Raw genomic sequence first — 72,089 nt, forward strand, 5'->3', positions numbered from 1 at the left:
TATGATCTTATATATATATATATATATATATATATATATATATATATATATATATATATATATATATATATATATATATATATATATATATATATATATATACACTCTTAGTCTCCCAGAGTCCCAGGTACATGCTATATGTGTTGCTACTTTTAATAATACAGTTGAATATCCAAACCCGATGAACATCTTATAGCTTCTTTGAACCATTAGTAATTTGTCACACCCACATATGGAAATCACAATAGGTGCATAGCTAGGAGTCACTAATTAGTTATATACTACGCGTAGAACCAAAACCAAAAGAAGGAGGAAGAACCTTCCAACCCCACTATCCCTTTTGGAAATTCTCCTCCCAAAAAGCCTAAAGTCCACCTAACAATATGACCATTATATTACTCTTATAACTTGACCTCATTACACCCTTCTATGCATTATCTTTCAACAACGTAAACCACCCTAACAATCACACAAAATTCTCCTCCATTTTTCTCCCTTTCTCTTAATGCAACAAAAATCATGTTTTCAATCCACAAAAAATTCCACAATCAACTTCTTCTACTCTTCATATTATTAATCTCAATTTCTTGTTATAAAGCACAAGATAATATTACTCCACCACTTCCTGAAGACCCTAGCATAAAGTGTGACACTTGTCCCTGTACCACATGTGAGGAGCCACAAGCACCACCGCCATTGCCGCCACCACCACCGCCAGTCGTGGAATGTCCACCACCACCTCCGCCACCATGCCCACCACCACCATCTCCACCACCAGCGCCGAAGGAACCTCCTTGTGACCCTTGCATGAGCAAGCCGCCGCCACCACCAAGGTTCTACTATTCTCCGGGCAATAGTAATCTATACGTGACGGAGTATAATTACTCTAGTGGTACAAGAGCTAAGATTGCAATGAGTCTTGTGATGATGTTTTTAGTAGGAGTTACATTGTTTGATGGGTTCATATTTTTATGATAAATAAATATATGATGGGTAAGTGTAGATTATTTTTAGGAAATTGATCGATGTTCGGATAAAAAAAAAAATCTCATTTCTAGTATTCTGAATTCTGATCTTCCATTTTGTTAATTAGTTGCATTTAATCCATTTAATCATTTGGTCATTGAATTATGTAACTTTTATTTTCATATTATTATTTGATCATCTTGTTCTCTTAATCCATAATGAAATTTAACTCCAAGCTTCTTCATGAAGAGTTTATTATTATTGTTACATTATTTCTTGGTCACTATATATGTTTAGTAGTTATTTCAGTATTATGACTCTTGTATTACGTAGTATTATGTTTAATCATTTTTTTTTTTTTTTTGGTACTAATAGTTGTTTTAACACTTTAACTCTTTGCACTATCTACACTGATCATAAGTTTTTGTACTGATATACAGAGCAAGTTTATAAACAAATATTGTTATATTAATCTATGTATCTTTGAAATATTAACTTTTCAAGTATAGACGCGTAGTTAAAAAAAACTAATAGTGATACCATGGTACATTTGTTATGTTATTTATTTTTTTTTGGCACCACCAAAGAAATCATTGAAAAATAAGAATGAAACGTAATTAAAAATTGGGAATATTTTTGTATTGTGCTTCATGAAGAAGAAAAGTTGCGAAAGTGGTGGTGGGAGAAAAAAAAGGTAGATTCTATTCTAATTCTCTAAATAAGAAAAGGCGAGTAGTTAAGGTGCAAGTACAAATAATTGTGTGGCAAGCATTCTTTGTCAATAAGACATAGGTTTGATTGTCGTGAAAGCAATTCCAACTAATATTTCTCTGCCAAATTTGCTATACATTTATACAGAAATTATTGTATAATTTAATGTAATTTGTCATTTTTATAATTAATATTGGCTATTAATAAGGGCCAGAAAAATTTTGGGAGCCTTAGATTGCATACCTAAATTTTGCTATAATATTTTGATGTATAATCATAAGCTACTTTATTCAAATAAACACCTAAAAGATCTTTAACTTTATAATTCATTCCAAACTTTATTATTAATTGATTTTTAATTGACCATGCGTTCACACAATCACACCATATAGTATATCTGTAAATGTGTATCCTTATTTCATTTGTAGATGAGGTTGTTGTTGTTTGGGAGCTTGATCGGCTTTAAGACACACCACCTTCAAGCGAACACTACCACAAACATCATGACATGCAAAGACTTGATCGCTAGCCCGCTAGCTTAGCTAATTGAGCAAGCATTGTGAGTTTGTGAGCTAGCTCAACCCGTATGATACGATCTCTTACTCATAACACATCGCTAATTTAGTGTAACTATCAAGTCAATTACAGGCCCGGCCTACATATGTTTCTATTCTATGTAGAAAAATATATAGAGCAAAAACCATAGAAATAACACTCTTTAATTAACTAATTATTATTACGTAATTATACACAGATGCAACCGTTAAACCATTATATTATCCCAATACAGCTTGACCCCAAGTCGCCCTTCCAACCTTCCATTGACGAAGCACACGCTACTACGCTACCAATACACCCTTTATTAATTCGTCTTCTCCTAAATTAGTGTTATTAGGTAGGATAATTAGTTGACCCAAAAAGAGTTAGTTGATAATATAATATGAAATATACGACTTATGAGTACATTGAGGCAGAAAAAAACCAGAGAATTGCAAGAGTATATATGCTTTATTCTTATCTTTTTGCAATTTATTAAAATGTAATACTCCATAGTCCATAGTCATGTAGTATGGAGTATAAAATAAGGTTACAACTTGTATGTGCTATTGACCACTCATTTAAACATGAAATATTTAGTTTTGCTTAATTAATTAGTAATTTCATGCAATAGATAATTACGAAATAAAAATCATAGTATGTAAAATTAAGTTTCAATTCTTCTAAAAAAAGTTTCAATTAGTAAAAATAAAATTAAGTTTCTATTGATATTGTTCAATATTGTTTATCAATTTATATCTAGTTTTAATTAGTATTATTGATAAAAATCTAAGGGTAAACTAGTGTGTACGTGAACTATATATGGACTTATTAATACTTATATCTCATAGACTAGCGAATTGCAAATTAAATTTCCACTAGGCTCCAATTTATAATTAGTCTCATGTTATACTATAATTTCATAGAAATAACATCCACTTCATATATGTAAATTTCTCTCCATAATCCATGTAAATTTCTTTCCACCACCCTCCCTAAAAAACTCCAAAAGAATACCTAATACCAAATTATGGCCATTAATTTACGACCAATATACATAACTTGACCTTAGTCACACTACTATAAATTTTGGACATTTTGGTACGTTACAACATCCTAACAAATCACATAAACCCAAAAACAACTCCCCATTTTCTTTTCATTCTTAGAGTTTTCTTTCTACTTCCTAATGTAAAACAAACATGACTTCAATCCTCAAAAAATTGTACATCAATTTTTTTGTACTCTTTTTAATCACAACTTCATGCAAAGCCACCGAAGAAATCACTTCAAACACACCATTACCAAGTCCAAGTATTAAGTGTGACACTTGCCCTGAATACCTTCCTCCACCACCTCCCCCGCTTCCCGAATGTCCCCCACCTCCACCCCCACCATGTCCCCCACCACCACCTCCACCGTGTGATCCACCACCGCCACCTCCAAAGGAGCCGCCGTGCCTCCCTTGCATGAGTCAACAGTCTCCACCACCACCACCAAGATACTACGACAATACTCCGGGTAGCAACTTGTATGTGACGGGGTATACCTACTCAGGTGGTCCAAAAGTTAGTAAGGGTGTTATGAGTGGTTTTATGATGTTTGGTATAGTTACACTATTGGAGGTGATCATACTTGTATGATAAATATGAATAATTTTTATCTATTTTGCCTTTGAGTAAGATGTAATTTACTTTGTTATAATAACTTACAAGTTTTTTTTCATCATTTTTATCTTGGATGGGGTTGGGTTCTTGGGTACCCAACTAACACTTCCTAAAAGGTATGCCTAAAGGTTAGCTTCTATTATCGTCTTTTGTAACAAGAGAAAAATCTCGAGTTTATGAATTATTATTGATATAATAAACATAGTAATAAAGACATGTTGAATTGGTAGATTTATAATAGTTATATATAACTTTTTTTTGCTCATCGTAACAAGGATATTTTAGAAGGTTAAGGTCGAGCTTTTGAGAAGTTAAGGTCGTTTGGTGAAAATTTTACATAGTACGGAATTATCATAAACAAATGTGTTCATCATCTAACCTAACAAATTGTTTTATATGTTGACGTTTACTCGAGGATTGGTCTTCACCCCATCTAACCTCCCATACCTCATAGCAACATCATATGATAGGGAAACTTTTTTTTTTTTAAATAATTGAGAATGACATGTTCTAACTGTATGATGATGATGGTATACATATACCTTGGGTTTAATAATTGGAAATAGGTTGATTTATTAATGAGTGGTTAAATGTCTTACTAAAACAAGAAAATTTGTGTAATTTTCTAAGGGCTCAAAAGGAGTTGGGGATATAATCTATAAAATGAGTTACTTGTTCGACATGCAACTCCATAGTCCATTTAGAAGGAAACATGTAACACAAAGTTAATTAAAGGGGACTGGAACGTTTGATATGGAAATATGACTTTAGCCAAGATTAAGACACTACATAGGAATTGATAATTGGATAATAAAGAACTTAATTAACCATCTTTTCAGAATTACAAATTAAAATAGACTAGAAAGTAGAATAGCTTTGTGTTATTGGTTTCTATGTCCCTATGATAATATTTTTTTTCCACATAATAATATACGCTTTAGAGAGTGTATGAAAAGTAAAGAGAAAAATGAATATTGGGTCAAAGTTTAGAGAAAATTATAGGAAAATATAAAAAAATTTATATAAAGTTAGTGTATCAGTGTATATGTCAAAAGTGATGACTTAAAATTCGTAGAAATAAAAAACACCGAATAAGTGTAGTTGTAGCTCTTGTTGTTGAGATTCACCTCCTCCCACTTCCACGTTGTTGGTAACTTGTTTGACCTTCATAATTGTGATCTATCGCACCCTAATTTGCATTATTAATTATTGCAAAAGTGACTTATTAATGCATATAGCTCAATTATCACCACCATTTATATATCTTGGTAATAAATAAGATGATGGAACCATAAAGGCTAATCTTTCCCAAATCTACCTATTTTAAATATTCCTCTTTAATTGAACAAAACAAGTGATAAGTGATAAATTTTTCCTAATCCCCATTATATAAAAGCGATAATATAACAAATGTCTCATCAATTCTTGTTCACTAATCATAGATTCATAGTAGTAAGTCAGTAGCCTGTAATTCTGCATGCCACGTTAGAACAAAAACAAAGGGTGGTGGCAGTTTAATTAATTTGTCATGTTTCAACCCAATCCTTTTATCATTTCACTATTTAATTTAATTCTAACTATGTACTACTGGCATTCATCAAACATGGTAACATGATTGAAAAAAGTTTAGCATGCAACAATCATTGATAAAGTGATTATCTAGTCTTTTGGATATAAAAACTACAAAAACAAGTGTTGTATTAGGAGACCCCCTCACGAGAAGACAATTCAAGATGATAATGAAGATCATTAGTTGATTATGAGCCGAGTCTAGTTAAGTAGAGTGTTAGAGTCATGCTAAATTATTATATTTATGCATATCAGTATAGTTTAGATTGGATAATATATATCCCAAAAACTATGCTCATATACTTCCATTATTAGAGTCAATATTGAACACCATTACCAAAAAAAAAAAAAAAAAAAAAAAAAGTTGACTTGTAATTTACTTCATGTGAATTTTATTTTTAGAATTTCACATGTGAAATGTCTTACTTTAGGTAAAAGTTGAGTCGAATTATTTTGAATGAAGTGATTGTTTGCGTCAAATAGTCAAAGTTGGAGGGTTTTGTCAATTAGTTGGGGCGAAGAATAAAAGAAGGCCCAAAGCCCTAGGAAGATCTACCTCGTTTCGTTTAGAAGGTTCATTGGCCCCATTTTTCTGCAACAGGCCCACATTTTTCAGTTTCTGTCTTCTTCGATGTTTTAAGTTTGCGCCCATGTTTTATCCTTTTAGGATAAATCCATTGATTACATGGTACAATTAATGGACATACCTTTTAATTTATTTTGTCCAAGAAGAAAAATATATTTTGTCTTAATTTATCTATTTGAGCAAATTTCATCCGAAAAATAAGTTAAAATAAATTAAACAAATCTTTGAATTTGGGAAATAATAATATTCATCGCCCAATTTATAAAGCTAATGTTTTAGTTTCTTATATACATATAACATATGACAACACATCCATAGTCTTGATCCACATTAACCTTCTTTTTGCCTAGTCTTCCTTTACTAGTACAGGCTGTATTTTATTAGTGTAAGACCCTGTTCTCTTCACCTTAAAAAAATAATATTAAGTAAAAATAATTTCAGTTCAGTAAAAATAAGTTCAGTTCAGTAAAATTAATTTCAGTTTAGTAAAAATAATTTCAGTTCAGTAAAAATAAATTCAGTTCAGTAAAATTCAGTTTTCTTAAAGAAGAATTATAATAGAAAATCAGTAAAAATAATTTCAGTTCAGTAAAAATAATTTAAGTTCAGTAAAAACAATTTCAGTTCAGTAAAATTAAGTTCAGTTCAGTAAAAATAAGTTCAATTCAGTAAAAATAATTTCAGTTCAGCAAAATTAAGGTGAATCAAACAGGGCCTAACTAACTCTTTGTCTATTACTTGTTTGACATGTGATTTTTTTAAATGAGCCATATGGATTAATAATACTACCTCCGTTAACATTTAGTTGCAACTTTGGAATATTTTATGTCTCTCAAATAATACCCCAAAGTTGCAACTAAATGTTAACGAAGGTAGTAATTAAGGATAGAATCGCATAAACAAGACATAAGCTCCAAATGATATATTTGATAGTAATCTTATTACATTTTTAGTACTAGGAGACATAGAGGTCGATGTATATATAAAAAAAAAATGGTTCCACTTAATTTAAAACACTAATGTATACGGAGTAGTATTGTGATTTATACCAACTAAACCGGTTGAAATATAACTAGAAGAAATGAAATGTAATTGTACAAAACACTTATTTTATTAACATCTCTAGTTAATAGTATTGTAGAAAATACGAGAAATAATTAATTATTAAGGTTAGCAATAGATTACTAGTCACCATCTACTTTTTCTCACACAAGTGTAAAAGTGGAATAAAAATGGGAATATAAGTGCCTATGCTTTATTATGCAATTTAATAAACTCAATTTACCAATAATAATGACTCAATAATAGTCTTGAAAATAATGATAGAGTTGCTTTATATCTTTCCAAGAGGCCATAATCAGATACCTCCAAGACAGTCCCTTTCATATCTCTTCTGTCTTTCTCTCTACTTTCTTGTTGTTACTCTCATTTTTTATAGCTTACTCTTGTCTTTAGATGCTTAGGTAACGATAATTCATGCCCTAGAACATGCACCTATCTAGAAACATATACTTAACAACTTGTCGATTAAATTCATTTATTTATCACTCTAGTCAATGTTCTACACCAGATCATTAGAACTAATAATAACACTTCTCTTTAGTTAATCCCTTTAATGGGGGATTGAAAACTTGATTTTTAAGTTAGTATACTATTAAATTAACAATGAGAAAACTACGGCTATTAAAAGATACTTAAATTTGTTTAACTAAAACTCATTCCAAAAGGACCAATTTTATGTCCAACTAACACTTACAATGATCTTAGAACATTTACAAAGTCCTAAACGACTTTTGCACAAAAATGCTTAATGGCTCACGATTATATCATAAGTTTTCAACTTTGTTATTTTTGTTAGTAATCTAGGAAAATACCTATAGAATTCCTCTGTGTATCTTAAGTACTTTGTACTAAAAGTCTAAAAATGACGGAGGTACTATTTTGTTGCATTAAATTATTTTATCTTCTTTATTACACTTTTCAAACTTATTAATCAGGATTTTTGTTCTAACGTACGCCAATTATAGATATATAAAACATAATTAGTCCAAGTGTAATCAAATCAATTATGTACACTAAGAGTAGTTACCACAAAGTCATCACTACAAGAATTTTTTTATATCTTCACTTTTAAAAATGAACCTACAAAAGTAAAAAAGAGAAGATAAAAAACAAAGTAAAGCTATCCTAATTTTTACATAAAAAGTTATTGACAATTGAAAATTGTTATAATACATTATATACATATCAATGTTGCTTTCAAAGTTTCCAAATAATAATTCACTTCTCCCACCCATAATATAATGTGATTAATGTCCTATCTTTTCCGGGGTACCCTACATATATTGGTCCACTACCTTCCCTTATAGGCGGCTTTCACTTCCTAAATTCCACCAACTCTTTTCATCTTCTTATATTTCTTCTTTTCCTTACCATTCAATCTTAATCCTCACTTTCTTTGCTCATATTTCTTCATACAATATGAGTTATATGACCAATACACCAACAATAAATATTTCTTCCAAAACATTTCCTTACATTTTGATCATCTTAATATTAATAACAATATTGCCACAAAAGTCATTACAAGATTATGTATGCCCTTACCCTTGTCTACCACCACCCACAGCAGGCGGCGGGGAGTCCACACCAACACCGGACCTCCAACCGCCACCTAAACCACCCACAACCACCCCCTCCTCATCAAACTGCCCACCACCACCTGCGCCACCGGTGACCCCCTCCTACGACTACTCGTCGCCACCACCACCGTCTTCGTCGGGACAATACTACTACTCCCCTCCACCACCATCATCAGGAGGATACACCCCGGGACCGCCAAGTTATGGCTATTACCCTCCTCCTAGTGGATCAATGTTTCCATATGGCAATGCTCCACCACCTCCTAACCCAATTTTGCCTTATTTTCCTTACTACTTCAAAAACCCACCACCTTCACCTCAAGACATATCTTCATCAGCAACTATGAATATGGTAAACCAGTTTCAGTTACTAGGTAGTTTATGGTCAGTTTTGTTGTTGTTTTCACCAGTTGCATTTCTTGGTTGGAGATGATCATAAAAGGATCACACTTTGAGTGAAGCTTAAGTGTGAAAAAGGCTTAAGGTATCTGTAATTGATGTGATTAGTTTTATTCTTTTCTAGCCTTTTTTTTTTTTTAATTTTTTTTTTATGTACTTGAATTAAATCAATATATAATGCTATGACTTTATTATACCTAATCAGCAGAATAAGTCATAAAACTAATGGAATAACATGTGGTGAAATGATAATTAATCATCTCATTTGGTCATTCAAAGTTTTGTTGATGTATTTATGAATTCAAGTTTGTATTGATCATGTAATGAGAGTTCCTTATTAACACCCTCGACAAGCAATACAAAATAGCAAAATTTATCTCCTCATATATGCTATATCCATTTCTAAAAGTTCTACGCATTTTTATTCGTTTGAAAATGATCTTAATATTATCATTTTCTTTTTCCCATTCTGAAAAAATACTCCGACCCATATTAAAGACAAAAGAACAAATTATATTCAGTTCTAAAAACTACTTGTATTTGAATGAATGATAAGTCAAGTCTTAACAACAATGCTGTACAAATACAAGTTTTCAAGGTCCAAATATAACAAGTGATGGTTGATTGTTTACTCATGTACTGTAATTAGCAGTGTCAATAATTTTATTTAATCATGGGGTCCAGAATATATTTGTAGCAGAAAAGTAGCTTTGTTAGCTGAAGTGTCATTTTAAAGCAACAATTTTTTTTTTTTTTTTTTTTCATATTTTTAAAGTTGTCAACAAGACATCCTTTACATCAATTTGGTCTACATATTTGAATAATGTTACTACTTCCTATACATTATAGATAAAGTAGTTGCATCAAATATACTCCGTTGGATCAGCATATTCCCAACAATGTAAGATAGAAAAAATGGCTCAGAATTAACTAACCAAAGAACTATAGCAAAACTCCCTTTTGGCAATCTTTGTTTCTCTACCACACAGTGAAACTTTTGGTAAATATGCTTCCTAGCTCCCTACATATCTATCCTTTGCAACTCTCAATTGATAGTTTGATACTAATGACTCATACCCTACATAATGATACAAGAACCTTTCCTAATTAACCAAATTGTTTATAGCACAATGCATTCATTAAGACTTTTGCATGATCTTCGTGCAACTAGCTTCATCACACCCCGAAGAAAGAAAGAAAAAAAAAAAAAAATCATAGCTTAAGGGCAATAACATGGTCGGAATTTTGAACCAAGACTATACTAAACTATGGTGTGCTAGCTATCGTTTCAACTTCAAAACGATTTTCTATTAATTAGTTCAATTCAATATACTTACTCCCACACTCTTGAGGAGATTGAGAACCTTCCAACAACTAAGTTTGGCAGAAATAGTTATAATTAATGAAAGTGTTCTCTATTAATTATACCTTAATGCTAAAAACTAATTAATCTTATGACAGACCGCATTAACCACATCGTGACTTGAAAGAGCTGAGCTCAATGTATACTGTAAAATCTAATCTGAATCCCTTTTTCAGAGAAGCGCCATAAGCTATATATAGACAAACAACTATCAAATCGAAAATGAAAGCAAGAGAGGAAATTAAAGCAAAATTGATTAAGAAACATATTGTACAGTACAGAGTATAATACAAGTATGAAGCAAAAGAGAGAAGACGACACTAACATAACCAAAGAAGTCTTTCAGCATGAGTATTAAATTTCAATAGAGTTCTTTCAGCACAAGTACATATCGTTGCAATCCCTACATATACTTAGCTACCTCCTCGTTGATGAAAAATCATGATATAGACATAGGCCCCCCTCACATTAAATATAAAGTACATCTAGGAAATTCCTATCCCTTCTACATGGATCGACCAGCTTTCGAAACATGCAAGATTGTGAATAATCTTTAAAATCTCCCCTCCCCCCTCTTTAAAAAAATGAAAATTAAAAACAGCCCCTCATCCGTAAATAGAATCCAAACTGCATGACTAATCTCAGAACTCTTCACTGCAGAGCGACTATATTGAAGCGGCTCCGTAAACAATGTTCAATGAGGTATGTACCATCAAAGGGCCAGATAATTTCACAAATTTTGGAAGTCACTTACCAAAGGAACTTGCCAGTAGATGGAACAACTCATGCCACAGCGGTATCCAATGCCTTGATTGTATTTCTATACCACAGTGCGGTGTTTGAATCAAACCTTAGCTCCCAAGTAGGCCAGTAATGCAAATCTTGCTTCAATGTCAGTACCCGGGGCTTCCCATTCAAATGGACTGTCTTCACACGTGCATAATCTCCATGCACTAATTCCTGCTTGTTGAACAAAGAAAATTTAAATTTGTAGTACTTTGTACAGGGAGGGGGGAGGGGGTGGATTCCTAGAAAAATCTATAGGAAACTTAATAACAAATGATTAATCCTTTTATTATTTTCTTGGGATAGGTTAGTAGGTTACATCAAGGTTATATATTATGTTGCAACAGTACTGAATCAATACATTATATGACTTGAGAACATTCAGCTTCATACTCCTTTGAACTATATATGGTCATGTTTATGTGCCCTCTAGAAGCTCTATTTACCCAGTAATCTATAATTTTATGTGGCTTTATTTTAAAAAGATACCATTTTTAGCACTTACAAATTAAGTACATGGATTGTGGGAAGCTTTTATCAGACAAGAAGAAGCCCCAAATTTGCAGGCAATCAAGATGGTAGATAATTCGAAGGGAAGGAGACTAGGTGACTAGGGGAATTAAGCAATTAAATTAGGTTTGCCACACACCAACCCCTCTCTGAGACCTAAAGAAGGCAATAATGAGACAAGGGATAAAGGCAGAACCAATAGATCTTATAAGTTTAAAGTTTATAATTATTCGAGAAGGGAATACATTACGAGGACACACATGCTAAATTGGCATGGCACTCCAGTCCCAAAGTAAAAGAAGGCACATCACAAAGTGGACTGACAACCCAAGCCAGTTTTGTTTCAGCCGAACCCAAAAGAATATGTAATGACTTAAATCCCTAAAATGCATCAAACTAGTTAGCCTCCACATAAAATACTCCAAAAAAAACTCAGCAAATTCATCAACATTGTTTAATTTCTGACATCTTAATTACCTTGCTCTTTCACATGAATACTAGGAGGAAGATGATGAATGTTCAAAGTGTTATTAACTTAAGTATTTGGGTCAACTGTAAAGACAGATTAATGATAATAAAAAGTCAGTATACCTTCGTCACACTAACAAAAGCATCCAGATCAGGGGTAGGTTTTCCATTCACTTCCACTATCCATTGAAGAGCATACAAACCATATCTATGCGCTGGACTTCCATGACACCACCTAAAAAATAACAAGATAAATGTAATTTCTTAAGATTACAAGAACTTCTAATAAAATCAGTCACAAGAAAGAAAAAATGGACGCTCACTTATCACCCTAAGCATAACCAGGTCGTCATGGTTTAGTTTATAGTAGATTAATGAGAATTTATAGGCCAGGCAAGATCCTCTCTTCTGCAATCAAGCTAAATTTCTAAATGAAAAGAAAGGCTGAATTTTATCCCCAAAACTATGTCACAAGCAACATGCAGCAATATTAATCACTGATTAGTGAATTACCTTGCTACAAAAACACCATGGCCTTCTTCAGGAAGAAACCCAAGGGCCCGTACTGCAGGATGAGGATCCTGAACTATGCACCCACACCAATTTACAACACGAACTGTACCGATACCATCTCTAATATCAGTTCCTACTACTACTTCCAATTCACGCCCCTGCAGGACCATCCAGATTAGAAAATTCAAATAAGAGAACAGTATTCTATTTTTATTGCGATACATGAGATATGCACAACCAAGGAATTAGAGATAATTAAAAACGTTTTTGATTTCAATTAATAACCTGGCGAAAGATGGTCATCTGGAGCGTCCCATTAATCTTATCATACTTGTCTAAATCTTGGCAAGCATTTTCTATGTCACGAAAGCAAGTCACAGGCTCTTTATTGATTGCCAAAACCATGTCACCTTGTTCCAAAATATTCTCAGCTCTTGATCCAGCCAAGCAACCTTTGACACGCAACACTTGGCGCCTCAAAGGGTCTTTCTTAACAAGAGCCTGAAGGAAAAAAAAAAACCGGGAAATCATGTTCCCAATTCATATAAATTGTAATAAGTTTTAATGCCAAAAGAAAAATGGAGAAAACAGGTAATCAATAAAGAACATGAAGGCAACATTATCAATCAGGAGAATTATTGTGAGACAACTACCACCACCCTTAAATTGTTCCCACTGCAGGAGGGGTCATTCATTTATGGAAATTTCCAAAATGAACTATCAGATAATATTCTATGCATTCCAGAATAGTCCTTCAAAAGTCAAAACAACAACAACAACACACACACACACACAAGCGTGCACACACATAACACTTCACCCAGCACTCACATACAGTTGTGCAATAGCAAGTTAACAACTACAATAGCGATCACCAGATGCTCCCCAACCGAATAGGAACTTAAAAATTAGAAGAAAAGTTACGTATAATACAGATTAAAATGGCTAGCAAAATTTATCATTACTATAAGCAGCATGCTTCCTCTTATGTTCATAAGATAATTAGCAAACATGTCAACATTTAAATCAACATAACCCCAATGTTTCAAAATAGGGTATACCCTAAGCAGGCTTATGGAGGAAGGATATACACAACATTACAAAGAAACTGTTTGCTTGTTCCGAGCACAGAAAAAAAAAAACAGTATATTTCACGAATATAATGGTCTTCCTGCAATAATGCAAGAAATTTACATCCAAAACCATAAAAATGATTTTTTAAACATCAATAGATAATAACAATAAGATCAACCAAATCCACCCGAAGACTTATAAACTTAATTAAAAAAATTGTACAACCAAAACCCCTGTATCACATGATATTGGCCATATGGCATTACTTATAAAGTTAATAAAAAAAATTGAAAGAGAAACTAATATCAGAGAGATACATACTTGGATCCAATTATCGCTCAGGCCAAAACTTCTTGCCTTTGATAGTAAGGTAGGGTAGAGTTCCACCTCCAGTATTCTGACAAGTGGCATGGGCCTTTTAATGCCATTAATAAGAAGAGGTGGACCATTTGCACCAGACAAAATTTTGTCAAGGACTTGACTGATGGTATAAATTGGTATACCTCTGACAAATTGATGATCTTCTGATGAGCTGCCTCCATATTTCAACTGCAAAAGAAAATATAATATGTCAGCACCAGCCATGCTATGTAGATTCAAGTAGCTGAAGAGAGAGCAATACCTGAGTTGAAAAGCTCCCCCATATTGCTTGGACCCTACCCTGTTCATCAGTCAAGACACCAGAGAATGTACTGCCAAAATCTGAATAAACAATAAAAATCAATTGCAAAATTTCAGAATGTCAAACATGGCAAAAAAAAAGTTAACCTTTTTACTGTTTTTATACTTCCCTCCTTTTATAATTATCACTCCACTTCAATATGGAACACTTTTTAAGGGTTTAAAAAGGCAAAAAGAAAAAAAAAAAAAGGAACTGAGGAAGTACTTTATGGGATGAGGGGAGGAGGCATTAGAATCAGGGTAAGATCATATAAAAATGAATCTAGGCAACCAATATACCTGTGTCAAGCTCAACAACCTCCATATTCATGGCTCGATAACGTGGACAGTCAGCTGATCCGATATTTAATGCAGCACAAGGGTTGGTGACAATGGATTTACGTGAGGTAGCTTGAAGACTTCTGCTCAACCCAACAAGGTATACAGAATCACCTCGTCGTAATGCAGGTTCTGACCAAAATAAAATAAATAAATAAATATAGATATTTTATGCACTGGAGCAATGCTTTTCAAAATACATCATCTAATACTCTGATATCATAGACATAAGACAAAATGTTTTTAATTTTAGAACCCTCTGCATGCACTGATGCAACATCTAGCATTCAATAGCTAGCATGCATCAACTCTTGAAATAATGGCCAAAATGGAAATTGTACATATGACAGCAACCTGGATGAAAAACTCCAAAAAAACATTATGCAACCGCCAGAAATGACCTCATGCATAAACAAGCTAATTTCCAGGAATTCACGACATGCTTAATTTGGCACCCAGTCAATCAGACCGATAAGAATTCAACTATTTTTTCAACAAGGTTAAAAGTTAAAAGGTAATACAACCCAAATAGGAGTGGAACAAAGCTCATATAATCATGCTGCAAACTAACCTGGAAGTAGCTCAGCAGCACGGACTACTGCTGCACCAGCAGCACCAAGAGCAGAAGGATCATATGCAACAAGAGCATAATTGTGTACAGGGTGTAGAAAAACTACCTACAAAATGACATAAATTTTAGCAAGAGAAGTTGCAGTAACTTTAAAGTATGGGTAGTAAGAGCAAACTAAGTTACCTCCCCCGGAATTTCAATAGGAAATGCGGCAAATGATAGCATGATATCAGATGCAGATATTGCAACCGTGTTCTTGTCAACCACAACTAATCCCATGTGCTGTGAATGATGGATAATAACACCAGTCCCAAAGAAATGTTGGGAATGTACACCATCAAGCATACATGATGGTGGCACATGAACCTGAAAATCACGAAATGGATGAAAACGATATCTTGCACAGCTCAAAATAACATGCAATCAAGGTATAAAAACATCTAAACAAAAAACTCCATGTTGCAAGGCAAAGAAGCACCTAGTCCAAGAATATTAAGGGGTCTCTAAGCCAAAACTACAGCAAAATAAAGGTGTGACAATTTTTCAGAAAAGACATAACTAAGCAAACAGATCAGCAAATAGCTAAAAACCAACCAGAATATCTCTAGACCAAAGCAGGTGGACAAAAAGAACAATAACCAACATCCAAGCCCCATCTTCCCAGAGTATACCATTATCAGATCCCCCTCCTTCAAGGTCATCAGCTAATGGATGTAGCTTAAGCAAACAAAAAGAAGGAAAAAAAAAGATGGTCGAGCATGAAAGAAATGAATCTACTATAGCAGATGACAAACAGTAGAACATCCTCAGCATATATGATACAATGGAACACTCACAAAAAAGTACCTCAAACATAACAAGGGTTGGCTCTATCACACGTTCAGCAACTGAAGCATTGGATACGGCAGCTGTTGCACCTTGGTGATCCCTTGGGATAGGATTTTCAGAAATTCCCAAGTCCGCCACGTTTTCTTCTCTAGGTTCACACAACAAACCATCAGTATTAGCAATACCATCAGCAGATGAGCATTCTTCCACCTTTCGCTTCTTGCTTCCAGCATCAGATTCATCCCGAGAGTTAGCATCTTCAGAGGTATGATCACTATTAGTCTCCATGATAGCAGTACCGTCAGCCAGCTTTTGGTGATTATCTTGATGCGTATAGTCCATTACACAAACCCCTCTGATATCTGATGTCACTGCTTCATTGCTAGCGTCACCATTGACTTGATTGATACCAGATGATAGCAGTGGAGACTCTGATGGTAGGGCAGGCTTAACTATCCATAGACCAGTACTATCATCACGTATATATCTTCGAGGAAAGGCATACCATTCATGCCGATCTACAGTAACCAAGACAGACTGCATAAAATATAAAGTTAATTAAGTTACTAATTACCCATTTCACATGACAGCAAAAATTATAAAATGCTGATAGAAGCCTGTCTCAATAGTAGAAGTTACTGCATACATGAGAGAACAAAGGGGGGTAAGAAGACCAATAATAAAAGACAAATATGAAATAATAAAGCAAAAACCAAAATATTATGAGACATGCATTACAATACTAGCAGTACAACAGTAAAAAAAGGTCTTATGGTCATCTCTATCATACAAGAGAAAGATCCCAGCAGAAAGGAATCGCCAGGCAGGCAATTAGCTTACAGAGTGTGATGTATAAAAAGGCTCAAGGTGTATCAAGGCGATAGAAAATCCCTGTGCCTTAGGTGCACCTTAGTGAATTGAGGTGCACTTAATAGAAAATATACTAAATAAAAATAAATAAATTCTCTCACCAAAAGCGCTTCGCTAGACTAAAAGGTAAATGGTCCATGTCGCCTTGTGCCTCAGCGCCCCTTTTATACACTGACAAATCTACAATATGATTCTAGGATTTTGACCATAACCAACACTTGTCACAAACATAATTATCCACCTCACTCCATGTAATAACCAAAATTATTGTATGAGGTATGAAGCAACACAAACCGCATGCTCTCCTATGGTATTCTTGGATTTGCATCTATCAACTAACTGCTATATAATGTGATGAGATTCTACGTGTAGTTGTTTACCAAAAAAAAAAAGCCAAAACAAAAAATTAGTCTTATTCTGTTGGCTGTTGCTTGAAGTTGTGAAGGTCCAAATAAGGATAGTAAGACCCATAAGGCCATAACCAGTGAAGACAAGTAGGGAAAAGGTAGGCATTACATTTTACACCCATGTGTCAATTCAAAAATAATAGTATGATTAAAGACAGAAGCCTCTCACAAGCAGAAAATGATAAATTTTACACTCAAAATTAAAAACACCAAGAATAACATAGGAATTTGTCAATCAGAATACTAATCCATATTTCACAATAGGTAAAAATCTTTAGGCAGCCTTTTCATAAGGTGGTGCGCTAATCATAAATCCAACAAAATTAGCTATTCTGTCCCTGTGTCCCATGAGCAAAAATTCTCTCAAAATAAAATTTTCAGCAAGATATCTTTGCTTACTGGGACAGCTTGAACTATGTGTACTTTGTATATGTGCCTTTTTATAGGGATATAGAAGAGCCCAATTGACTCAATAACTTTTCGAGCTGGACTTGATATTTTTATTTCAGCATAACTAAGCTCAACAAGAGAAGCTTGTGAGCATATTCTAGATATTTTTTAACAATTTTTTTTTTTTTTTAAATGTTCAAAAATCCAACTTAAAACTGATATGAAGGATCTGTGCAATACTGCTGCAAAACTCAATAGAAAAAGCAAATACTTTAGTTATGACATTGCTATAACGTAAAAGAGAATTTCAAACTCCAGTTGAATTTTAAAATTTAAGTTTGAAAAAGATTCAGACTCAACCTGAGCTCAAATGCAAGTACCATGAACAGAGAAACACCAAACTTGTTCTCAACACAACTACTTAACACGCATATTCCAAACAATCATACAAGACTGAAACAAATTCAAAACTAAAATCCACATAAAAGAACACATGATTTCTGATATTAACAATCAGTATTCCGTTATTCACTGACATTTAAGCATGTGGGTATTTAATGTCAGCAGCAGAGCTAGAACAGCATGAAAATCTATGTAATCATATTGTGGACTTGTGGTTAGGGTTCCAATGGCTGTAATGATCACATATAGAGAAAGATGTTCATATAAGGTTTCAGATCAGTCCTGTATTGGATGGATTGGGTCTACAACAACAGTGTCCAATAGTCCAACCAATATGTACAGTCCTTTACACCTTGGGGAAATTTGAATCAGCAAGCTACAAAAAGGATAGGTATTGGACAATACCCCACATGTAGGAAGATATTTGAAGCTTTCCTACACTAAATTACTAAGATGTGTTATCTATTTAGCCTCACAAACAAACAGCCCTAGGCAAATATTATCCAGTACCCATATTCTATAATCAGTACATGGACACTTCGAAACGTGATAGAAGAGTATGTAGTGCAGCTAATGTAAACAAACATATATAATAAACATCAGGAATGCAGGATCATTATCGAATTAATTTGTAGCATTTAGGAGACTAAAAAACATAATAGCTACAAAAAGCCCTTACCTTCCTTCGATGCCGATCGACATATGTTATATATTCCAGAGGAACACGCATACCCCTAGATAACTTAGAAAGGACCGAGATCAGCTCCTCAAGGCAAGATATCTCCTCCCCGGCAAACTTCTTTATGATGGCATGGCGAGGTACGCCAGCTCTAAACAGCATGTATCTGGTATTGACAAACAAGGAGAAAAGGCTTAATCATACTCGTAAGCAAGTTATAATGTCAACATGTGTTGCCAAAGATGAAGGAAGACCATGCAATTTGCTGACACCACTATAAACATCTGCCTACGGAGATAACACTAACCAATCCTTTATTCTAATAATTTGATGAAAGAGGCTCACCCAGGCTCAGCAACATAAACAAGACCACAGGTGAACCGGAAATTTCGAGCCTGCAAAAGAATTTAACGGATTAAAAAATCAACCTTCAGAATTTAAATCTAAATTAGAAGAGACAAAGATGTACAACACTCAAGTCAGAGGGAGACAATGACATGAACAGTATTTTTCATATGGTTGCTGACACCCAAAGGTATTTCATAAAGGCACCAAATGAATAATACCAAGTCAGTATTGAAAAGAATATTCTCTCACAAAAGATCAGAAAATATAATTTTCGCTGTGCTAAATCATTTGACAGTAATAACTTATCATCTCGATATAACTGCACGGATGGTCAAGATAAAAAGGCATAATACAATAAAGATTCAACAGGAAACATGAGTTAACAGAAAAGCTTAACCCAAACAGACGAAAAAAACTTAAATATGCACAGCATATTCAGTAAAATAAGTCAGAACAAAATGCCATCCAAGCAATCACAAGATCGTCTTACATCCAAGGAGGGAAAGAGACGGAGAAGAGAAAATAAGTATCACAATTAGATTGGCATGAAGAATACGTTATCAGAATAGCAAGAGCAATTCAAATATACAAGGTCAACAACCAGAATAAAGTCTTAATTATAGATTCATTTGCAAACAATAAAATTGAATGGTTAACACTTTTAAGGAAATTCTCAGACTGCAAAAAGTACACTTCTAATGTTCGGATAACTTGTACTTGGCTACACAATAGGCACCTAGCCAACCAAAATAAGAAAACTTACGCTACACTTCCAGAAGCGCTTGACTACATAGATGAGCAATCAGACACCATAATAAAAAGAAAACAAATTTAAATAAAAAATGACCAAAGGCTCATTCAAAGAGGGGAGGGCAAGGGCAAACCTGCTGGTAGGACAGAGAATGAATCACACCACCACTGACTTCAAGAAAGTTGTCTGGGGTAATAGAGTGCAAATCTTGAACCTGGACCATCATTGATAAGAGAAACCATGATATATATAAAGATAATAGTTGTATTAAAATTGTTCAATCTGGAACAGGTCAATGAAAAAAAAAGCATCAATATAACAAAGCAGCACGCAAAACAATGTGTAAATATTATGTGACATAGAACCAAAGAATGAAACCACTTAACTCATTCAGATTAATCAGCAACTGTGGAATAAAAAACCTTAACATATTCACATTGTGGGAAAAAATAATTTTGTGACCCACTTATACAATATTAAAAGTCACTGACATTTTCTTTCATTACAATAAATCAATATCCTGTATGCAATTCTGCAAACCAAAAGCATGTTAAAAATTAAAATAAGGTCCATCTGGAAGAGCTAAGAACTGTGAACTCACCGTCAAGTCTACTGTCATTGGAGTCCCACCTCTTTCTATCTCCAATTTGATATTCTGGCTTACACTATCATCTAACAAAGTCTCCAGTTTGAGGAACTGAGTCATAACCTGCATTAGAGAAATTGACTCGTGGGTCAGTTATACTAGATGCAGGCCAAGCTATGCCGTGCTTGGAAGAACTGATTACCAAATAAACATCTATAAACTCATGATCACCAGAAAGGGGCAGCTTGAAAAAGCAGCCTCCTACTTTTCTAATTTACGTGCTATCAGGCATGCTTCCACACTGTACAGAGAAAAGGTTGGACCTAGAAAACACTATGTAAGACAATTGTTGGTCAAGTCATGGCAGAAGAGAAATAGACTTATGCATCATTAACCAAGGATGAACACCAGTAGAATGCAGTATTCCAAATCATTTAAAGACAGCATTACTGGAGACGTTACCCCCTTATAAGAACATACAAAACTACCAACCCAGATCTCATTCACTAAGCCATAAAGCAAGCTGTGAGTAAGAGGATTCCAGAAATGATAAACTTCCTCCACTTCATTTAGGCACGTTTGCCAACGCATACTTTTAAATGTAAATCTCTTTAATTATATATTAGCAAAAATTAAAGAAATTTTGATATTGAAGAAGAAAAAAAAAAAAAAAGACAAATCTAACAAGATCCCACATGATAATGTTTTTTCTTAAAAGTTAACACTAAATCACAAAAGGAAGTCAAAGTAAGTTATGTGAATAGTACACAAAGTCAAAATGTGTAAACTAAAAAAAAAAACGAGGAAGTATTATTGAATCATAAATGACAATGCATAAGTCTTTAGCTCAAACTATCTAGAACCAATCCTTGAATAAACCAAATGCTAAATTTGCTAGATTCTAATGACTTACTTCACCATTAATACGAACAAGAACATCACCAGTTTCCAAATGCTTATAAGCTGGTCCACCTGGAACCTGTAATAAGAAATAGGGAGTAATTAACATAACTTTCAATTTTAATGAATTCTTTTCTACTATAAAATAGCATACTCACCACTGAATCAACAACTAGCATTCCAGTTTCCCCTGATGGAGATGCATTCCGCACCATCTACTTAATGCATTGCATGAAGTTAGTATATTTATAACTTGAAAAAGTCATAAAGGATACACACATGTCTCTGACAGAAAAAAAAATAGACATTCAGACCCATTAAATACCAGTTCTGTATCTCTTTGCAGACCAAGTCGAAATGTTTCGTCAAAACCTTTGTGAACAAATGTCATCTACAAAACCATAATAAAGTCTCATCAAAATAAATAATTGAAATAAAAGAGATAATGGATTTTAAAACAAGGCTAAATAAGTATAATTAAAGCTTGTTTGTCTCAGATTCAATAATTTTAAATTCAGCTTAGTAGTAGCTTAATCAAGCTCTTTATGTCCACCTATTGAGCTCAAAACTAAATTGAGTTCTTCAGATAAAATCACATAAAGTTCTTTTCATCTAAAAAATAAAGCAAGTACATAAACCTTTGACGGATCCACCACCACAGTCCACAAAACATGCTAACAGCCATCTAGTGGGATTTTAAACATATGATGATACGAGAAGCGATGGTAGACCACAAAAAGTCTCTCAAAGAATGAAAATCCAACATTTTATGAATGTCAATTTTACTGTTTAAGTGTTCATCCAGTAACAAAATACAACGTAAATCTATGTCACTGTCAGATACATAATTGGCCAATTAAGATCATCACGACTCTTCAAAAGCACTAATACTCCTTTGTGTATCCTAGATATTGTTTGGACAAATTCTGGAGGTCACTTCATGATTTGGTTCACAACATCACTGTAAGCTATAAGCTTGATCTAGGATCACAACTCAGAAGGACCATCACTTCACAAAAGGAAGCTCGAGGAAGAATTGATTTGTGACATTTTGTTATTAACATAAGCATATTTTTTTTTTTTTCTTAAATCTATTTATCATTTTAGTGTTGCTTTACTACTTTGACCCTTAACTCGAAAAGTTACATTCATTTATTGTTTTATTTTTACACAAAAAGAGAATTATATTAAAAATAGCCTAAGCCTGCAAAATGATTCTTTCAGGCAGGGTTAAAACTTAAAATTCACACAGAAGACCACTAAAAACATATACACTTGCAAAACTCAGTCTCAAACATAAACTTGTAAATGTAATTAAGCCAGCCCTACGTAGGAAAATCATTAACAAACCTGAAGCGTACCACAGGGGATGGTAACAGCAGGCCATTTATCTGCAGACATGTCTCTGCCATTCTGAAGGTATCTTAGCGCTCTGACAACCTGCAAAACAGAAATTCCAGCACTTAAAACTACATGGTGAAATGCAATGTATTTACATGGAAGAAAGCAATAACTCAAGGGACAAACTGAAGAGAATTTAACAGATATCAAGTCGGCTTAGAAAAACCACTGTCAGGATATACATTCAATTCTTGACCCCAGAATATACATTCAATTCTCAACCGATAGTTCCAGATACACTCAAAGCTTATATTGGCTGAACAAGACTCCAGCTCCCTTCTAAACATTTGATGTATGGCAGCCAACATGACTTTTTAGACTAGACATGCTCTTTCTAATGGAAAATTGCTCAGTTCCGCTTCGCAATAAATGTAAGTAGGATATCAAGAAAACAGTCATGTTATTGCAATCATAACTCACTCGTTCCAAGGGCAAGAAAAATGCTGATGCACTTGATGACTTGCTCCCAGCATTCAATGCAACTGCCCTTCCTTGCCAATCTATAACAGGGGAACCACTAGAACCACCCTTAGTCCCTGAAGCCGCCTGCAACAAAAAAAGAAAATATCTTAATACAGGGAACTGAAACTTCTGGCACATCTCTAATTACTAGTTAACAAAAGAGAAAGTGTGTGTCATGATATATACAATTACCCAGCAACCCTTAGTATGAGGCTCCCACCTGTCATGCGTCATGAGCGCGGTAAGGGAGCATAATATATAAAAGTGGATATTACAACAAGCTTTGCAGACATTAGTTGTGAATAGACAAAGCGAAAGCATACACTTTTTTTCGTACATAAAAAACTGAATTATTCGGAGTACCATAGCAATCAAGTAGCTCTAGAAAATATGTTTAAATTATAGCTTAGAATACTTTATTTACATTTATAAAACCAGTTTCATAAAAACATTCATAAACCCTATCTAGTCATTTTGTGTAGAATAAAGGTTCTAAGAACTTATAATGACTTAAATTTGAGTTTAAGTTAATCATATATGAGATAAAATAAATCAATACACAAGTCTTTATACCCAATTATTACGGCTAACATGGTAAAATACCAGTCTCAGAAATCATGGAAAAGCATTACATCGAACAGAGTGTCCAAAATCCGTTACAGAATGGCACTGTGTATTGGAACAACCCTATTACATTCCACGTACAAGAGGGGTCAGATTACCAGCACCTTACACCCATATTATTTGTAGAAAATATGTATAACCCTTGTTAGAAATGCATTAAGCTTCTCTTTCAGCAATTTAAATTGGTATTTAACGATAACTTCAAGCTTAAAGGAAAATCAAATACAATAAGTAAGCAGCATTTGATTAATATAATCCATTATAATTCAAAGTTTGTCCAATAGTGGCTCAATTAGATCTGTTAAACTCCAAACATGCTCACGTAGGATTACTTTGTACAGTAAAGGCTTTAGAGAGAAATGAGCCAAGGTCAATTGGAAAAAAAATTCAACAACATTTAATGTTCTATAATGTTAATTTCAAACTTAAAAGGAAAAACAAAGCAAGCTCTAGTAACCACCAAGTAGAACAACCCACTTACTTGCATGTAAAATGTGTTAAAATCATTGTAGCCATCCCTGCAAACAAAAAAACAAGCAAGATTACATAAGTTGTCATGCCGATTCCAATCATAAACAAATTATTTTGTTTGAAGGGAGAGGAGGGGGGATGATGAGCATTTTATTTATCTATAGTATACTGAATAATACTCAAAAACAGACATATTGGATGATGCCAAGTGTAAAAAAAAATACTGAACTAAAACTGCATGAATAAGCAAGTATCCATCATCAACCTCTTCTCTAACTCATCAAAAAAAACACAAACAAAAAAAATAAATCCACGCATCTCAAGTAAGCTATCTAGTAGCCTGATGTCTGGACATATATATAAATATGTTAAAGTGAGTACACGCAAAACAGTATTCCATGTGGGATGATACAAGGGAATTTTAGTCTGCCATATAATCAATAAAAAAAAAAAAAAAAGTCAAAATAAGAAAAATTTGATGGCACAGGAAACAAATTTAATCCGTGATGTAAGCAGGGAATAAGAAATAAATCAATCTGCAAGATAAGTAGATAGCCATGTGAGGGGGAAAAAAAACCCAATCCTAATCCAATCTAAGATTACTCATAACAAAACACAATCCTAAACCACACCACCGTATTCCCTCCAGCCCATCCCTCCAAAGGGGATTAATTGACGACCAACATATCGAAAGAGTATCAACAAGAAATCATTTCAGCTAATATACACGTACTTTTTGTAGTGAGGAGCATCTCTATCAAGACGTGCAAGAGTTCCAGCCAAAATAGACACCTGCAAGTGTGTAAAAATAGCACATTTATCAATCATGAAAAATTGGAAGAGCAACAGTTCTCCCCATCAATCAGATATTCAGATACGTACAATACGCAAAAGAAAAGCCAAGCCAAGCACAAGTTCTACTATCTTACTCCCTCTTTGATGATGCCTTAACTTCCACCATCTCACTATGACAATCCATTGAATGTCTTAAGACTCATAGCAAAAGATTGTGTCAAATGATAATTTGCCTATTTATAGACTATTTGTACATCTATTTGAATTTCACATATATAAGAAGAGTGAGAAGGCACTTATTGGCATGATGAAGGTGACATGCACATTGGTATATGCACTTATAGTAACTGCATGCATAAGAAGGAGAGACAATAAAAAAAAAAAACTAATTTACAGGGACATGCATAGACAGAAGGTTAGGAGAATAGACTAAACAAGAGAACTTTCGTGAGAACTAATTCACTCCAAATGAACTAAACATGAGAACATTCATGAGATGATACACATAGTGAGGCTGCAATCAGGTTCCAAAGAGTGTTGTGAGTTAAAATTAAATTAATAAATAAAGGTTTTCAAACTTTTCTGCGTACAATTTGGGTGAACATCGCTACGGAGTACAGATTATTAGAAAACCTCTAGCATCAAACCAGAAGCAGGGCATAAAGAATTCTAAGTCTACAAGGGTCCACAATTTAAAGTGAAGATTATTAGGAGTTAAAACCACCTTGCAACATACTCCGTAGCAATCAACAGAAAATTATATGAAGTATTTGTCCTATTTGCTAACATGAGAAACACAAACAATACTCTTTGTACTTTTTCAGAAGTTGAAAGTATCAAGAAATACATCAAAAATAAGATGCTGCTACCTTCTCTCCACTATCATTACCGACAACCCTGATTTCAAGCCCAACAGAAGCAGCCTCGGGGGCAAGAGGTATCTCTTCATAGCTCAAAAAACGGATCTGTTGTGGATCATACCTAAAAAATCCAAAATCATGCACCTAAAGCAACAAGAGTACAAGTGTTATGAACAAAATGACCAAGACCAGAAAATCAACAACTACAATGGACTAAGTAGTTATAAAACATGAAGAAAAGAATATACATCTCAAACAATAAAATTTATTCCAAGCTCCAACACCACAAATCAGTCAATGAAAGCAAGCAAATGCAACAAAAACGATGCAAACGTTACAAGGATGGTTCAGATGTTACAAACAGGAGAATAAGGCATTCAGAATGTGTAAAATTAAAACAGAGAAATGAATAAAGCTAAAGCTAAACTTCTCCCCTCCCAAAAAAAAAAAAAAAAAAAATGAAGAAGAAGAAGCTAAACTCAACTTAATAAGGAATTAGGGATCCCTTCCAAAATGAAGAGAATTTTGGCTATTAAACAACGAACATGGATATTTTACCTATTTTGCTAATATCGAGACCCCTTGGGAAATTTTAGAAACTATTTAAAATTAATTTTATATACAATATGATTGTGCGGGCGAATGAAATTATGTGGTTACCTGCAACATGGGAATTCCAAAATTAGGTTGGATTGGCTGGTTAAAATGCGGTAAAATCACAATCTAGGAACTATAAGACTCAGAGATGCAAAGAAGAACTGGGCTCTTGGGGCTACTGTGATACAATGAAGCCATCACTATACTCATACAACTCAACAATCAGTGTTGTGCGGTAAAGCCTAGACTGTGGAATCAAAGCAAGCCAAACCTTACTACCAAATGTCTACATTGTACTGTTATCTACAAAATCATGCAGTTGATTGTGAAACTTAAAGATCTAGAGGTGACATGGTGCTATTGAAAGACTACAGATCACCCTCCAAACCGTACATCATCGGTACATATGACTTTGAAACCTCAAAAGGCCACAAGGAAACTCAAAGTCGGCTAAGTTGGTTGGGATCAAGCAAAACAAGAATTCCAGGAGTCCAGATTCCCATATGTCTGTCAGCTTTTCAAGCCGAACCTGAGCCTTCTTAAATCATTCCTAGATGAGACTTTGACAAACACAGCCTTGGCTCAGGACAAAGACAAACTATGCTTGCAAAACGTTTAGACAGAAGTGTATAAACACCTCCCCTAAAGATATATTACAAAATTATAATAGAGCTATTTTCGCAGTCTCTTCACTTTCCATAATATTTTTTCGAATAATAAAGCAAAGCATAGTTCTTCTCTTAATTAAACCAGCATGATCAGAGTAGCTTGGGCAAAGAACACAGGCATTGGAGAAAACGGAACTGTGTTTAATATGACTATCAAGTACCAATCAAATATCCATCAAATTCACATTTATCAGCACATACACAAATTCTCAGGTCTAACCATATGCTATACAAATTCACAAATGTATAGAAGTATCAACCACACGCAGCACGGAATTCTAAGCCTTTCACTAACTAGTGATGTTGTAAAGTGCAGTTATCTCCCTTTCTAATCTATTCCTTCCCAACAAATTTCTAACACAACAGTTTCAACTTTATTGCCAAATCACCATTTAATTAAGTTAAACACGCAATAATCGATGCAGGAAGGCGCATATTCCATCATCAAAAGAAACATTATAATCAAATACAACAACATGATCAAACAAAAATATTTCCAACAACAAGAATCTTCCTTTAACTCACGAAAGAACATACCACAAATAAGAATCTTCCTTTACCACAAGAATCTAAAAAAAGGCAAAATCTCAACAATGTTCACTCACCGGATCTCTATATACTGGAAAAACAGGAATCTCTTCTCGATTCAAAAACGTTGCTTCCGCCACCACTGGCCCTGTTAATTAAAAACAATTAAGGAAAACAACATTAGCTTAATTTGATAATTACACAATTACACCCTAAATTAACTTGATCATCATCAAATAAACTAATTTTTTTTCTTGAAAAAAAAAAATAGATTACCTGGTTTAACAACATGACGATTAGTAAGAATAATTCCGCGACGTTTATCAACGACGAAACCAGTAGCATAACCAGCACTAGCAGATTCAGTATCGAAAGCGCGACAAGCAGTAGTACGAAGAACAACAACAGCAGGTACAACGTTGTTGAGTGCTTTCCTCCAATCTTCAGCAGTTGCAGTATTTTCACTAATCGGAGGATCAATTTCCATACAAAGTTCACTTTTAATTGTCGATTCTAATCCAGCTGAAACTCCCTCTGATCCTAATCTTTCCAGTTGATCTCCCATTTTCCCGACGAATTTGATCAATCAATTGATTGATTAATCGAGGAATCAGAGGATGATTTGGGAGGAATTTGGGAATTAGGGTTTTAGAGGAGAGAGAAAATGAGGAAGATGGAAAGTGAGAAAGTCTGACTGAGTTGAAGAAATGATATTTTTGTTGTGTTTTTGAGGAAGATGATTTGGTTTAGAGAGCAGTACTTGTATTTATAGTTTGAAGTAAACTGGATTCAACGGAAAGTTGACTAAAGTCTTTGGTTTCACGGCAAGTTTTCCGGCGATGTTTTTTTGGGTCTTTTTTTAAACTAAATGGAAGGCTAATTGAGCACTTCTCATGAGAAAGAAAATGTTTATGGGATTGGATTGGTATAGTGATTCGGATTAGAGACATCTAATGCTTAGGTCGACGTGATTTCATTGTATTCAATTATATTGGAATAATTGATTGGTCTAGTGATTTGGATTGAAACAGCTAATGCTTAGGTCTATATGATTTCATTATATTCGGATTGAAACAGCTAATGCTTAGGTCTATGTGATTTCATTGTATTCAATTATATTGGATTAGATTAGTCTAGTGACTCGGATCGAAAACAACTAATGCTTAGGCTTATGTGATTTTATTGTATTCAATTATACTGGATTAAATTGGTCTAGTGACTCGGATCAGAAACAGCTAATGCTTAGGTATGTGATTTCATTGTATCCAATTATGTTGGATTAGATTGATCTAATGACTCGGTTAAGAATTATTTGATGCTTATGTATATATCAATGTGATTTCATTGTCCTTCATATTTTGTTTCATTTTCTCATAAGTGATTAACTAGTGTTGATGATAGGGGGAAGGTGTAAATAGGATGCTTGTAATGGCGGAATTTGTTAAAATTTTGAGATTTGTTTTTAATACTAAAGAATTGATTATTAATTGTATTAGCCGTGATATTTTTTAATGCATAATATGTATCGTAAATTGACTAACAATTTAACCTGTTTTTTTTTCTTGAGATAAGACCCTAAATGAGAGGTAAAAACGATAGATAAAAAAAATATGTAAATAAAAGATTTAGAGCGATTAAACCATGTGATTTTTATTAGTCTTACAAAATTCATTTGTTTCATAACAAGACTATTATTCTTGAACTTGTATTGTTTTTATTTTTTTTACAAATAGTACTTGTATTTATCGGTCATACTTAAGTCAGTCATGGATAATATTGTATGGAGTACAACATTTATTTAAAGGCAAAATTATCAATAAAAAACCTTGTTTCTAAGTCAATATATGAACTAGTACCGCAGTTTATGTTTTTTTGTCAACTAATATCTTGAATTAAATTTAGCTTTAAAAATGGCACCTTAATGATGGATTCCGCCCAAAAAGTCAAGTTTTCAATGTTTAACTTTCATTTTCCCTCCATCTTTGTGTGCGTGTGATGTCAATTTTGGCAGAATATGTCATAAAGGTGTCATTTATTAAAATAAAATTTAATTCAAGATATTATTTGACAAATAAAAAAAATAATGATATTAGTATGCAAATTGACTTTAAAAAGGTATTTTCTGACAAATTTGACTTATTATTAGTATTTCCTAAATTTTGGAACATTTTGACCGTAATTTATATTATGCATTCGGGAGCACTGTGCTATTTGTGCACCCCGTGCTAGAAAATAACATTAATAACTGTATTTTGACTATTACACTCAAACTGCACAAATCCTCACAATAATATATACTTTTATTTATTTCTAAAATACAAATCTAATTTTGCTCCAATTAGCTATCTTCCAAACACAACCAAAATATAAGTGCTCTTACGTTTTGATGCATGCTCCAACGGAGCATATCTTAGCATAGGAGATGGCTATTTATGCATTGCTTGTTAATTAAATGTACATAATACATGAATTTTATACATGAATGAAAAGGAGTAAAGAAGAATCAGGGGCCTTTACAGTTGTATTTACAAGTTCACAATCCAATCATGGTACTAAGCCTAATGAACTTTATGGAATGCATCAAAGAATTTTCCCTTCAATATACTAAACCAGTTGATCAACTTCTTATCAAAGGAAGTGGTCCAGCTAGCAATCTTAGCTGGGAATTGGTCCATGTATCGCATTGAGCTATAGGCGACTCCACCTAGTATGCACCCGATTGTTGGACCAACTACATAAATCCAAAGTCCTTTGTAGACGTGCATGACTAATGCTGGTCCTATACTTCTTGCAGGATTCATCGACGCTCCTGAAATCGTCCTGCAGTGTTAATATTTAGGTGAATTATTAGTTAAATATATGTTTAAACACAAAATAACTTAGGGAAAAACTTAGCAATTTGATAGAAACATACCCAGCAATCAGGGCATTCATGAGTACTGTCATGCCAATTGCCACCCCGGCAAACTGGTTATGCTGTAACAGCGAAAAAAAAGTGTGTCAGCAAACATTGCAAAGTAGCTAAATTGTAGATTAATTTGTTTAACCATTAGTTGAAGATGGAAAAAAAGAATTTATAGTTTGTAAGATTAGGAACATACTGCTCTTTCGTCGAAGGCAGTGCCAAAAATGACAAACATGAGGATGAAGGAAATAATGATTTCCATGACTACAGATTGAGCATCTGACCCAGAAGGCAGATTCCCAAAGTAAGCCTTAGGAGGTACATCAAGCAAAAGATATAAAGTGCCACTTGCAAGAAATGATCCCAATATTTGAGCACCAATATAAAAGGGAACCTACATAAAACAGAGAAATTAATAAACATATATCAGCAATCAAGAAAATCAGATTCCTATACTTAAAATTTATCAGTGATCATTCCTAGTAAATAATCGAATGCTGAGTGAAAATAAGATTGACCTGTTTCCAGGGAAACCCTCTGAGAAGAGCATAAGTAATGGTGACTGATGGATTAAAATGGCATGATATATGCTCCAAAGTGTATACTACAATCATGATAATTAAGCCCCAAGTGAAACAGATTCCGGGGTATGTCACTTCGCCTTTGGTCTTTTCCACTATGATTGCTGCACATCCTGTGAATACTATGAGGTATGTTCCAATGAACTCTGCTATTAACTGCGTGGAAACATAAAGCAAAATTTAGCTCCAGCATGATATAGGTGAAAATGAGCCCTAACAGTGTTATGTAAAATACAATAGGGGATATGAATATATGATCCTAACATTTTAGAGGGTAACAATTTATCAAGGGAATTTACCTTCTGCAAAGTGGTTGCTAACACAACCGGGAAGCTTGAACTAGAGGATACATTACTGGTAGGCACACTGGTGGTGACTGATTATTATTGCTTGTGCCGCGGGCAGATCCTTCTTCCATTTTCGAGAGCTCAACATCATCCATATGGGCAACCTTTGATGACATTGTTTAATATTTCTAGTTTCTAGCGATTGTAAGGTGTGTTTGAAATGTAACTTAGAAGAAGAGATGATGCTTGTGTTTTGAAATTGAATGATGAAAAATATCATGACCTTTGTTTTATTTATACTAGTAAACATTATGCTATTATATCAACACAAGATGAGTTTAGGAAGTATTCTTTTGTCTTGAAACCATTCTATATATTAAAAAAATATGATTTGATCATCAATGGTGATAATAAACATGACAAAGGAAAACTGTGTAATGAAAAACCAGTGGTTTTGAGATTTTAATTAGACAAAAACAAGGATTAGTTGCTGTTTTGTGATACTCGGGCAAGTTGGTAATATTTTATATTGGTAGAACAAACTTGTATATTCATTGTATATACTGCTCAACTTGGTATAACTTTTTCAAAAGTAAATTTTCTATTAGGAACTGATGGTGCATAAGTGGGTGTAGGTGTTTTTGGCTTTTTAGCATCTTGTGTAGAATTTGAACAAACCATATTATAATTTATAAATGTTGCAATTTCATAAAAACTCGGTCTTGCAGTACTTTGTTTTTCATTTTTAGTACAATGTGTGTGGCAAAAGAAAATTCATTGTTCTTGAAAAAAAAAAGTATTTGGTACAATTATATGAAACTTATCTTCCATTTATTTTTTTAAAAAAAAGTATATAAATAGTGCAAAATAAACTACAAGCAAAAAAAGAGAGGAAAAAAAAGCAATTCAAAGTTTAAAAGACGATCTTTACCATAATCTGGTTGATAGGAGTATGATTGTATGATTCTTTTATGTCTTTTACATGTCCCTGTAGACCAAAAGAACATTTTAAACTATCAATATAAATATACTTCGTAAATACTTAGTGGCAACAATACATATTTAGAAATACAAGAACAATAATCTTGACTTTTCTTCATTTTGCTCTATCAATAAAGAAGCAATAAGACGAAATCAACAAAGCAAAATAAGATAGAAGTTTTCTTTTCAAGGGAGGTGTTGATGATTAGTATCTAACAAATATTGAGTGGCTAGGCTAGTTTATTGTATATCACAGGTCATTTAAGTGTAAAGAATATTCTAAAAACACTGTAAAATAAGTCAAGACATCTAAGCTGTCCCATACTTAAGAGAGTTAATAATGAAAGATATGAATTAAGACAAATTAGTAAGGTGGCCTACTGCCCTTGATTAAATTGGCCTACTTTTTTGGCATTGACCACTGTTGACCTGCTTTGGCATGGCTAATGGCTATTCTGACCCGCTAAAGGCACGCATCACCTGACCCGTCCAATAGCCATGTCGACCTACTATTGACCCGCATCACTTGATGAACTGCCCAATAGCCATGTCTACCAACGAGAGTGTTAAGTTCACATATACTAGTCAAAGATATTTGCAAGTAATACATTTAGCCGCCTTGAGCCCACCTGTTCACTCCACGCTCCACCTTGTGTCATTGAAGCTAAATCAATTAGTTCCCTGTTCTCTGTCATCTATGGTACCAATGAGCTGAAAAATAATCTATAGATCGATAATGGAAGCTCTTTATATTGAAGCAGCAAAGGCAATAACTAAGCTGGTGATTACACGTCCTGTAGATCAGGCAAAGCTAGCTTGGGGAATCAAGCACCAGTTACAGAAGCTGAAAGATGAATTCACATACATCCAAGCTTTTCTTCAAGACAATGAAAGGTTGAATCAAAGAAATAGAGGAGATAGCCAAATTGTAAATGCTTGGCTCAGAAAAATCATGAATATTGCTTACCTAGCAGATGATGTTATGGATGACTACGCCTATGAAACCCTTCGCCGGAGATCAATTTCATGGGAATCAAAGTACAGCCACAACAATCCTCAATCAGGGAGGAAGCTATTAGCTCTCATAAAGCACAAGAAGCGATCATTCAAGAACAAATGTCGCAACTTCTCAACTCTCTCTGATTCTAATCCTTTAGCCTTCCGCTTTAGAATGTCTAGCAAGGTCAAGAGTGTTCTTAGGTCCTTTGATGACTTGTACAAGGATGCTAAAAGACTCGGTATTAGGCCAGCAGAGATAGTAGATGATGATCTACGAGGATCCAGCTCCAAAGGGATAATGAAGAAAAACACTGACAACAGCTTGGATGAAGTTCGAGAATTAGCAGTTGCACATAAGCTTGAATTTGTAGGGAGGCAACATGATCTAAAGGAGCTCACAGATGTTCTTTGTGATCATAGCAACAACGATGATGTCTCGACCATAGCCATTGTTGGTATGGGAGGTACTGATCTTTGTCATCTTAAAATAGTGTTTTTCTTTTCTCCCCTGATTTTCTTACTCCTACATATGATCAACCAGCTTATAAAACTCGTAATTTTTCTCCTATCCCCAAAACCATATTTTAGTTGCTATCTGGTTACAATTTCAATCTAAATTCTAATTCCAGAGTCTTCAAAGTTAATCACCAAAGGAAAAGAGGGGGAAAAAAAAAAGTCTTCAAAGTTGTGTAGTCTTTAGGGGAATCATCAGTTCAAACAGAGATCATGATTCTTCTCATCATTGCTACATTTATCAAATCTTATCTCTTAACTATAATCATTACAATTAACTTAACATAAGAATAGAACACTATAAAATAGATGTCAAACAAATTCTAGTTACCCAGAAATTTCAAAACACACAACAGTTAAACTTTTCAGTTTTCATGAATTTTAAATAGCAAGCAGACCATATGACATCATATTTTGGAATTACAGGTCTAGGAAAAACAACATTGGCAAGACAATTGTATGAACACGAAGCAATTGCTGAGCACTTTACAGAAAGATTTTGGATCTGCATATCTGATACCTTCACTGTGAGGAGGGTATTGTGTGTGATGTTTGAAAAGCTTACAGGAGGAAAATGTGAGCTGTCAAATACAGAAGACATTATAGAAAGGGTTCAACAGCTTGTCAGAGGTAGACGATACCTACTTGTGCTTGATGATGTATGGGATCAAAATCAAACCAAATGGAATTCTTTCAAGAACTCCTTGCGAAGAATAGGAGGTACCACGGGAAGCATGATTATAGTTACAACTCGCAACAAAGATGTTGCAAAAACAGCAGAGAGCCAACATATTCACCAGCTAACAGGGTTATCTGATGATGAAATCTGGGCCTTTTTTGTGCAGAAGGCTTTCCCAAAAGGCACAGCAACATCTCACCCAGGACTTGAGGAAATTGGGAGAAAGATTGTGAAAAAATGCAAGGGATTGCCATTAGCAATTGATGTGATAGGAGGCTTATTACGAATGAAGGAAGATCCAAGTGAGTGGAGATCTATTGAGAAGAGCACAATGTGGAGTCTTCCAGAAGAGAACAATAATATTCTACCTTCCTTAATGCTAAGTTTTAATAACTTGCCATCTACCTCTTTAAAACAATGTTTTGCTTACTGTGCAATATTTCCAAAGGAAGTCCTCATTGACCAAGAAGATTTAATCAATCTCTGGAATGCTCAGGGTTTCCTTCATTGTCAATCAGAAGGAAGAAATCTGACACCCGAGGAACTTGGAAGAAAATATGTTGATATATTGTTGAGCAGTTCACTTTTACAAGCAGCAACACGGTGTTCTATAGATGGTGATGTAACAGAATATCGTATGCATTATTTGGTGCATGATATGGCTCTTTACATCTCTAGACACGATTGGGTGATCTGGAAGGGGGTAGACAAGGCTAGTAATTCTTCTGGTGGTCGGCATCTAGCCATATTTCCTGAAGATAATGGCATAGCCTCAGAATCTCCAGTAGAAATAAAGATATGGTTAAGGGACTTACGGACACTACATTCTACTATTAGGTTGCCCATGGATCTTTTGGCACATGCCAAAAACTTGCGTGTCCTAAAATTAGCTGCAACTGGTCTAAAGAAAGTGCCTCTGGCTATTGGCAGGCTCGGTCATTTAAGATACGTAGACCTATCATATAATTCAATAGTTATGCTGCCAGAATCAATTACAAGCCTCTACCATCTGCAAACATTCAGGCTTTTCAGTTACAAGCTCAAGGAATTACCTCAAAAGTTGTATAGGTTAGTCAACTTAAGACATCTAGATCTTACATCACGTTCATGGTGCCTACCTAGAGGGATTGAACAGTTAACTGCACTCCAGACTCTACCAATGCTAGAGTTGAATGAAGGCTTTGGATGGGAAATTGGTGAATTGGGAGTTTTGGATGACATTCATGGCCTCTTATCTATCTCTGGACTTGAACATGTGAAGAGCAAGGGAGAAGCTGAAAAGGCGGGCATACACAAAAAAAAGGGCATTTCAGAGCTGCAATTAATTTGGGGATGGGGAAGGGCAAGCAATCACTTAGAAGTATTAGATGCTCTCCAGCCTCCTCCAAATTTAAAACTGCTCATGATAACAGGTTATGATGGTCCAAATTTTCCTTCATGGATGAGGAGTATGATGACTTTTGGTGAGGCTGGTACTTCAAGACCATTCTCTAATCTGGTGCATATTGAATTATTATATTGCAGAAGCTGCCAACAACTCCCTGCGCTGGGGCAACTACCATGCCTAAGGGATCTGTCTATGTACTCTATATGGTCTATCACATCTATTGGGGATGAATTTTATCATTCTAGTAATGATATTGAGGGCCAAGAGCCAATTGTATTTCCAGCCTTGAAAAAGCTAAATATACTTTGCTTTGAAAACTTAACGAAATGGGATCCCCCAACAAGTGGTGTGTTGGGAATAGAAACTAGTCTAGTAACACTAGCTACATCAGCCTTTCCCTTGCTTGAAATGCTAAGGATTGAGCTCTGTGACAAACTGGTCCAAACTCCTACCAGCTTCCCTTCTCTCAGGCATTTGCGGGTTGACAATAGTCTCAGAGGTCAAGCATTGTACAATGTTATAAGTGATAGTAGTAATGCACTTACCTCAGTCAATATCAATGAGGCGCCAGAGCTATCCCGACTTCCTGATCAGCTGAGTGATTGCACCAGCCTTGAGGAATTGGTTTTACGCTGTTGTTCTGATCTACAATCTTTGCCCAATGGACTGGGGACCCGGCTTACTTCCCTACTTCGTTTGTCCATTGTTGAGTGTCCAGAGCTGAGAGAGATCCCGGCCAGCATGGGGGAATGCTCCTCTTTGAAGAAGCTACACATACGCAATTGTCATAATTTAGAAGATATACCAGATTTTAGCCAGTTGATTCATATTGAGGAAATAGAGATAAATGGATGCAAAAAACTGGCTTGCCTGCCAAACGGGCTTCAAGTCCTTCCCTACCTCAGCTCTTTATCCATTGGAGGGTTTCAGTCCCTGGAAATTGAACTTACAGAATCAACTCAACTTCTGTTCCCAGCACTCAAACTGTTGAGGATTATGAATGATGAGTGTGTAGAGCAAGTACCAGAATGGATTGGGAACCTCTCATTACTGCAGAAATTGGAGCTGAAGTGTTGCGAGAATTTAATTCATTTACCTTCACATGCTGTCATCCAGCAAATGACCAGATTGACAGCACTTGTTATAAAATCATGCCCACTTTTACAGGACAGATGTGCAAAGGAGGATGGTCCTGATTGGGGAAAAATCTCCCACATTCGCTTCATTCAAGTCAATTCACAGATAATCCAAGAAATATCTGCATAAGCTTAATACTCCTTCAGTACTCCTGGTAAAAGCTTTTTACTCTCTGTCATTAGATCAAGCTGCAAGAAAAGTAAAGACAAAGTTATACCAAAATTTTATTCAAGACTAGTGATTTTTGTAGAAAAAAATTAAAATTGCAACATAAGAAGTAATCAACAGTTCAACACAATATAAGACCAACAATATGAAATAAATTAAATGTAGGACGGTGTTTTAAGATCAAACAACCTTTTACTTTAGGTTGGATATGATATTTTAAATATAAAAAAAGTCATACACCTTGTCATGTACCATCCTAATTTATGTTCTTCAGAAATCTTTCAATTATAAACAAGGGATATCAGATCAACACTTCACTGATAAAATATTGTTCCGTGTTCACAGAAATCAGAAATCAGACAGGCATCTGAGTTTAGATCATTCTCAAAAACACGCAGGCTCGCAGCAGCTTTTGATGCAAGTAATATGCTTCATGATTTGCCTATATATGTGCAAACTTATTTCATGATAGATTAAATACCAAAATCAAGGTGTTGATCATTTGCCTATATGTATGAATGATCCTACTTGATCAGCAAGTCCAGCATTGCTCAACAAATATTTGTCCTGTTACTACTACAGACTAGCATGGAGAAAGTATGGAACAAAAACCCTCTTTTTTTTTTCTTTTTTTGTTGTTGTTGTTGTTGTTGTAGAATTAGAAAGGTTATCGTTCATTGGATATGATGTGATTCATATGAATAAAATTGTTATGTCAAAAAAACAACAATTACCATTTTTTCACAATCACCATCGATATGTTATATTTTATTGCTAAAATCCACAAGCTTAGCTGGTGATTGATTATGATAGTCCAAATATCATAATATTAATTGAGAAACACAACATCAAAAAAAGAAGCTCAAAAATACCAACATGAAGAGATTCATCAGACTTGAGGAGTTGAGGATGTAAGAACATAGCTAGTTGAAAATAGTAAAAGAAGCATAAAATTAATGTCTCATTCCTTAATTAATCTGTCCCTAAAACAGAATGGATACATACTACTATCTTAAATTTATAGGATATGCAATAAGACATTAATCTGCACTGATTCATTGTCTGCTGCAACTTATAAATTTCGTGACCTGTTGGTATAACACTAACTCAATTCCTCCTCCGTGTACAACAATGACAGTAATGCATAGTAGCAGCAATAGTTAACAAAAACGTTTTCTCTAAGCTCGGGAAGCAACATAGTCCATATATGTATATAGGATGAATATAATAAGATGGCACAAAACCACAAAAATCAGCAAATATTCAGTTATACTCAAATAAGCCATCTCATGTTTCATTTAGGACGTGCTTCATTATTGAAAATAACTTTTAAAGTAGCGGTTAGCATTTTAACCCAGTCAAAATGCAAATAAAGTTGGAAAGTAATGTTTTGAATAATGTAGTGGTTTAGGGAAGCTGTAAGACTTGGAAGTAACTATTTTTAACCACATAATTAAAAAAAAAACTAAAGCTAGTTTTACTGTGAGCCCATACATAAACAATTAATCACTACTTGCTAGAGGAACAATTATTCGCTATTACAACAACTAATTTTCGTCGAACATACCCAAAGGGTCATTGATTGCTTAAAGATTGCTCATAAAAGTCACGTCATTTCAAATCATATCCCTATTGAATTAAAACAAATAAGCACAGTAAACCCTAATAAATCTGACTTGAGTAAATAATAAAAATAAAAAATAAAAACAGTAGAAAAAAATCCCCCTTTCAAAAACCTAAATTCCCAAAATACATAAAATAATGTAATTAGCTGCAATTGTTAATATCAATTGATTTCGTTTGTATTACAGCTAAATAACAAACATTATGAAATTATATCGTTTGGTTACAATATACAAACATATTCATCACAAAAACGGATAATTATGTCCAAAAAACCCTATTTAAAATTTGAAATAACATAAATTCATAATAACAAAGAAATTAAGAAAATTCAGAAGTTCCATTAACAAAAAGAGTGAATTTACCGCTTAATTTCTGATGATAAACTCCAGAATTCATCATGTTGCTCAGCAATTCTGCATGTCGAGTTGTTTTCTTCGATTCACGCGGGAAATGGAAGAGAGATATGGGCCGAGTTTTATAAAAGCCCATCCTAATATTCTGGGCCTTTGATATAAAGCCCAAAAGTCGGTTTGTTTCAAGTTAGGGCTTGTTCTGATTGACTAAAATGAGCTAAATTGTTTTATGAGAGAAAGAAATTAAGAGTTGAACTGAAAATAATCTAAAGGGCCTGTTCTTATTGACTGAAATGAACTGAATAGTTATAAGAGAAGGAAATTAGGAGCTTAACTGAACTGAAAATAATCGTATGAGAACAGGCCCTACTCTAACAATTGTTACTTTCTTTTTGTTGATGCAAATCTTGCAATGGTTTTTATTTGATTGTTACAAACTTGCAATTCATTCTTGTTATTATAGAAATGATTTGTTTTGTTATTTTTTTACGTTGTTCATGCTAACACTATTTTGCTCTTTTGAGAAAAGATTGTTGGTAGCAAAGTAACAAAAATTTGAGATGAAAAGAAATACTAATACGTAGTATTTTTCATAATAATAATAATAAGTAATAAACCCAAGAGCTGTGATTTTACTCGAATGTCGTATTCTTTCACAAAAAAAAAATGAATACATCATTATCCAAAATACTTACATTTATTCTGTCTAGTTTTTTCACCCTATTTCTATCCAAACCTTGCTATAAATTGAACAAAATTCTAGAAAAATAAACCAAAGGCTTCAAACCTTTGACATGGTCCTAAGAAAAGACGAACTTTTTGTTAACTCCCTAAGAGGTTTGTCCGTGAACCTAATGAGATTATAAGTCAATCCTCCGGCAATAGTCCCAATTGGTGGTCCTATTATGTATACCCAAAGCCCTTTGAAGTTTTGCTTCATGATTGCAGGTCCAATACTGCGTGCTGGATTCATTGATGCACCCGAAATTGGCCTGTAACATTAGTACTCATATATTTAGTAACATAACCATGTTGGACATCAATGTAACATGATGTAGGTGAAAACTTACCCCGCGACAAAAACATTCAACATTATAGTCATTCCAATAGCAATTCCTGCCAATTCTCCTATCTACAATGCAAAAGGTTTTGTAATCTTAAAGAAAGAAATCATCGAAACAGAGAAAATAATGTAAATTTTGCGCGATTTACTCACCGCTCTAGAATCTGTTGCAACTCCAGAAATGACGAACATCAACAAGAAAGATATAATGATTTCTATTCCTAGGGATTGCCCATTTGAGCCTGCAGGAATGGTGCCAAAGTACGCATTTGGTGTAACATCGAATATGGCACATAATGTACCACTAGCCAACATTGAGCCCAAAATTTGTGCAATTACATAAAGAGGAACCTACAACAAACATTAATCAAGGCCTTCATGACATGAAAAACGAGTATACCTTAACTTGTCTACAATTTTTGGATCGCCAAATCATTTGCCTAGCAAATGACATAACGTGCCAAATATGAAAGTGAACACAACGTCACTCCACATTGTCTCCTCAGAATCTCTTATTATGTTAAGCCTAATATTGTATAGCTAATGGGCCAGTGTTATCGACCCTAATCTCTCATTAGGTTCTATATATATACTTTTTTTGCCCATCTAGGTTCTATATATATACTTGTTCATACAGTAATACAACTAAGGAAAAGCTTGAGTATTGCGTATGAACAAGTATACATAACATTGGCCCATTAACTATACAATATTAGGCTAAACAGATTATAAAAAGTTATCTATCTTCATAAAAATTGAGTAAACCAAGTTAGATACTAACCTCCTTATAAGGGAAGAGGCGACAAATGGCAAAAGTAAGAGTAACCGCAGGGTTAAAGTGGGCACCCGAAATATGGCCAACAGAATAAACCATAACCATAACAATGAGACCCCATGTCACACATATTCCAGGAAATGTGACTTTGTCATCGTACAAATTATTCACCACCACAGCGCCACAACCCGCAAATATTACAAAGTACGTACCAATTGCTTCAGCCATCATCTATAACAGAGAAAATTAAATAAATCATGTTTGACGAAGTTAATTATTCAACAATACATCTATTGTATATACAAACCTCGTAGTTCAGTTTTAAGATATATTGATTCGCCAATGATCTTGTAAGCTATAACAAAATCTAATTGAAAAAAAATAATCAGTCTTAGATTCAAATATTGTGAATTAAATCCATAATAACACTTTTTGTACATAAATGATGCTAATCACTTAGTAACGCCATTATGAAAATATACGAATTATGAAACTTTACACATATTTAAATCAACAAGCTTGATTTCAAAGTGATTAAAATAATTTTAATCGTAAAGTTAATTCAACATGATACTACTTGTGTACATATAAGCCTATAACCTATTGTTTTAATGTGAAATTACTATGCAAATATGATGATTAATTTACTAATTGACTAACCTTTTGTGCGAGACAAACCACATATGGAGAAGAACAAAAATATCGAAACTTGTTAGAGGGAACTCCATTGCCTTCTTCAACAATTTCATTTGTCATTGCTTAAAAAAAACAAAAAGATAATCAAGTTTTTTATTTTTTTTTTGGTTAAATCAAATTATTAATTACTAGTATAAAATATAGGGATGAATGATAATATGATAGGGAATAATCTCTTTTTTATACTAAGAAATATTTATTTCCTTTTTTATGAAATCACTAAGTAAGGGGAAGAAAAAGAAACAAATCGGATAATAGAGTAAGGTAGATAATTTTTAAAAAAGAAAGGGAAAAAAAATTAGATTTGAGAAGATTAATCCTAGTCATTTTTGTTTGTTTTAGAGAAAGTTTTTACCGTACGAGTAGGGAGTAAAGTAATTTCTTCTTCTAAATTTCCTATGATTACCAGATTATTCGGATACATATTAACGGCCTTTATCCAAATTGGTTTAATTATGTCATCTAATCCTACCCATTAATTTAAATTAATAACCGTTTTTTTCTTTTTATTCATATGGAGACCAAATGTATTGAGAGATAAGAGGTTTAAAAAAAAATGAACCTAGAATGTATCCACAAGGACAGGATAAAAGAGGTGATAATTACTTAATTAGTGTGTGTTCTTTTCATGATTTTAAATTTTTTAAACTTAATTTATTATAGTGACTTTATCTGAATTTATTAAAATTCATTCGACCTTACCAAATCTTGATATAGTTGTAAGTTGAAATATCTATTCACATATTTTTACTTATCTAAATTAAAGTGAGTATATCCAAACTTAATTAAATTTGTTACATTTATATAAGAAATAAGATTAACATAACAAGCCCCAACTCTCATCAAAACTTGTTTTAACTTAGGGTGTAATCTATTCAATTGATTTTCATTTATTATTAAAACTTACTTTAGTTGTAGTTTGAACTTGGGTAGCCCTTATCTAAACTTATATTTCCTGAACTTAACTTATCTTAGCTAAATTTTTCTAAACTTATTAGAGATGAATAAAACAAGCCCTTAATTTTCTTAAATGAACTAATTGGTAAACATCTTTCAAAAAAAAAAAAAAAAAAAACTAATTGGTAAACAAATTTTAGGTTACTTGTAGCATTGTAGGAAGGGAAAAACAAAAAAATTTATATGCCATAGGCCCATAATGATTGGGCTTACAAAGCTATAAAATCTAAAGATTAAAACTGTCTTTCAATTCACGGTGATTTCAGATTCTCTACACAAATTATGTCAATATAAACAAAACCATTTAAAATTGCTGCAAAAACAAACGTGTAAGTGTAATACAGATACTGGAATTTGATTTTGACACCCTTTTAATTGATTTAGGCACTCCTTATGTGAGAAGAGAAAACTCAATTAAGGGGTGTGCCAAAATCAATTAAGGGTGTGCCTAAATTAATTAAGAGTGTGTCAAAATCATTTTCCACAGATCCAGTTTGTTGAGTTGTTGAGTTTGCCCTTTTGTCAATCATCAATCTAGAAGACAAAATACTGCTTGTGTGCCATGGTGGTCCATATAAGAACATGCTAACACCAAACACCTTCCCCTGCTTGAAACAAGACATCCATGAAGTTTGGGTGATCTACTTATTAGTTATCACTTCATTTATTTGGTCTTGTTTAGTATCAACAACTCAAAATGGTCCCTCCATTTAATCCAAATTAGGAAGGTACGGTGTTTACCCAACACCCCGGGATATAAAGTTTCTTCCTTTAGGTTGTTCGTTATTCATTTGAGTTGTTGAGCGTCTTAGCATACATAAGTTTAGACAAAATAATATCAACCTACATCCGTGCATGCATGACACACACTAAAGGCGCTTGTTATATCTATGCATGTCATTTACCGATTTACGGGATATTTAAATGCACCTTCCTTTAGACACAACTATTATATTATACAAGAATCATATCATTGTGGGGGGAGCAATCAAACAAAGGCTACAAAGCACATATGTAACTATTTTCACTTTCTTTTTACGGAAAAGCAACATAAATTGACATGGTTATATCAACCACTAATCTTTCTTGGAAAATGATACTCCTATGTAATGTATGTAATGACCTATGAGAAAAGCAAAGTTCCTCAATTTAATAAAGAAAAACGCACAATTTGGAAGAGGACAAAAATAATTGAAGAGAAAAAAGAATGGAGGATAATAGAAATAAGCTATTATGTATGAAGTATGATGTATGTGTTAGTCAAATTTATGCTACCTCTTTTCTCTTGGGTGGGGTTTTGCATATTCCTCCCAAAAATGTGCACCAAATACAAGATCTTTCATTGCGACAATAAACAAGGATTTCTGAATTTCAAATCTTATCTATAACCTCACATCATCAGCATTCAGCAATTCAAATCCAGCAAGTTCATAACCGCACCCCCGACCACCCGTTACAGTTATCGCTATATCGGGGTTTTATGAAGTTATAATACGGAGTAATGCAGCAATAATTACGTGATCTGGAAGACTGGAACTACCATATCATCTGTGGTACCAGAAGGTAATAACATATTGACTGTGTAAACCACATCCGTAGGTGAGAGTAGCCTTGAAACTGCGGCTACCAAGTAACGTCATTTAGAGTTCTGTTTAGAAGCCCAGAATGTCAACATTCACAAATATCAGCAGTTAAAAATGGGAAATCCGAAACTGTAAGAAAGGCATATGAAAGATTTTGATTTCAGAATAAACATTACATGTTTCATTTAACAGTTTCCTTTACAGAACAATAAACTACTTGAGAAAAAGAAGTTTTTTTTTTTTTTTTTTTTTTTTTTTTCTATTTTTATCCCCACCATATCAACCAGTCACTCGATACCATAGACTATGGCCTGGACTGGCATTTTCCATTGTATGCACAGTAGTATTATGAACTTTCTCATTTGGCCTAATTATCATATTTCACAAAGCTTACCAAGAAAAGCATATGGGAAAAAGCATGTCCCGAATTGAAGAAGAAAAAAGAGAGGCTATAATTAGTTTATCATATGATTGATTATTTGGAAGAAACTTGAGAGGCGCAACTGGCAATAGACAGATCAGAAGGGGTGCATACCAGAGCCCTTTGCTGCAAGTGTCTCAAGCTTTGTTCCATGCTAACTTGCACCATATCAGCGAGCATCTTCTTTGCCTTTCCCGACTGTTCCTCACCATCCATTTGCGAGATGATGTTGCAAACAATGTTCTCCAAAGTATCAGGTTGGAAATCTGTCCTTGGGTAAGGAGAGTCTCTAAGCAGTCTCAGCAACAACTGGGCTTTGTTCTGTGACTTGGGAGTCCCTTGAACAGTAAGTTCAAGTAACCCAGGTATAACCCCTTCTCTTAAGATTGGGTCCCGGTACTTGCATCGATCTGTCTCACACATCTTTAGGAGTGCCCCAACAGCATGCTCCTTACTCTGAAGAGATCCACTTTCGAGGACCTCCACCACTGCAAGCACACCTCCTTCTTCAGAGACTAAAGTATTCCTACCCTCATCAAAGTTTACAAGAGATTCTAAAAGGGCTGTGCATTTTTCAGCCGTTTTTGAGGATTTCTTGCAAGTTTTGAGCAAGTCAACAATGAGAGGAATGGGGTCTGTCTCAAGGATTAGGGTAATGTTGTCTGAGTGAGTGGAGAGGTTGTAAAGAGCCATGACAGCATCAACCTTAGCTTGTGGGGTGCCGATTTCTAGAACATCTACCAATAGAGGGATTGCACCAGAAGCAGTAATGGTTGGCTTGTTTACTGAAGATGCAGAAAGCGTTAGCAAAGCAGCAGTAGCATGTTCTTGAAGACGTGTGTTTGGCGATTGGATGAAGCTGATTATTGGACCTAATGCACCCGCTGCCACAATGCTGATCTTGTTCCTAAGTAGCAATAAATTCAAAAACTGCAATCAATAGGCTGTTAAACACATAAATGTACAACCATTAAGTTGACTAAAAATCCACTGACACATCAAGCGCACAGGTTATAGACATTTTTTACAAAACAATCGTTTACTGGACTGTATTGATTAAGACATGCTACAAAAAAGTTACTAAGCATAAGATCTTACGGATTATGGAGTCATGCTAGTTACTAAAATTGGCTAAACAGGGGATATAGCAAACAGATTTGAATTTAAATTTTGTTAATCGTGATAAGGCACCGTCTTGTCTGTCAACAGGAGATGAATATGGTAGTATTCTATTTCAAGTGCCAGTATAAAAAAAATTGCTTTCTGTTGAGATTATAAGTTCTGGTTGAGATGAAGTGGACAACCTATTCAACTAACAAAACTTCATTTACATCTGAAATCCGAATTGTAGAATTAAACAAAGGTTACACCTAGAAGTTTAGAACATTTGCCATAACTCATACGGTTGTAAAAAGTCATACAAAAGGAGAATATTAATCTTGAGATTGCTTCTTTAACTTGAATAAGATAAAAGTACAATATGCTAGCAACATGCATACCGAATAGGCGAATAATCCCCAATAATACTATACTTAAATGCAGGCTACTACACATTAAGTGATTAAACACTTATTAATTCTTCTTCAATCTTAACAAATAAGTTACTGCAGATTAGAGAAAGGTCGATTTTGCTTTTCAGCAACTGCAGTAACACGCAAAGTAGATTAATTAATTCCTATATTAGGATAACTATCTGTATACAGATTAAAAGTGACAAAAGTTTTAAGCAAAGTAATAACCCAATACAAAAGTTTAAACAGGATTTACTTTCCAAATTACATTATTTAATTTTTCTTTATGATGTTTCTTTGCATGATACAATGGAATCCATCCACGTGACCACATCACATGATAATAAAAGCAAAGAAACTATTTTAGAATAAATGGAAAAATCTAGAAAGAGAAAAAGAAAAGAGCATAAACATCATGAGCTAAAGAATCTTGCTATCCATCAATTTCAGCAATTTTAATTTGCAATATGAATTATACTCCATACACGATAAATTAATGTGAACCAGGACTATTTATTACCGAGTAGCAACAAATTCATTATGTTCTTGATTACACCTCGCAAGATGTACACGAGCTTTTTGTTACTCGTCGGGGCTACTTTTATGCAAAATTAAGTTTCGATACACCTAACTCAAGGTACACACGGGAAACTAATGAATTATTCCAAATTGTTTAATAACTACTGTTACTCCAAGAAAATGATATTGTTCCATTTTTTTAAAAGAAAATTCTCTAAGATTAGTGCAAGCCGCAAACCAAGACTTTTAATCTTCAATACTAGTACAAGTAATTTAGTGTTTTATATTCGCTGACCAAAACACAAATATATCGATAGAAAATTCAGTAAATCTGATTCCTAAGAATTATTCGAAACGAAAATGATCTAAACCAAGAATTTCAATTACCTAAGAATATTCTCATTTTTTATAAAATTATCCAAAACCCAATAACATTAATAGAATAATCTCCCAAATTTGAAGATTAATTTCAGTAATTACAATAAACCCCACTTCAAATCAATCAAGAAGCTTAATCATCCATATTAGCAATTTAATCAAAACTCCCCAAATTACCCTAAAATGAACCAATAAACCCAGAATTACAATCATATTACAGTAAAACACCAAAAATGAATAAACAATTATAATAGAATGAAACCCATTAAACTATTAACAAAATCAATTAAAACCCTTAACAACCCAGATTATAAATTAATCAAATATCAAGAATAATTTCAGACAAAAACAAAAACCCTAAAAAGACACGATCTTTCGCAAAATCCAACAACACCAACAACCACAATTAGAATCAAAAAATCAAAAATTAAAAAAAAAAAACCAATAATAAGAGTGACTCACTTTTCGTCTTTAACGGCGAGATTAAGAAGAGCGAGTAAAGCAGACTCAGTAGAAGAGAGTGAGTCAACTCGGAGCATTGAAACGAGTTGAGGAATAGCAGGGGAAAGTTGACGACGACAACGGTGAGATGTTTTGGTAAGACGACGGATCTCTTGGGCAGCTTTGATCTTTGAATCTGAGTCGTCTGATTGAATAAAGTCAAGAACTTGATTTACACTAAGGTGGGTTGCGGTTGCACTGGATCCCCCCACCACCCCACCAAAATCCATTCTTTGTGTTTTGGGGGAAGGGGGTGTTTGGGGGAATAAAAGGGGGGAATTAAAAAGAGGAGAAAGAAAACGTAACGAAAAATTGAGGAGAGAGAAAGAAGAAGAAGAAGGAGGCTTTAAGCAAAAGAGTAAGGAAAGATGAGGAGAGAGAAAATTAGGAGGTTTTAACGGCTCCTTTCGGACGACAGTTGGGGGGGAGTTTTAGATTTTTATTAAAAGAAATGAAATGAAATTGGATGTTTGATGTTTGTATTTGGTGTGTGTGTTTGGTTTGGTTTGGTTTGGTTTGGTTTGGTGGAGGAGAAAGAAGGGGGATATACTAAGTGACGAAATTAGTGAGGTGAGATTAATTGGTTTTAGTTTGGGTTGATTTAGGTTTATTACAAGTATAATCTTTTGATTTGTCATGTTTTTGATGCCGCTAAGTAGTCTTATAGTGTTCTAGTCTCTAGTGGCAGTCTTATAGATGACACAAGTCGGATAGATTGTAATATGACACTAGTCGGATAGGTTCGAGGTATGTAAAGGACGGAAATATATTACACGGATCGGATTGTTACTATGTTTATTCAGTTATATGTCTTTTATTAACTCACTGTTTTGTGATTCAAAAACACGTTGCAATAACTCTGTATTTGGTATTGGCATGTTAATCTGACATAGACAGATGTAGTCATGTTTCAAGTAAGTTGTGGTTAAAAGGACATAGCACAAGACTATTGTCTTGAGCTTAGTTAGCCCTTAAATTTGTCAAATCATTGTAATTAGACCCAAAAAAGCACAATCAAACCTAACTATTTTTCACCCAAAGTCTTGCAAAATATAAACTTAAAGTTATCCTTAAGATTGGAGAATAAGAACTTCATTATTTTGCTGGAGGACAAGGAGGGTTCTTTTGGCCTTATGGTTGACTAAATAAGAGTTCAATTCTTATCCAACCTTTGTATCTCTCTTTTGGTTAAACAAAATTAACTATTGTTTCTGGAAAACAGAGTATTCCTCGGGGTTACGGTAATAATGTCAAGATGTCTAAAGGCAAGGTTCAATGAGTGTCCGAATTTCCTTTAGCTATGCCTGGCTGTCCGAGAGCTAGGCCTGCAAAAGAGAAAGAAGGTTAGCTGCCCCGGGGGTGTAACCCGGAAAAGCCCCTCCGATGCTTAAGTCAGCGACCGTACTTTAGAGAGAGAAAGTAGAGAGAGAATTAGGAAAAAGTTACCATTGCTAATGATTGGAGAGCTATTTATAGATGTACTTTCAGGTGGCAGAAGTTGTACTTAGTTGGATAGATTAGGGGTAAATCCGTACTTAGTATTGACTAATGATGGGCTGGATAATGGAGGGGTATTTTCGTAATTCCAGGTCAATGGGCTTAGGACAATGGACTTAGCCCAAACAACTATTGTTTCTCTAATTGGTTATAGATGCATAATCTTACATAACACGTGATTCTAAATTTTCTATAAACTCCTTCAATTTGTGATATCTTCCAATATATTTACAAGCTTCCGGATAAAACATTTCTAATTTATCTATCTTCTTAAACGATTACCTACTTCTTTAGATTCTCATGATATTGTGGAAGAACGAGATTGGTAGATATCATTAATCAATGAAAATTCCATTCATTAACCATTATGATGAGACTTATACTTTTTAACCGCCACGATATACCCATATTGGCCATATACCATTCACAATTCATTTTATGCATTCAAATAATCAATTAAAGTGATGATGAAAAGATATGTACTATATCGTTCCAAAGCACAATAATAATTAAAACCGTTAAATAAATTAGTCTTTTCCTATTTAACTAATAAATTAAAATCTCATTTTCAATTAATCACTTTGTCACTTTTTTCATAAACCTCACTTGATTATGCTAATAGTTACACCATTCATTCCTAATCCTATGAAAAAATCAGTCTAATCCTACCTAAAGTTGACTGATGTCCATTCAATTTCAAACTTATTTAATTTACTTTTCAATTTTACATCCTTGGTAAAATATTCTGTATTCTTCTTCAAGTGAAATAAGAAGGTACACTTTGACTTTTGGTTGTTTATTAAATTAGTCAACTAGCCTGGTATATTAGCTAACATTCCCCTGGAATTCCAAATTGCAAGTGGGGGGCTTAGCAACAAATCACAGTCGATCTTCAAATGCAAGTGCTTTTGATATTTATTATATAAAATACTTTGTATTATAATAACTTAATACAAGATCAGTTACATACGGAACTGATTGATAACATTATTAGTCCGTGTTAAACTAGCTAGTAAGCTAAGCTAGAATTATTGGAGTTTGCTTCAACCCGTGTAAATTGGATCGAATCTGTATGGTATCTCACTGGGTGTTTGAGATTTGTGTGTCTTTCGTTTTGGACACTGTAATCGCAAAATCGTGATGATGTCAGTTTCGTCGTAACATCTTTGTGTGACTAACTAGTCTTGACTCTTGAGTTGACATTATTCGGAGTATTATGTTAGGAATTAACTATCTATGAATTGAAATTGAATAGTGACTTATTTATTGTATTTTGATAAACGCGGACCTGGGCCGAGAGTTCACTTCACAAGATCAAAGGAGGTTCCATTCCAAAATCATATGGTAATAGGAGGAGTAGCCCCTTAGCCTCCTTATAAAGTGTTTAACTCTTTCTTTTTCAACCAATGTGGGACTCTTACATGTGTTACTTGGTGGGATATACTTCAACATATTTAATTTTTGTTACGTATCTCACTTATATACGTAGTGTTAATCAGGTAAAACTTACACAACTAGACAAGACAAGTGGATAAAAATTATATTCAAAATACGAAGTATAATAAATGAATGCTGGAGATCGGATTCTCATATATACTTTTAGGAACGAACGAACTTTAATTTTTATTTATCAATCTTTGTTGTTATGGATAATTAATTTAGTAGTATAGATCAAAACAATTAGGGTACTCCTACCTATAGAAAAGTCGTGAGAGCTGTGATTTCCAGAAAAAAAAAAAAAAAAAAAAAAAGATTAAGCTGACTTACAAGGCTAGCCACTCAGTTGAACAAGATAGCTAGAGAAACCACAAACCAACTAACAAATTAAAAACTCATGGCCGTTGCTTTTTTGGGAGCATAATTCATTTTACTCCTTATTTGATGGTCGTAGCTCGATATAAATATTTTTTAAGGTTGAATAGTCAAAACCATTAGCTTGTACAATAGTTACAGCAGCCTTTTTTCTTTTTCTTTTTCTTTTATTTTTTTTTCTTTTTCTTTTTTTAATAAATGATAATAAATCCAAAATAAAACAAGACTCTATTGCAAATTTTGCAATGAACTATGAACTGATGAATTCTCTAGACAATTTGGTCCATACGGTAAGTGCCATAGATGGGTAAGATATTAGTACACGGGTATATGGCCATGTAAGATTATGTTTACCTCATTACTTTTGTAACCTACATATATTTGTGATTAATAGATACAGAATTAACGAATGCTTAATCTATTGACTCTTAAATTATTTTTTCTCTTCGCAATTCTTAATTAAAATATGTGACAAGAGGACATGTTAAGCTTATAAAAAATTGGAGATATACACTAAGTATTTCTTCAAATTATATTGTACACTGTTGAAGAATAAATTGCAGTATTTTAAATTTCTACTCATATAAAAGATTGGCAGTTAATTGCAGACAAAATATTAGGTTGCAATGTACTCTAAAATCTAAATCGATCAAATAACTTGTTGATTGCACGTGATCTAACTAAACTAAGCAAAATTGTGTATTGTTAAGTTAAAAATTTTATGAAATTAATTAATTAAGTGCCTGAATTGCGTGATCAGAACATGTTGTTGCACAAACCCATTTTAATTGGGTCAGCTCATCAACCAACGGGGCCCAGCTACGCTTTCGGCTACAAATAACAATTTTTATTTTCTGATTTCATATTTTTTTTTAAGAAGATAAGTTTATCCAAAATATATTATGGATACTTTCAAAAAAAAAAAAAAAAATATATATTATGGATGAAAAATTCCTTCCTTGCAACTCAAGGGTTTTTACTTGAAGACTTGCTTTTTGTATGAATGTTATATTCAATATTTGGACGACATTCTACCTCTCATTTTCATTTTTTTTTCCCTTTTTCTAGTGGGGCAAACATTTTTTTGAGGAAAAACAGACATTTTTACTACTTGAAGATCAATGCTGACATAGTAACATGAATATTGATATATTCGATCAACATTTCAACCTACAATCTTACATTTTCATTTAAGACTTCCTTCGTTATAGTAATATTGTAACAATTGAATTTTCGTCTCGTAATATACTTTCATAATATTAATTCTTTCTAATTTTCACTCTTATCTAATTAAAGCTATTTAGCATACAAAATAAGTTTTGAGATGTGTAATTTCATCATTGTTGCAATATTACTAGAATACTAGAACGGAGGTAGAATTTTGTTGATATTTCGGGAGGGGCTAGGGGGTTAAGTAAGGAAAAGAGCAAGCAGACTAGAATCACTACGGATCAACCCACCATGAGTTGATGAATTAGACCCCATAAAAGTATAGGGGGGAGGTAAGGCAATTCCGAACTCTTATTTCAAAGTGACTCTCCTCTAGTGAAATTTAATCTCACAATCAAGTGGTTGAGAGGTACAAATCTTTTCACTAATCATATATGTCTTAAATTATAAAAATCAAAGTAAGTAATTCTTGCCTTCAACTATATTTTATCATAAAAATCAGTAGTAAAAAAATTAATAAGTTAATGTAAGACATTATAGATTGATAGATATTATAGGATAATTATAATATTTGTCGCAGAGTAGGATATATTTGTATATATTTGTGATATAGTTTGTATTCTTATCGTACTAGGTTTCCTAACAAGATTAGGACTAGTATTGTAACACTATATATATATTCAATGGTACACACTCCAACCCAAGGAGTTTTCCCGAAATCTAACATGGTATCAGAGCCAAGATTTTTTAGAGTTCCACAAAATTATTTTTTTCTAAAAAATCCGATCCTCTTTTTCTTTCTTCCGCAACCTGGCTGCGGCAGCCCAGCGTCAGCCGCGGGTGGGCTGCGGACCCCACTGCCCACACCATTTCCGGACAGCAGCCCAGCCACGCTTAGTCCAACTTATACACCGCCACCTTTGCGTGGCATTCCACCCATTCAACCCACTCGGCCACCACCTCCCTCTCCCCGAGTCACCCGTAGTCAACGGGGTATATTTAAGCCAAACCCAAAATATTGTAACCTCACCGTTCAACCTTCGGGTCCCCTTCACCATAAATCACCACTTCCAAAGTCCTATAAACAAGCTTTAAATGACCATAATTGGAATGCGGCGATGAATGATGAATATAGTGCTTTAATTAAAACAGGGACATGGGAATTGGTGCCTAGGCCTGCGGGGGTGAATATTGTTAATTGTATGTGGCTATTTAAGCATAAATACAAGTCTAATGGTGACCTTGAAAGGCACAAAGCTCGTCTTGTATGTGATGGCAGGTCGCAGGAAATTGGTGTGGATTGTGATGAGACTTTCAGTCCGGTAGTTAAACCGACCACTATTCGTACTGTTCTCAGTTTAGCCATGGCTAAAAAGTGGTCGATACATCAACTAGATGTCAAAAATGCCTTTTTACATGGTGACTTGCAGGAAACTGTTTATATGCACCAACCTCCGGGTTTTATTGATCAGAAAGCACCCACTCATGTTTGTCGACTTCGCAGGGCTCTCTATGGTTTGAAACAAGCTCCCAGAGCTTGGTACCAACGCTTTGCAAATTTTCTCATTAAATTGGGTTTTGTCATCTCACAGAGTGACAACTCTCTGTTTACTTTTCGACAGGGTGATGATATGGCATATTTGCTTCTATATGTTGATGATATTATATTAACTACCTCTTCTGACAAGTTGCGTGCAGGGATCATCTCTCAGTTACAAACTGAGTTCCCTATGACTGATTTGGGTCCGTTGAGTTATTTTTTAGGGATAGCGGTAACCCGTACTCCCTCTTATCTGCTACTTTCACAGGAAAAGTATGCACAGGAGATTTTAGAGCGCGCAGGTATGGGCTCATGTAAACCTGCAGCCACTCCAGTTGACACTAAGTCAAAACTTAGTGCAGATGCAGGACCACCATTTCGGGATCCGACTTTGTATCGCAGTTTAGCAGGTGCTCTTCAGTACCTCACTTTCACTAGGCCAGATATTGCCTATGCGGTACAACAGGTGTGTCTTTTTATGCATGATCCTCGGGAACCTCACTTTGAGGCATTGAAACGCATTATGCGTTATGTTCAGGGTACCATTGATCACGGCTTACATTTATATCCGACTGTTTCTCATCGACTTATTACTTACACTGACGCTGACTGGGGAGGTTGTCCCGATACCCGACGTTCCACTTCGGGCTATTGTTGTTTCCTTGGGGACAACCTCGTGTCTTGGTCATCTAAGCTTCAGCATACTTTGTCTAAGTCGAGTGCAGAAGCAGAATATCGAGGCGTCGCGAATGTTGTCTCAGAGGCATGTTGGCTTCGTAATCTTTTACTTGAGTTACATTGTCCTCTACGGCAGGCTACTATTGTTTATTGTGATAATGTCAGTGCTATCTACCTTTCTGGCAACCCGGTACAACACCAACGCACCAAACATGTGGAGATGGATATTCATTTTGTTCGAGAAAAGGTTGCTTTGGGACAAGTTCGGGTTCTGCATGTTCCTACTAGATATCAGTTTGCAGACATTTTCACCAAAGGCCTACCACGAGATTTATTTCTGGAATTTAGGTCCAGTCTTAGCGTACGCCCTCCTCCCGCTACGACTGCGGGGGTGTGATAGATATTATAGGATAATTATAATATTTGTCGCAGAGTAGGATATATTTGTATATATTTGTGATATAGTTTGTATTCTTATCGTACTAGGTTTCCTAACAAGATTAGGACTAGTACTGTAACACTATATATATTATTCAATGGTACACACTCCAACCCAAGGAGTTTTCTCGAAATCTAACATAGATTTTTGACCACCGTCTTAGTTAATCAATATTCAGCAATAACTAATTCATTTTATCTCAATTTACTCATTATAAATTACATGCTTTCCTTATAATGATCATAAAGTGCTGTTAAATAATTAGAAGAAATATGATACTTGATTATAAGTACGACCGCCAATTCTCCACTTAGGGATAATGTATAGATAATACTCAAACATTGTACTTTGTAAAAGATTTATTATTTGGTCTATTTCACACGAAAAGTAATCAACCATAGTTGGTGAAGCTTCATAATCGTATAGTTTGCATCAAATAAATTTCATTTAATTTCCAAAAGCTTGTGTACCTTTTTATTTTTGATTTTTAAGAATTAAGAAAAGCATGCGTACGTTGATTAATTAGGTGGTGAAGGAAAATATATATACTGTACTTTGTATTTTGTCAACTTTTTAAATTGTAATTTACCACGTTCACTTATTAATTTATTTATTGTTTGGTTAGTTTTTACAGAATAGTTCAGTTTAGAATAAAGTGAACCAACATGACCTTACTAGTACTCACTTGTTTCTTTTATTAGTATTCTTAATTACATAAACATGAAGCTTAAAATATACCGTATTCTAGTTTGTAAAACAAGTTTGGAAAAGATCAACATAACAAATTAAAAAGAGTCGGTGTTCTTAATCATGTTTATTTAGTGGTGGATAAAATGAGCCTATACGAGTTGATATAAGACGAGTACGATTTAAAACACATTACCTATCTATTGCTCATATTCCATATAACTTTTGATATCAATATCAACCTTTCATTCCTAATCCAATTATTGGACAGGAAAAATCAAAGTATTGGATGTCTTGTGGAGTCGTGGGCTTTTTATTGAGAGAGTTGAAATGTAGAATGTTATTGGAGATTAGCTTCTAATTTGTCTGGATTTTAGGGAAATTATCAGCAATTACAAACTGACTCATCATATTCATCATTTCACGTTGTCAATGTTTTATTGGACTAAAAGGCAATCATGTCATTTCTCCTGTCTTTTCTTGCTCGAACCATATGGGCCCATTAGGCCCATAATTAATTATACAAAAGCCCATATTGTTTTCTTCAGGAGAAGCATTTAGTACTTAAGAGTCATTTCTCAAACGTAATTTTTTTGGTTGAGAGGGAGAAAGTCAACGAAAACTTATTCAATTGTTGTGGATGATATTTTTTTTCTTTTTTATTTATTTATTTATTTTTTTGATAATTAGTACATCATCAAAGGAAATGAAAGAACATAGAACTTCTTGTTTAAAAGGTTTGTAACATCGTCTTTCTGAGATAAGAGTGTAATATCATTTCGTTTTTGTTGTTAGTTTTCAAAAATATTAGATACGTATGATTAACTTTAAATTTATTATACGTGTTAATGATTGACTTTTTAAAATATACAGTACTATTAAATTTGAAATTTGAAATTGACAATGTATCAAAGATGGCCTAAATTTTGACTTGTAGTTTATGAGAGTGATGATACCCACAACATGAGTAAAGCGACCAGTGCCATTAAAGAGTATAAGGATTTATTAGCTGGAATAGATAGTGAAAGCGAAAATTATTGATAAATATTACGTCCAACTTTGATAATAATTGCTTGGATTTGTATGAGGTTGAGGTGATGGAGTTATGAGAGGATACTAATCCTCTCAATTCGAAAATGAGAGGCAACTTCTAACAAGGCTGTACTTTAAATAGACTATGGAACATTGTTGCATTTATGGAAAATTGATAAACAATAAACATCGTTTTAGAGAGAGGATTAGCTAGATTACGTAGCAATAAGCAAAGTCATTTGTTGATGGTATAATATAATGCTGACAATAATCCATTTCCTATGATATAATATGGCTTGGGTCCAGTTTTGTAATGGGCTGATTGGTTGTAACTTGTAAGCATTCGAATTATGGATACATCGTACTTATCGGCCCAATATGAGGCTATGAACACAAGTGAGATTTGAGACTTCTAAAAGGAATATTTTTTATTTTTTTAGGTTAGGGTGGGGTGGATAAAAAGCTCTTCAAAATAAATTTGAACTTAATTAATCTGCATTTAAATTGTAGTAGAGTATTGTCCAAAAAAAAAAAAAAAAAAAAAAAAAATGTCATTTGGGCTTTAAGATTTAAGTTCAATATAAATCCCAAGCGTGAAATTCCTTTTCTTGTACTAATATTAGTTTCTAATGTTTGTTGACTCTTTATTACGGAGTATGCAAATAGTGCAAAGAGTCTAATTTTGTCGGTTAAAAAAGTAATGCAGTTTATAATTAATTTTTTCTTAAGGTCATAGTCAGTATTTAACCATAATTTGTACTCTGTAATGAAGAGCATCACTTTGATCACAAAAACCTAAACTTTTTTTTTCCTAAAAATCATCAAAATTTTAACCTTAATTATGGACTGATTCGTAGTGAACCAGTGATAAATATTTAACTTAGATCTCATCTATGACTTGATCTTTCTGAGTTTCTAAAAACGAACATATTTCCGACAGTAGATATTGGTTGAAAAAATCCCAATGTAGCATAATTTTATTCACTAGTAGTACTTATATCCTACTCCGTATAATAATCCTACATGAAGATTGGACTGTACTGTATCGCATATCACAGTGTTTTTATACTGTAATTAGTCAGTGATTAGTACTGATTACTACGTACTCTGAATTTCATCGTAAGTTCCACGTGCTAAGAAGAGTGGACCACTACTAACTAGACACGTGGAAGATGTCGATTTGAGCAACGTTCCCCATGCATTCTCCACACACGTGACGTTATTCCTTTGTTTCCACAATTTTAACAGAAATTCAATTAAATGATCGACCCCTCATATTTAGCCTCGAAGCTAAGATTCATTTTAATAAAAATGACATTTTCGTATACTATATGCTTTTTCCTTGTCTCTCGCGATTTGTATCTTCCAATCATCTTATTAATTTCTCTTTCTTACGTAATATAAATGGACTGTAATCAAGATAATATAAGTATCTATCAATATAATGCAGCTGAATTGAAATATAATCACTTCTAACTAATTAATTAGTGTAATTACATATTATAAGCTAACCAAAGTTCTATGATATACAATGTGATGATTTAGTTATTAGTTAGTTAGTTAATCACTCTCTAGGTTCATCACCCTTAGCTAACTACTGTTTAGGGACAATTAGGTCAATTACCACATGGAACAACGCATAGGAGCTGAGGATCGATCATAAGAATAAATTTAAGATCCTTAATTTTGTGGATTTTATCAATTTGCAGTGTTTTTTGCTTGAGATGAGTGCATGCAATGCATATAGTACATGATCTGAGGTGTAGCAATGAAAAAAAAAAATGTAACATAAATTGACAAGATCAAAATTTGTTGATTTATGTTTCATTATCATCATAAATGTGAGAGGAGGCAAAGGCATATGAATGGATATGGTAAGTGGGGAACATGGGAAAAATCCGATGAATCTATACCTTAATTATTCATCATAAGCCCAAATTTGACAGTTATAGCTAATTAAAATACATTCAAATTCTATGTTGTAGGGAAAAACGATGAATTAGTAGTTAGTTAAATGACAATCGGTCATTATATATATTTTTTATATACTCTAGTTTAAACGTACTTATTAATGTTTAAAAAAGAAGCTAAAATCCGATTATAATGAAAATATAATAATAATAATGATATTATGAGATATGAATTAGCCAGGGCTTTGTTTTAGAGATGTGAGATCTCTCTAAACTTGATGCATGGGGTGTCTCTCGCTTTGTATGTAGGGGTTAATATAATGGTTAATCATCAATCATCAAAAAATAATGATCTGTCTTAATCGCAACTTTTGTTATAGTGGTCCCATACTATATATGTGTTCCATTGTTAATGAAAAAGATGATGATTTTTAATTTGTGCAAGGTGTCAACATATACTTGCTTGATGGAGATTTTCATGTTAGTGAGATGTATGTTCTATCTACTTCATTCTCGTGAATTGTTGACTATATTATTGAAGCAAGGGATCGATTACTAGCTAACAAGTGCATGGTATTAGAGTCATTAGAGCATTACATCCATAATACACTAATGACAATTACACATTAATAATGCACGTCAAGTGTGAGATTCACACGTAGTCTTGGTAAATTTATAGTGATTTATCTTAAAAACACTCAAGTAAGTGATAAAGGATTTTTTTATTTTTTATTTTTTGTAATTTAATACTTGCCACTTCTTAAAATCATCCGATACATTATATAGGACATCAACAAGCTAAGAAAAAAATTTAATTAATGTTTCATTATAATACGAGTTTACTTCAATAATTATCCATTCATATTTCCATGCATGCATGATTTATAGATTTTGAAGAAATTATTAACCTAAGACGACAAAACATTTCCAATTACTAATCTAGTACATCTTTCTAGCTAGGTTAATTGATTTATGCCCCTAAACATTTCTTATATTCCGTTATATATACATATCATTCTTTATTAATCACATACTTTACAAGATAAGGTAAGGACAAATTGGATTCCATTGATTATTACTTAATGTAATTCACTGTCACAAAACTGTAATAAAGATCCTAATTAAAAGTCAATTAATATATAATTATCATAGTTTAACTATTTAATCATGGGTTGTTTGGTAGATCTAAAGTAAAGTGAGCATGGGGTTGTACTTGCAAGTGGAAGTGACCTTAGCTCAAACTAATAACCGGCCAATTAACATTAAAATTAAACTTAAACTAGATTAAGTTAGGGCTGGCAAAAACTGACCCGACCCGAAAACCCGACCCGAACCCGACACGAAAAGAGCGGGTTAGGGTTGAGATTTTCGACCCGAAAACTTAAATGGGTTGACACGAACCCGAACCCGAAATTAAATGGGTTAGGTTAAGGTTGAATATCTCAACCCGAAAACGACCCACCTAACCCGAAAAAAAAATTCAGGTCAATATCAGGTCGGGTCAACCCGAACCCGACCTGATAACTCGAAATAAATTAAGTTACAAAACCAAAAAAAATCGGAAAAACCTTCTAATGGGCCAGCCCAATAAACTAAAGAGGCTCCATATATACTATCAAAACCCTAAATCCTCTTCATTTCCCTCATTTCATTCAGCCGTTTTCAACCTTCTCTCTCTTAAATTTTCTCTGTCCTCAAAAATACTAAAATCCATTAGACATTGTTGAATCCGAATACTCCATCGTTGTTGAATTCGAGTTTTCTCCTCTCTTCTCACTCTCATACGGTATTTAACTATTGTTTTCATGCTTCTTCTTGATAATTTATGAATTTATGCGAATAGATCTTGTTAGTTTACAAGTATACTAATTATTCTTGCTAATTTATGAATTTATGCGAATTGATCTTGTTAGTTTATGTATTTTTGTTGTTTATTTTTGCTAATTTATGAATTTATGTGAATTGGTCTTGCTAGTTCATGTATTTTTGTTGTTTATTTTGCATAATTTATGAATTTATGCGTTCTTAATTGTTCATTTTCAGCATAATCTGTTCGAAATTGTCCTGTTTTAAATTATTTTTATTCTGCATGCTCTTGTAACTATTAGTTTCCTTTTCTTGTGACTGAAACGCATGTTATCATATGAGGTTTAATTATTCATTATTCTAATTTATGAATTAAATGCATGTTATGAGATTTAATTAGTCTTGTGACTTGTGACTGTTATGTTGGCAGGAAGTAATGTCCAACGAATCATGTTCAATTGGAAATGCTTGGTGGATCAATTAGAGGTGGAGAACAAGAATGATACGCCCCATAATGACCCGATCTTGATCCAATTGCAAGCCATATTGAATCCCTAATCTGATTTGAGAACTAGAAATTTGAACTTGTGTTTTTGAAACTTGGTTTGTAATTTGTTTACTCTTGGTTTGTAATTAATAATTAGGTATCGTACTTAACTATGCGTTTTATTTTGGACTATTTGTTAGGATTGAAGCACTAAATGTTTGAACCTTTGCTTTGTTTGCCTGAAAATATAAGGGTTAGAAAAATTTAGGTGGTTTGAAACTTTGAAAAATTAGAGGTCATTTTCAGATCAGTTTCAGGTTAATTTCAGGTTAACATAACCTTATTTAAACCCAAATAAAAATTCAGGTCAAATAAGGTCATTTTCAGGTTGACCCGAACCTGAAAAAATCAGGTTCAGGTTGAGGTTTTCAACCCGAAATGTTAAACGGATCAGGTTCAGGTCAGGGGGTAGCTGACCCGAAATCAGCTAACCCGAACACGGACCCGACCCGACCTGATCCGATTGCCAGCCCTAAGATTAAGACTTAAACTTAAGTACTAAACTAACGTTGGTAGAGACCTGAGGGGAAACTACTTAACTACCGACCGCAAGTAGTGGTGACACACGTCTATAATTAGGGTTTACATTTGACTATATGTTTTATTTATGTAAATTCAAAGATTGTTTTTGGTCTTATTACTAATGTCGGATTTAATTAATTAACTTGTTATACACGCCTACTAAACGCCAAACTTATCTATTTTGGTCTAGATATTGATCAATATATATGTCCTTTTATCTAGATTATCAACTTGCATTGCATAATCTTCTTTAATTAGTTGTTTTTATGCTACCTTTACTATTGAATTGGTAAGCATTCATTCAACTTATTTATATATGTTTAATTTGTGGGTGAAAAGTCTAATTTGTTGTACGTATTTTGGTTTTTAACTAGTGTATTAATGTAACTAGGGCAAGTTGAGTTGAATTAGTAGTTCAACTCATCAACTAGTGGGTTGGGTCCTTGGGACCAATCGAGTTGTAATAGAATTTGTGTTCTTTCTAGAAAATACATTGAGATTCGGAGATAAATTTTGGCATCGCTAGCCTTGTATAGGAAAATTGCCAAGTATATTAATATATTGTACCCTATACAAACGGCAAATACAAGTTTATCTGCCAGATAAACAAATTTTTGTGAATCTTGTGGCATTTCTGTAAATATATTGAAAAAACGTGGTCATTTATTCAGTACTTTTGGTGAGCTGTCAATTACTGTTTGTAACTTGCATTTACTGTTTGGTAAGAATATTACACATGTACCCCTCAACTAGTACATAAAATGACGCATGTACCCCTCCACTTGTACTTGAAAAGACGGTTATATCCCTAGATAAACAAATTTTGTTTATCTGGGGAATTAACATGGTAGAGCTCCTATACAAAGTGTCGAACATATCGATCCCTTGAGACTCTGAGAGCCATTGTAGATGGTCCGCGGATGAATTGATCAATCAGGCGGGATTATAGCTAGGTTTATCATCATAAACTTCCTAATAAAAGAATTTTGAAAAAAAAAACAGAATAAAATAATATTATGAAAACATACATTGAATTATAATGGAATTGAATTGAGTAGTATACCAAGTAGCTTAGGTTTAGTTTTCATGAAGGCATGGTGATTATTGGTGGCATCATAGATATATCAGGCCGGGTTCATCAATCATCCTATATACCGCTGGTCTGATGAATATGGCATTGAATTACAATGCATATGTTAAGTATATGATAATTACAGAACATAAATTAAATTAATATAAATCATATAAATATGAGTGGCTTTAGAGTTAGGACCTTCAGCCACTTGACCCAATTTGATTAATAATTAAAGTAAGGTCTTCATAATCTAATCATTTATACTTACATTGTTACTTCTTCGTATGAATCATTTATGTGATCTCCCACGTGCTACTAACAGTATGGCATGCCACTTTGATTTGACTAAAAACCTCAACCGATTAATGATTGAGTTAATAATCTTCTGAATAATATTTACAAAAAATGAAAATAGAAAACCCTAACATTTTTATTGAAACAATTGGTTTTATATACAATGGGTGTTGTATTATTGTTCGACTAAATAATTTTTTTTATGAAGTTTATGTGCAAATCAATTGTATACAAAATGTTCGTAGTTACAATTCTTTTCTTCAAAATAAAATGTTACAATTCTCAAATCTTTTTTTTTAAAAAAATAGCGAGGTTGGTTTTACACTTTTTTTTAGGTCGGGTTTCAGTGATTAATTACATATAATTAAAAATTTTATAGAATTTAGTGAAAATTCTTATTAAATACTCCCTCCGTCTCTGAATTAAAAGCCTCTTTCTTTTTATTATATGAGTTATAAATATTAGAAATAGGCTTTATATTAAGAAACGGAGGGAGTACGATCTAATATTTATAAATTTTAGGTTTTTCCATACATTGGAAAAAAATTTGTATACGAATTATATGCGAGTAAAAAAATTGGTTTAAGTATAGGATGAGGTAAGCAGACACAAGTTAGGCACACTCATTCTGAGGGCTCATCATGTGCCCGAACAGCTAGGTTAATCCTAAGTTGAATTGTCATAAATATAATTCCTTTATCATTATTGATTAGATTGATAATAAAAACAGTTTAAATGTTTAATCAAATTATGGTGGATTATTTGGTTTGTACATAATGACAAAAATGATTAATAGGTTATTTGATAGATCACCAATGAAAATTCGAGGTATAATTTGTGCTTTATAATTTTAATTTGACGTAGTGGCTTCGCATAACAATTATGTCTAAGCCAACAAAAAATAGTTGTCCTTTTTTCTGCTCTTTGACATATATATCCAATGATCAAAAGTTGATTAATATCCTACGATATAATTTGTTGAAGAATTGATAAATCTAATAATTTCATACTTACAAGATGACAGTTTAATAATATAGTTGTAAGAGACTTAGCTTTGATTTGACAAGTTTACAGATTTGGAAAAATTGTATATGAATTATATAGTTGTTACCGTCTATTTTAGGGTAATTTTGTGATGAAATATGATTTGGAGATATTTACCTTAGTAGGCTAGGTTAATCATCAATAAATTAATAACGTCTGAAGAAGGTGGGTCTAAACAATTTGAAAAAGTAAACATATATACGAAGTACATGTATTTTTTGGCCAAATTTGAACCGGACCCAAGTTGAATATATATGACTTTTTGGACTAAGGGCCTGTTCACATTTACTGAACTGAGCTGAACTGAACTGATTGGAGCTGAACTGAACTAATTAGAGTTGAACTGAACTGAATTGAGCTGAAATGGAAATTTATGTGAGATGGAAATTAAGAGCTGAACTGAACTGATTGGAGCTGAATTGAACTAAACTGAACTGAAATTAAGTAAATGTGAACAGGTCCTAAAGCTCATATCTTTACATTACATCTAAGCTTAACTCAAATTGCATTAGACGTCTAAATTATTACCTTGTAACATTAGTTATTTGTACAAAGGGTATTTGATAGAATTTTAGCCGAGAAACTGTACTTCGTTATATATTTAAATAAAGTTAATTATCAAAGGTAAAGTTTTGGGTGAGACGGACTCACGTGAGTCCACTATCATGCTTTTGGTGTTGCGGGCCTCGCGATCGGGTTTAGTTAGCCCGCGCCTTTTTATTGGACTTTTGTTATTGAGCCCGATCTCACGTGAGTCCGGTCTCACACAAAACCTTTTGATTATCAAAACTCGGTATACCAAACAAAGCTTTAACCCTGGTTCCCCTTTAATCATCTTTGTTATTATCCATATATAGCCACGCAATACCAATGAATTGATTGATTTCTTAGAGTGATGTTATACTCTTATTAAAGCTACTTAAGTACGTGCAATGTTAGCGCATGGCATAGGTTAGTAGGTACGTACAAGTTGTGTAGTATCATCATTTGGATGTTGTTGCTAGTACTATTGTACTATGGTACACATAGTCGTAAAAAAGACAAAAGATAGAATTGCTAATCGTACTTGGGGCCACGAATTGTGTTACAAAGCATCAATTAACTAATAATTTAGCTTAATTAAACTATATATTAAGAAAAAATAGTGACATCATTGGTGAATTTCGAATCTCAAAAGCTATTATTTTGTACTAGTAGCAGCAATATAACAATCTTTTAAAGTATACTTGGGTTTAATATAGTCAACAAATTAAAGACAAAAGCCACTCAATCATTAAAAATCAAGATGAGCAAATATTCTAATCAGAAAGTTTACCCAATTAATAAGAAAAGTGAGAATCAATTTGTCAATTTAATTATGTTAAATTATAGATGGGAGGAATTCTGTCTTGCACGCGGAAACATGTAAGAAAAGAGAGATGACAGTAGTATAAAATTAAAATCAAGGGTTTATATCATATTAAGAGATGCAATTATAATCAAAAGGTTGATTTTTTATGATTTAATTGTTGATTAACCCCAAAGGTGAGACATAGATCTAGCTAGAAACAAGAATATCGTCAGCAAGTCACTTAGCTTGTAAACCGTCCATAATAATCCTACTTGACTTGCCTCATGACTAGTAAACACGAGCTCGAATTTGTCGAGCCCTAAAGTATGGTCATCCGAACTCATATAACGAGCTCTACCTGAGCTCGAGTCAAGGTTTGATCTAATGACCCCATTAAATAATGTTCCTAGCTATCTTTATAGGCTTGATCTCCTCACATATATTTATATATTATTTCCTTCAAAAAAAAAAATATATATATTCTCTATCGTCTTAATCGGTCTTAAACAACCAATATTTAATTTTTATATTTTAAAGTAAAATTTTAATATAAATTGATAAATGAAAACGTATTAACTCGGAATATCATTCGAGCTGAGTACAACTAGAAATATTGTACCCTAATAAAAATCGAATGAAAATAATATTAATAAAAAAATTTACGTTAAATTTTTTAAACCATTATGTTTGAATTTTTTACAATATTTACACATACTTATTTGATCATCTTTTGTGATTTATACATTTGGGAGAATATGGAGTATATAATTATGTGGAATTTTATTACTCCATATGATCGTGTATAAACTTTTTATATACCACACTTTAATACTAGGTAATATATTTAAAAATATCAATAATAAGTACTCGTACTAGTAGTTAACAAACATGAAACCCTCAAAGTTGTAATACCTCGGAACTGTGCCCGTTCAGTAGAGGATTGGGCATGTGGTTAAGCATGTGAAGCCCAATTAAAGAGACACGTGCCCTGTCATGGTCCCCCCTTCTTCACCAAAGGCCTCTTTTTCTTTTTCTTCTTATTTTTAATTTTCTTTTTTTATTCTTGAATTTCATCATCACAAGTTCACAACTCCATATTTATGCATAACCGAGAATATGTGCGGAATATTGATGAAATTTACACATTTTTCCAATTTCAATTTGAAAACCAGGTACACGCGCGTTGCACGGTGGTGATAAATAAATTTTTCATATTTCTTTTATATCTTTTATTGTTAATAACTTTTTAACATGACTCGATTCTTTTTTTTTTTTTTTTAAAAGTTTATTTATAAATACAAATCCTTTTTTGATGGTTATAATTTTTTTTAAAAAACATTTAATGGTTATAATTTAATGATACATCATAATATTTATTATGTTATTGAAAATATACTGTAAAATGATTGTTAGAAAAAATATATTTAACATTACATTATCTAATTAGCTTATACGTTTTTAGTGTAAATGTCAAAGTCAAGCTTTAGATTTTTAGTTTCATACCTACTTGATCCTAATTTCTAGCAAGTAAAATGAAAAGGAAAAAATAAAATAAAATAAAAAAATAATGACATCATTTGTGAATTTGGAGGGAATTTTTTTAATGAGAGCTTGACACATAAGACATTTTAGGAATTGATGACATCAGCATGATTTGTTTTAGTATTAGTTAATTAATAGATTTTGTAAATAACCACTCTAAAAGCACACTTTAATGAACTAATAAGCTATTGCACAAAGCTAATTATACAATAAATATCCCGTAATAACTAATCATCCTTTTTTTTTTACGAAATTATAAAATATCACCCCTTAAACTTAAAATCATGAGCGATCACCACTCTTCTCATATTCCGGCCAGTATTCCGACTTTTAATAATTATTCCCTCCAATGTTTTCTTCTTCTATCTATTTACATCGTTACATGTAAATACATCTAGTAAGAAAAAAGTGAGTATGTATGTGGATGTAACAAAAATGATAGTTAAGCGAGAGAGTGTGAAAAGTGGTAGCAATAGGAAAATAAATAAAATAAAAGAGCGTAAAAGCAATGATAAAATTTGCTTACCAAAATTAGAATCAAAGGTTAAACTAGCTCGGATCATAGGCAAAGACGCAAAGTGCATTGTGATCTAAAGTGTACCTAAAGATAATCGATTCTACAGCGTCAAGGTTGAATTGTGAAATTTCATTCTTACCGGTATTCCACTAGAGCAAGTACTTTTTTGTGGTAAAATCAGACCGGAACATCTCACAGTCACATAGGTCCTCCCGGGGAGCTAGATACTTTGGGAGTGGAAGGGAACAGTAAGGGAATCCTCACTCCAAAGTGTCTCTAGTGAGGTTTGATCCCACAACTTCAAGGTTGAGAGATGTAAACCTTACCACTAGACCATGCTTTGCTTAGTGTATGTAGCACAATAATTAGTTAGGGATTTTGTTAAACATCTAGACAAATGTATTCTACACACTTTGATCTTTTATTTGTACAAATCTTTAATTTTATGAGTAAAAATAAACTTTAATGTTAATGAATACACATTACATCCACGTTTCAAACCAAGGAAATCTCATTTGCCCTCCTAAGTATTATTTGTTGTAGAAAAGGCCCTAAGAAAAAGAAGCAAATTAACTAGCCACTCGTATATGACAATTTAGAGACATATATTCATATTTTATACTTTTCAACTACACCGTATTTACAAATTTGAACGATTTTAATTACTATTTGAAAACTCACTTAAACTTATCAAAGCTTATTTTAATTGTAAAATTAAATTAGATAAAAATTATTTTTCATAAGCTGAACTTATGTAATAATAAACTCATCTTTCCTAAATGTACTTAACTTCTTGTGTTTACGTTCACTTCAAAATTGTGATGGAACCAAACAAACAACGAGTAGGTTTAATTTATATATATAATTTTTTTTTTATTACATGTAGTTATATACGAAGTATATTTAACTCAAACTCATGTTAATAATATCGTAATATACTAGATGACAAATAATTAATTGGGTTTAAAATAGGTTGATCCCATCTCTTTCTCAGGGGATTTATGATTGACACAGTTAGCTAGACAGTTTCTATCAGAAGCCTCAAAAAGGAAATTATTTATCCAGTCTAATTTTAGTCAACAGGAATATCCAAAAGATATGCTTTTATACCTTCATAATTACTCTTTATAGCTTCATAATTACAAGTATAACCACGATAAACAATTAACAACAGGTGTTATGTATCATTAATTGGCATCACAATTATCTGTATTAGTCAACTAAACAATAACTTAAACCTAGCTTCGTTTCATTGCAAATTGCTTGAAATATACAAAGATATTAAGTAATTTACCGAATTTCAAGTTGAACTTTGAAATATAAATGTACATTAAAATTAAATAGACGTATTTACATTCATGATCATACTCCAATATTCAACATACTTCAATAATTTAACTTATACAATATACGTGCATGAGCTTGATCGGTATGAAATCCTCACTAACTATGCTTTTACAAGCCACCAAGAATACAAAAAATGAACCTAGTTTAATTTAATTTTGGCATGTTGGCGATAATTTGAGGGCCCACATAAGTTACGAGTTCAAATCTGACCACAAAAGAGAACAATTTACGGGCATTCATTCAATTCTATAGATTAAACCATGCATGCCTTTGTGTTTTCTTACACTAAATTTTCTTTCTATTCACTTAACTAGACATTATACTCCCTCACAACTTTGACAATTGAAATCATGAATTTTGTACATTGTATTAGTTTAATTTATAATAACTCTTTATTATGTGGATGTACATCGTCACTAATCCAACAAAAGTTTATTTACATGATAACTTTTGATTATATTGTGTACAATTGAATAGTGTAAAAGTCAAAGTGATGCACTAATTTAGATAGGAAGGGAAATATATTTAATTCTAATATTTTCGTCGAAACAGTTATAGTTATCGAGTTGGGGGAAAACAGTATAATCTTAACACATGTGCGTGACTCAGCTACTAGTATGGTTTTAATCATAATACAAGTACTTTGCAGAATGTTCCTGATTCCAAATACGGCCACTAGCACCATACTTGGTAGTACAATTATTAGATATTTAAATTAAGAAAGGATTATTATTGAAAGTACACCGTTTAATCATTATTTAATTACTCATTGAGCTCGATTTTCAATTACTCTTAATTAATTAAGAATTGTTGTTCGATTGCCTCGATCACTAAATTAAATGAATAATTAACAGATTCCTTCAATTTGAATTATTTTTAGAAAGCTGACAATTTCAGACTTTACAAAGTACAGTATAAGATTTTCATCTAAAGTAAGACAAAGAAAAAAATTGTTTTTATAGCCTCAAAAAGAGAACTACTATACGTTATAGAGACTAGAGATCGAGTATTATATGACCAAAACCAAAAATTTCGAAGATTTGATTTAGCGAAACTAGTTGAATTTTTATTATTATTATTGACATGTAAAAGCCTAGTTACAAGTATTAATTTACATTATAATTGCCGATTATATCAAGAATTATAGTACTCCGTAGTATATATATTGTTGTAGTACAATGCCATGCTTTATTTTAATGTATTTTGTTTAAATTAATACAGTATAGTTAGGTGGTTTTCGAAAATGACCATATAAAAAAAGTATGTAGTAGATAATTGAAAATATTATCTAAATTAGGTCGACAATTTTATCACTTTATCTAACTTAATACTTTATGACAATTGAAATTATGCAAATTTAATTAGACAAAAAATAATGAAGCCAAGGACTTGAGCATTGACAATGCATTCAACAAAAGTATGAAATATATATGATGAAGAGTTTTGAATTTCACTATTGACAATGATGCATGCAACAAAAGTATGAGATATGGTGAAATAGTTTGAGTTTCACAATTCAAGAGGCAATGGAGTTACATTCCATGCATATTCACACTTGCTTTCTATCAACATTATCTTTCTAATTTCATTTCAAAATAAGTCAATATTATTTCAAACAACTATTTGTATTTTATTTTTATTTTTTTGACGAGAACAACTACGTACAACTATATTTTCTTATAACAACTTCTACATATATCTTAAGGGAAAAAAAAAGTTATAATACTTGCATTTTTAGGATCCTCAACATCAGTTGATTTTATCTTTTGGTTTTTAAAATGGGACATTCACAAGAGATGATCATTGATATATCTCTTAAATATAAAGGAATTATATGTAATATATATATATATATATATATATATATATATATATATATATATATATATATATATATATTTATTGGAGAAAGAGATGTACTATAATTTAAATTGATATTGATTCATATGAATAAGTCTGATCTCTTACTAATTAAACATTATTAGATAAGATAATGTTTTATGCATGGATAGTAAGCATTAGGGGAAATATTAACTCTTATGATTCATGTTAGTCATCTTTAAAATGACTACCATTATACTAATTTATTTTTGGTTGTTTTGATTTATTTTAATTTTTAGTGTCAAAATTAATTATAAATCATTTATCTAATTTTAAAAATTTAGGGCTTGTTTGGCATCGTTTTCTGTTTTCAGTTTTCTGTTTTTTAGAAAACAAAAAACCAAAAACTGGAAACAAGAAAAAGGTGTTTTCACTTTTCTGTTGTCAGTTTTCAAAATTATCATGATTTTAATAAGTTTAACTAATTTTTGTATTATTATATGACTTATATCATATGAGTTTGAAAACCAAAAAAACAAAAAACAGAAAACCACAGCAATGCCAAACGAACCCTTATTTATTAATTTCGAAATCATTACTGATTTTTTTTTTATATAATTTTCCTTATTAATTTCAAAATTTAGTATTTATTACAGAAATAAAAAATAGAAGTTAAAAAAATGAAAAAACATGTATAATTAATTTTGACATAATAAATAAAAATAAAATTAGCCAATAAAACTAATATAATGATAATCATTTTAAGGATTACTACCTTAGAATTTTCAGAGCCTTATGATTGAGATATTACAAATTATTTTTAAAATAGAGAGATCATCCAAAATAAAAGTCACCTAGTTAATCAGTGAAATTCACGCAAGTCTGCCTGCTTACGTCCCAAAATAAATGTGTAGAGTATCTCGTGATATTATGCATATCAATGGTTTATCTATAGGGCATACAATATGATATAAGGAGGTATAAGAATCATATCTAGGATGCTACGTGCGTCCATATATATTCAAGAAAACGCATGAAGACATACATCGAATTGAATTAAGTTACGGTAGAAGACAAAAAAAGATTTTATAATACAAATTATCTTGTTTGGTGCAAGTTCTCGATCTTATTCATAAAATCTCAAACTCAAACAACAGCTTGAAATTTTGGCATTACACTTATGATTTCAAGTACAGGAAGAAAAGAGTTGTATTAATTAGGAAATACAAACAAATTAATAAACATTAATTTAGACAATATATATATCTTTTGTCTCCTTGATGGAATCTAACCAAGAACTTTCAAGTAGAACTACCTAGGTTTTTGCTACTACTAAACTTGTAATTAATTTGTCTGAGAACTTTGTCCCTATGACTTCTTATTTCTTTACTATTTTTTCAATTCCTTTTGTCTCTTCTTAACTTCATATTCTTACATCCTTGGAAATGTCTTTTTTTTTCCTCTCTCTTTCATCCTACTTTGATCGATCGAGCTTCATCTTGGCTTAGCTTAGCTTGTTGTTCCTTCTGGT

At 33.1% G+C, this 72,089-nt stretch overlaps 5 protein-coding genes, 1 long non-coding RNA gene and 1 pseudogene across 7 annotated transcripts in view; 2 read left to right on the plus strand and 5 right to left on the minus strand.

Moving 5' to 3' along the window:
- Nucleotides 1-10,676: 10,676 nt before the first annotated feature.
- LOC145595344 (protease Do-like 7) lies at nucleotides 10,677-28,748 on the minus strand. Its single transcript, XM_081651737.1, has 24 exons — nucleotides 28,205-28,748; nucleotides 28,006-28,076; nucleotides 26,145-26,279; nucleotides 25,214-25,272; nucleotides 24,491-24,527; nucleotides 23,344-23,469; nucleotides 22,873-22,962; nucleotides 21,848-21,913; nucleotides 21,681-21,737; nucleotides 21,536-21,601; nucleotides 20,638-20,745; nucleotides 20,170-20,250; nucleotides 19,283-19,332; nucleotides 18,938-19,103; nucleotides 16,208-16,726; nucleotides 15,545-15,727; nucleotides 15,362-15,467; nucleotides 14,752-14,922; nucleotides 14,414-14,493; nucleotides 14,113-14,340; nucleotides 13,003-13,218; nucleotides 12,718-12,875; nucleotides 12,328-12,439; nucleotides 10,677-11,400 (listed from the first exon to the last, which is right to left on the minus strand). Exons 1-24 carry the CDS (start codon nucleotides 28,491-28,493, stop codon nucleotides 11,224-11,226), a joined length of 3,351 nt encoding a protein of 1,116 aa, XP_081507863.1. The 5' UTR covers nucleotides 28,494-28,748; the 3' UTR covers nucleotides 10,677-11,223.
- A 1,738-nt stretch (nucleotides 28,749-30,486) lies between these two features.
- Nucleotides 30,487-31,877, minus strand: LOC145595967 (putative aquaporin NIP-type; annotated as a pseudogene).
- Nucleotides 31,878-33,418: 1,541 nt separating this feature from the next.
- Nucleotides 33,419-38,247, plus strand: LOC145596041 (putative disease resistance protein RGA3). Its single transcript, XM_081652475.1, has 3 exons — nucleotides 33,419-34,145; nucleotides 34,621-37,551; nucleotides 37,911-38,247. Exons 1-2 carry the CDS (start codon nucleotides 33,419-33,421, stop codon nucleotides 37,524-37,526), a joined length of 3,633 nt encoding a protein of 1,210 aa, XP_081508601.1. The 3' UTR covers nucleotides 37,527-37,551; nucleotides 37,911-38,247.
- Nucleotides 37,529-42,138, minus strand: LOC145593867 (putative aquaporin NIP-type). The gene is made up of 6 exons (XM_081650232.1): nucleotides 42,043-42,138; nucleotides 41,389-41,613; nucleotides 40,761-40,958; nucleotides 40,615-40,676; nucleotides 40,332-40,536; nucleotides 37,529-37,585 (listed from the first exon to the last, which is right to left on the minus strand). The coding sequence occupies exons 1-6, from the start codon at nucleotides 42,136-42,138 to the stop codon at nucleotides 37,529-37,531; spliced, it is 843 nt and encodes a 280-aa protein (XP_081506358.1).
- A 2,009-nt stretch (nucleotides 42,139-44,147) lies between these two features.
- Nucleotides 44,148-48,297, minus strand: LOC145595345 (uncharacterized). Of its 2 annotated transcripts, XM_081651739.1 has the most exons (3): nucleotides 47,910-48,297; nucleotides 45,154-45,946; nucleotides 44,148-44,683 (listed from the first exon to the last, which is right to left on the minus strand). In XM_081651739.1, the coding sequence occupies exons 1-3, from the start codon at nucleotides 48,176-48,178 to the stop codon at nucleotides 44,672-44,674; spliced, it is 1,074 nt and encodes a 357-aa protein (XP_081507865.1). In that variant the 5' UTR covers nucleotides 48,179-48,297; the 3' UTR covers nucleotides 44,148-44,671. The 2 variants fall into 2 exon arrangements, with proteins under 2 accessions (XP_081507865.1, XP_081507864.1); XM_081651738.1 differs by lacking the exon at nucleotides 44,148-44,683 and having other exon boundaries at nucleotides 44,749-45,946.
- A 12,070-nt stretch (nucleotides 48,298-60,367) lies between these two features.
- On the plus strand, nucleotides 60,368-61,176 carry LOC145593475 (uncharacterized). The gene is made up of 2 exons (XR_014102743.1): nucleotides 60,368-60,499; nucleotides 60,950-61,176. It is a non-coding gene; the product is annotated as an uncharacterized LOC145593475 (long non-coding RNA).
- Nucleotides 61,177-71,835: 10,659 nt separating this feature from the next.
- The window catches only part of LOC145595876 (putative transcription factor bHLH086), a 1,920-nt gene continuing 1,666 nt past the window's right edge, over nucleotides 71,836-72,089 (minus strand). The window contains exon 5 of the mRNA XM_081652304.1: nucleotides 71,836-72,089. This exon is cut by the window's right edge and continues 98 nt beyond it. Coding sequence (XP_081508430.1) covers nucleotides 72,068-72,089 — 22 coding nt within the window. The 3' untranslated portion in view covers nucleotides 71,836-72,067.

The sequence above is a fragment of the Chenopodium album genome, chromosome 19 (assembly GCF_948465745.1).
Source record: "Chenopodium album chromosome 19, dcCheAlbu1.1, whole genome shotgun sequence".
Taxonomy (NCBI): Eukaryota; Viridiplantae; Streptophyta; class Magnoliopsida; order Caryophyllales; family Amaranthaceae; genus Chenopodium; species Chenopodium album.

Coding starts and splice junctions, on each gene's coding strand:
- LOC145595345 (XM_081651738.1), bottom strand. CDS start 48,178: ATGGATTTTGGTGGGGTGGTGGGGGGATCCAGTGCAACCGCAACCCAC. Junction 45,947..47,909: donor CTCGCCGTTAAAGACGAAAA/GTGAGTCACTCT, acceptor ATTGCTACTTAG/GAACAAGATCAGCATTGTGG.
- LOC145593867 (XM_081650232.1), bottom strand. CDS start 42,138: ATGACAAATGAAATTGTTGAAGAAGGCAATGGAGTTCCCTCTAACAAG. Junction 40,537..40,614: donor TTGAATGTTTTTGTCGCGGG/GTAAGTTTTCAC, acceptor CTAATGTTACAG/GCCAATTTCGGGTGCATCAA. Junction 37,586..40,331: donor TTCTTAGGACCATGTCAAAG/GTTTGAAGCCTT, acceptor CTTTTCTTGCAG/CTTGATCTAATGACAGAGAG.
- LOC145596041 (XM_081652475.1), top strand. CDS start 33,419: ATGGAAGCTCTTTATATTGAAGCAGCAAAGGCAATAACTAAGCTGGTG. Junction 34,146..34,620: donor AGCCATTGTTGGTATGGGAG/GTACTGATCTTT, acceptor TTGGAATTACAG/GTCTAGGAAAAACAACATTG.
- LOC145595344 (XM_081651737.1), bottom strand. CDS start 28,493: ATGGGAGATCAACTGGAAAGATTAGGATCAGAGGGAGTTTCAGCTGGA. Junction 14,923..15,361: donor TGCTGCTGAGCTACTTCCAG/GTTAGTTTGCAG, acceptor TATTTTGGTCAG/AACCTGCATTACGACGAGGT. Junction 14,341..14,413: donor GGGGGAGCTTTTCAACTCAG/GTATTGCTCTCT, acceptor TTTCTTTTGCAG/TTGAAATATGGAGGCAGCTC.